Consider the following 72,089-nt stretch of genomic DNA (forward strand, 5'->3'; position numbering starts at 1 on the left):
TCATTTCCCCTGGATAAGCTACCCTCAGGTGCAGCTAATCAGCCAGGTCTGAATGGACAAGGAAGTGTTTTAAGGCAGACACAGGGAGCTGTCATGCTGAGTGAGAGAGACCGCTGTTCCCAGAAAAGAGGGACAGAGGAGAGAAGTTTGGGATGGGACTCATTTAAGTTCACTTTGCATATCTCCCTGCCAGGTACTTTAGGTGTGCTCTTTTTTCAGCACAGGCACATCTCCCTAATTCTTCTGGAGGGATGTTTTATGGGATACATACATACAAAGGGTGACATCAGCAGACGGATTTTGTCGAAATGATCCGTGGAATTCCAGGAAACGGATTTTGACAGTTCCACTCATCCCTAGTTATGGCAGAAAAATGCTTGGTAAATATGGACCATTATCCCAAGCAAAAGATTACCTGTGCTGTTTTTGTTAACCCTTGAGGTTCCCAGATGAGCAGCGCCCATGGTGGCAATCGCATAAGGGATGGTAGAGAAAATTCGGGAGAACTGTTTAAAAAAAATGTTTCCTGTAGAAATGAACAAAAATAGTGAACTGGCACATGTGACATGCAGTGGACATCATATATTTATGAGTAGTATGGTCTCCTTTATCTTTTGTGATCTTAGCAAAATGTGTTTTGGAACAAATAATATTTATTCAAATAGTTACTCGAAGTTAGATCCTAAATAAAAAGAAACATTCTGTGAACAATTAACTATTATAGTTGTCTTCCTTAAATAAATGTAGTTACTTGTTGACACGAAGATGTTGCCTTTTTTTTCTTTGATAGAGGGACCCTGCATTACTGACGAGTGGTTTGCCCTGACTTGGAGATAGCATCACAGGGACTGTGTGTGCAGTGGTCATGGAATGAAACAGGAGAAGGAGAATCCCTATTGAATAAAAAATGACATCACACAAAAAGGCAAAGCTAAAAGAGGGGACAGTCTCCTGAATGTCAGATTAATCAACACTTATAGAATACATGTGAATATTTATGTTAAAATGTGAATAGTTGTCTGTTATTTCCTTGTCTTTTGAAGACACTTTCAAATCCCCATTTTTATTTAACCTATTTGTATATGTAAAGCATGTGACAATGTATTATAACCCCTTTTTCCCAGACCCTGAAAGAGGGTCACATCTACGTGCGGTGGCGTAGGTTGGTGCAGGTGTTGGTGCTTAGAGTCCCATACTTTTTCTGAGGGTGCTGGCATCCGGGGTGGCTGGTGTTGTAAGCCAATGGTAAAAAGGGCGCCAGGGACTTTATTAAACGTAATAGTTACTTTGAGACAGACTGGTTTCATATATACTTTTTTCCGGGGTGCTCAGATTTTCCCAGGGAGGCACACATGACTTGTTACCTTCCATTACCCTGGGTTAAGGGGAACATGCAATATCTGACTCCAGTGAACTTGAGGCATTTCCAGGTACCTTTCAGGACTCTGTGTAGAGGTGTACTTCTATCGAGGTTCCCATCTACCTGTCATCCTTCCAATTCCCTACCAATCCAAACTATGGCATCCTGGTGTGCATAGGCGTAGAGTTGGTGTTAGAACAACTCTAGGTGTGACACTTCCCTGGAACCCTGATATAGAGATCCCTTACTTGAAGTGTCACGCACATCCTCTTGCAAGGAAAGATAGCATTCTCTGGCATCTTGATTATTCCTCTGGGCCTTCCTAGATAAGGGACACTTCCCTAACTTTAAAATAATAAAAGGTGACCATACTTCTTCACACATAAATTTGCACATATAAGACATACCGTTAACACAGTGAGACTCCCCTTCTCTGGTGTCCTCCAGGAGGCTCAGGGCCTAGAATATTCTGCAGATCTTTATACCCCTGTGTGATGTCATCATCCTACCCATGCAACTGGGCAAGATACAGACACCCTTAGCCTGTTAGGATTAATACAGTTAGGTGACTATTCTAGCAGGTTCTGGAACTGAGGAGTGGTCAGACACCTGCCAAGAGATACTTTAGCTACATGGAATAAGCTACGTAGAATTTGCTACATGGAATTAGTTACATTTAGTTAGGGCCTTTCTTAGGCCTCGGCCATAGTGGAAGCGTGCGTGTGCGTACGCGTTGGTGCAGCGTCACACTCGCCTCAAGCAGGGCAGATTTCTGTCCTGCAGGCAGAGGCGACAGGAAGGCGTGTCTGGGGCGCGGCCATGACATCAGGGAGCTGTTTCGCCCTCATTGGGCGAAACAGTTCACGTAACCTGGTCGTCGTGCTGGAAATTAAAACTTGGTTGCAGCGCAAAGCACTGTCTCCCTGTTGCGCTTGTGCATGCACACTATACACAAACACATTGGCATCCTAGTGTTTGTTTTCGGGGCGAGCGATATCGCTCTCACCATCTCTTGAACTATGGACGCAGCCTTAAACATTAACCTGCTAACCCTATTAACCCCTTCAATAGACAATAGTAATCCCACTAGGCGGATACAGTATAATTCTACATTCTTACCTAAACAGGCAATCAATCTGTCAAAATACTGATTGTGTACCTAACATAATGGCTGCCTTCTAACTTTGTGCTGCCGTCTGTGAAATGCTGCAGCTGATATGTAACAGCATATTACTAAGTGTAACACATTATTGTTACAGCTTTCAGAGTAAGAGACAGTCTGCCTTTGGAACACAGTAACAGATCTGTTTATGATACTTTGTTGCCAAAGGGTAGAGCTCAAAATGGTGCGTGCCAGAGCTTGTTTCAAAAGAGGAAGTTGGATATGACTTTCTAAATGGTTTCTGTAGCAACCAAAGAATGATTAGTACTTTAAAAAAAATCATTAAAAATTGCATTGGGAGTTAAAAATGTTTTGACAATTTTAGCTAATACTAAAGAACTGATTTATTTAAAAATAAAAAAAAATAAAGGATTTTTCACGTTTTGCTGCTTTAATCCCTTTACAGTAAAGGAGTTAAACAGAACTCTAAGTAAGTCTAAAATCATTTTTAAAGGTCTCACTAACAATAAAAATGGGACCTGGAGTTTGCACTTATTATTTCTCCCTTTTTATTGACCACTTTCTTTATTAGCCCTCAGATAAGAAGCGGGTCCATAAATCTAACTACATTATTATTAGGGGGGAGCAAAAACAAGAATAACAATTCTCCCCAATCTTGCTCTCTCCAGAGCCATCACTGCAAAAACAAATGACACTTTCCAGAAAATTTGAAGGATTTCAAAAAAAGAATCTATTTTTGTTGTTATGGTTTAACTTATTAAACACATCAATTCCCCTAGCTAACTCTGGTCCTAAATGGGACTGTACTTTAAATCAGAGCTTTCTCAAAAGCGGATACCATTTTTATTTAACCTCTCATAATGGCGTTTCTGTAACCTGTAACTTCTCCCAAACTCAGTTATTGTATTAGCCAGAAGGAAATGGAGAAAAAACAGTGCACGACTCTCCTAGTGGAGAAAAGTGTGTAATATATATGTTGGTCAATAAAGGGTAGGTAGTGTATGCACAATACTTACCCTTTATTCACCAACATATATATTACAAACTTTACTTCTCTATGAGAGTTGTGCGCTGTTTTTTCTCCATTTTCTTCTAGCACCTGAGAGATGATGAGCCATCTCTTGTGAACACCTGCAGACCTTCTGCATCGACACACTTAGGCTGCGTCCACGCTGCCGCTGAGCGCACTTGGCGCTCTCACTGCAATTAAAATCAATTGGTGCGGCCACGCTCACGCGGCATGAGCGTGCACGTACGCTCTCCCAAGCTTGGTGCTTGCTGTTAATAATAGGAGAGCGGTAGACCTTGCTATATTTTGCTTGGGGAGACAAACAAAATTGATTTTAAAGTGCGCTCAGCAGCAGTCAATGCACACAGAACGCAGCCACACACACACACAATCACACAAACACACAGAAATAGCCCCGATCCATGCCCCCCCCCCGCGCTTGTGCTTGCAATATTATGCAGGGCACCCTGCGCTCATGCTTGGAGACTTGGTGACGTCACCGCTGTCCAGCATGAGCGCTCCCAGCGGCAGCCGGGACGCAGCCTAAGGTCCTGTTAACTTTACAGTTCATCTATCACGTGATTGATCCACATCGAGTATTTCATCTGGGTGTTTGGTATCTCTATACTGAGTTTTTTACTGCACAAATTACCCTTCACCGACTTTTTTTTATACACCAATTGTGTTAGCCACCCTGAGAAGTAATTAGAATTTCCCGCTAAAGGATAATAAGAACATAGACAGTAGCCGATTTCACCTTTTTCCACCCACAGACTCACGCTGGCAGCGGGGGTAATCCTGCGCCTGCAGCATAGCGGCGTCATGATGTCACAGTGGCATGTGACACTGCCTTTTCATGGCAACGTGTCTAGTGACGTTGGGTCACCATGACAACACGATACTGGAGGAGGAGGGCCGCTCCGGAGAAGGTAAGAGACATCTCTCTCATCATACATACACAAATTGGCGCTCTATGCCAGGGGCGTGCAAACATTTTTTGCTGCACCCCCTCTGCCTGTGCTGGTCCGGCGGTGCCCCCCCCCCCCCCCTTACCTAGTGCGGCGTCAAATGACGCTGCAGGGTCGTGTCACGTGACCGTGGCAACCGTGACGTCACGTCTCTGCGGCGTCAAATGACGCTGCGTTGCCATGGTCACGCGTCCTGTGGCCGGCTGAACCTCGGTAAGTAGAGGTTTCAGAGGCCCCCGCATTTAATTTAGGGGAAGAGCGTGGGACCTCTGCAACCGCCCGCGCCCCCTCCCCCCCCAGACAAATCTCCCGCTCCCCAGTTTGCGCACCGCTGCTCTAGGCTACAGCCTAGTCAGCCTTGCAGGAAATCCACCTCTGTACATAGGCAATTACAGCATCGCATGTTGAAAATGAAAGCCCATCCATTGTCTTCACTACACATAAAACTATTTCAACTTTCATTTTGGGCAAAACTTTTTAAGGTTAGTTTAAAAAATGTTTGACCTTAACTTAAACTGCCTTTTAACTCCCCCCACCCTCCTCTTGGGCTGTATGGGGGGGGGTGGAACTAGGGGTGCGGGGGGCTGCAGCCCCCCCTGGATTATACATTTGTACCTGATGGTAATGCAGGCATGTTACTGATCTTGTATGTACAGCACCCTCATCCAAATATGTGTTTCCCGCAAGCCTGTTGGGCTGTGATGACAGATTGGAGTGACACCTGCATGTCAAAGCTGCAGCACAACGCAAAGCTCCCAGGCAGCTCTCAGCTGATCCCTGCACCCTCTCCCCGGCCACGCCCCTTTCCATCCCCGTCCTGAGCCAATGCAGGGGGGCGGGCCTAGGCCGCAGAGCTCCTCCCCCTCCCCGTGCTGGATGATGGACACCCCGCATGCACTGCGGCTAGTGCGAGAAGCTGGGAGAGCCGGACCAAAGTGCAGCGCGAGGAGAGCAGCGCGAGGGGAGCAGCGCGAGGGACGGGGAATGGGCAGCGAGGCGAAGCGTGCGGCTGGGTGTCCGTGAGCTGCGCCGCTCGTACAGCTCCAGGTAATAAGTGCTCTGTGTGTGCGCACAGGCGCTAAGTGTGCGGGACGTGCATGCAACAAAGTTGTGGTGTGTCAGTGTGTGGGAGACAGGTGCAGGGAGCAGCGCTGCTCACGCTGCCCGTGGCTAATCCCGGAGGCGCAGATCTGGGCGCAGCGGTTACTATTATTAAGGATAGTTGTATTTTTTGTTTGGTGTTATTATTTTGTTAGCTGCTGCTCATTCTTCAGAACTGGCACATGCAGGGGCCGGGGGTGCCGAAAAGTGTTCGTTTTGGCTCGTGTTTTCTGGATCACATCGTTTTTAACAATGGGACAGTTCTCAAGTTACCCTATTTTAGAATTGTGTGTTTATTTTTTTTTTACTGTTTGTATTTATTACAAGAGATCAAGGGGTGTGTGTGTGTGTGTGTGTGTGTGTGTGTGTGTGTGTGTATGTGTATATATATATATATATATATATATATATATATATATATATATATATATATATATATATATATATATATATATATATATATATTCCAAAAACTGAAATGGAAAGTTTAATTTTGTGAAATGAAAGCAGCGGTTCTTTATGCAGATTACCACTTGGTGCATCATATCTGAGTGGTTTTTGGGTGTAGGATGGCGATCTGATATCAGATTATAAGGGACAGAGTTAGTGAATCCTGTTTTTTTATGTCTGGTATCCTATAAAGACCTATGCACATCGCCACCAGGAAATAACTTGGTGTGGGAGCTGGGATATCAGGATTTGGATGGTTGGCTCTTAACTTTGACATCAGCTAATTGCTAAAACAGACAGAGGTGGCTTTAATTGGAGCTATATAAGAATTTTACATTGATACTGTTGATTTACATATATTAAGGACTAGATAAGTCCATGTAAACGTTTACAAGTAAATAACTTGATGCACAGTATCTGAGTAGACATGTCCCCTTTACAAATACATCTGGCATGTTATGATAGAATGTAATCTAAACATAACAATTACAGGGTTAAAATGTGTAATTCTCCCCAAAAGTATTAGAGCAACAAAAAGGAAAGTACCTTTTTGTGCATTTTAAAGATAATTAAAATAATAATAATAATAATAATAAAAGGATTGGCTACAACAAAAGGAAATGATTATTGTAGAAAGCATGAAACATTATATTATTTAATCTCTTGATTGCCAGAAGGGTGAGCAATGCATTGAAATGTATGGCTGTATCCTATGGCACCCTGTGGGTTAAAAAATACACTGTGTATTTAAACAAAGTAACAACTTTTTTTTTTTTTGTCTCCATCTTCTAGCAACGTGGCGATTTCCATCCTCCCCTGAATAATAGAGCCCCTGCAGCTCCCATGGACAACGAGAATGAGACAGGGAATGGGCCAGGGGTGAATGAGACCGCAAAGGACAGAATACCCAGGTAACATCACTGATCACACAGTACCACCATCCTGCTCATCCAGAACTTTCTGCACACAGATACAAAATGATCTAACTCAAGGGTCTGCAGTGCAATAATATGGAGACCGCTACATTTTTTCATTTACAAGTCTGAATCTTTCTATTTAAAGAAAAATAGACTTATTAAAAAAAAAAAAAGTTGCCTGTCTTTAAGAGCACAAAATATTGTATAACCTTTCTCAAATGAAAGCCACAGACACTTGCCCCACAGTCGAATAGGTTTTGAATTTGTTGACATCATGCATGATACTTTAACTTTTTAAAGGGGTTTCAACCAAATACAGCAAGGGATATAAAAAAAAACCCAGTGCTGGATTACCCACTAGCCACGTGCCCCCACGGTTAGCGGGCCCCTGTAGATTGCGGTGGGCTAGCGCTGCAGCTCCCCATGTAGCAGTTCGGCGGTCACTGTCTGCCATACTCTTTCCTCCAGTCGGTGCCAGGACTCGCCTTCCGCCCAACCGGAGTAGGGAACTCTGGAGTCACCGGACCTCACTGTAGATGTATGTGTATAGGAGAGAGGGGTGTCTCTTACCTTCGCCGGAGTGGTCCTCCTCCTGCAGCGTCAAGTTGTCATTGCGACCCGACATCACATGACTTCGCTGCTGGAGGAGGGCCACCACGAGGAAAGGCCCCCAAAGTCTTGGTGTGTAAGGGCCCCAGGGGTTTTTATCCACCACTGATAAAAAAAAAAAAAAAAGTGTTCATTGGGCAAATTACATTTGCAAAATCAATTGCACAATGTTTCAGTGTAATAAAGGAGAATCCTTTAAAACATAAGGTCAACTTTCTGTATATTTAATTATTGCAATGCTTATTGCATAAAAATGCAGGAGTATGGATTTTAGAAGATCATTTTGTACAAAAGTGAAAATACTAGTTTATTTGTAATGATAAAAAACGCAATGAAAAATACGACGTTTAATCGGAATACTGAAAACGTAGTCCTATTGATAATGGTTCCACTGCATTTCAAACCAGATGGCAATGGGAAACGTTTGATATCAGTGACAGAAATGAGGGTCACAACCTCAAAGCTAGTTGGAGTTGAGATCACAGTGAGCAAAATGATGTCTCTCTTCTCCGTGAAAGGTATGTCAAGTTGGAGACAGGTTCATTGTATAATGCTGTTTCCTGGTTGTCTCAGCTGTTTGAGGGGCCGGGCCGCCCAACCCCTGCCTGTCCTCGTCAGAGCAGCACCTATCTTGTGCTAGCATTGCGTCTAGGGAAGGGCTGTAACATCACACTGTGACTCTGCTTCCCCAGGGACATACCTGTCTTACTCAGCCCAAGTCATTACCTCACACGTCACTGACTAACCCATTCACTGCCAGACAGCCCTGCTTATCCCATTCACCCCCAGACAAATCTGAAAACCATTGCTAAACCTCCCCATCTCAGACTGCTTAACCCCGTCACTGCCGCACAGATCTGCCGGGCTCTGCTTAACCCTTTTACTGACAGACCTGCATCTACATCTTTTTTTTTTTTTTGTAACTTTCCACTCAACGTGGTGTGAAGCCGCATGGAGAAGATTTTAATCCCGATTAGACTGTTTCACGGCACATTGAATAAGAGTCTTCTGAATGAGAAATCGCTACTTCACAATCTGTCTGAGGGTGTGGAGAGTTTTGCTGACCCCTTTTCTGCCTGAGGGAAGAAAGATAATTTGCCTAACTCTTTTTTTCTTGCAGCAATGTGTTGATATTGTCAATGACTCATTTAGTTATTAGAATTGGCGACCAGCAAAACTTTTGCCCAATGTTGCAAACAAAACAAAACATGCCCTTGTATAAATATGCCATGAAACGTTTTGCAAACTTCCCAGTTAGCCAAGCATTAAGTCAGGTGCATTGCAGTTTCCCTTTATATACTACTTTTGAAGAATTTGACAATTGCGAGATTCATTAAATGCTGAGACTATAAATAGGGCACACACACACACACGCCATGTTTCTGTTACTGGAAGTATTTAGCTGAAAACTTACTAATTCTGCAACATTATTAGCCTTTTGAGGTTGGCGAAATGTTTTGCGAGGAATCAAATTTAGGAAAGAAAACGCTGAAAGTTTTCTGCCTGCATTTCAGACAGTTTCATACCTAGTTAGAATGCGTTATTCTTGCTTTTTATTCCGGAGCTGGTTACATATTCTGAGGTTTGTGCTGACATGAGCATTGCATTATTTTTCCACTGGCGCATGATCACCTTCTGCAGGTGCTTTGTCCTCATCTTTGGAGCGTCTTATGCTGTTGATGTGTAACGAAATCAATCAGCAGGAAAACTTTCAGTCTGTGACGTTGGTGTTACAGTTCAGCAATAAAGTATTGACGTGTGGGTCTTACTTTGAAATAAGATTGTATTAAAACTGGGGAATGCTTCAGCAACCGAGCAAATCATTTTGTTGTGGTTGGGTGGTCTTTGGAACTATTTGCTTTATCAACCATCTTCTTGTAACTGGTTCACCACTTTGCAATGCACAATTGGGCAAAAACTGTGTTAAAAAAACAAACAAACATACAAAAAAAAAATTGTCCCTAAATGGGTTGCTGGTTCTACTCTCCCAGTCTCAGATTTACAATCTGGGTAATGCATCAAGACCACCCCTGTAATGAAAAGTGAATGTATGCACATTTTTTAACAGTATTGATCGACTTAACCAGTGGTGGAAATGTGATGGCAACTTTCCTTTATTTAAAAGTGTAGATTTTACTTGGCTATATTTATTACACACCTCCGCAATCGCAGATTAAGACAAATGTTGCTCATTGGTTAATGTGTTTTTCATTTGTGTTGTTTTTGTAGAATTGATACCTATGGATTTGAAAGGCCTGAAGGATTTGATTATGTGTTTTATGAAGAGTTCCTTTCTAGATACCTCGTGGTTCTTACCAGGAGAGCAATTAAATGGTCCAAGCTCTTGCAGGAGACCACATATGTGGAGAAAAGTATAAAAGGTACATTGTACTAAAAGAAAATATTTTGTCTGAAAGTTCAATAAATCTGTGTGTTTAAAAATACAGGAAAAAAACCCATATACAAATGTATGTATTTATATAAGAGCTGGTATTAAGCTTGTGCAGTTATGAAAAGAAAAAAAAAAAACAATTAACACAAGATTTACATCTCACTTTATAAATTCAGTTAGGACTCTTGACCTCATGAAACACATCCGTGATAGTTTATGCTGACCTCCCAGCCCTTACACATTAATAATAGCAAACCAAACGTGCTTTGTTAGCAGTAACAGAAACACTTAAAACTTTGTGTGAATTCTCCTTTTTTTTAATGGAGGCATTCCATTTTGTAAAAAAAATAATGTTAAATAGTTGTGGCTTATTATATAGCACCAACACATTCCATAATCTGCTCTGTGTGTGAAGGCCAGAATTAGCTCATGTGAAATTGGGGATGTCTGCATGCCCCTTGTATGTTAGAAGATGCAGGATTTATATTGGGGGAGATTTCATGTGGATTGCGAGTGACGAAACAACGACAACAGTAGTGAATTCTCATGAGGCACGGTTACAAAACAAATAAAATGCATACATCATTGGATAAGTTACTTCAAAGAAGCCATTTTTGTAAAAAAAGATGCACATACTTTGTTATTGACATTTTAGATGGCTGCTTTTTGTGATGTTTAACACGCACATGTCAGCATCGCTATTGCCAGTTGTTGTGTGTTTGTGTAAATGCTAGTGATCAGGAGGCACGAACGGAAATCTAAATGTCACGACAGCTTGGAAAATGCTTTAACCATTTGGCCCCCACCCGGGCTGGCAACCCATTGCTATACAATGTGCTGCAGGCCGCTCTAGGAGCAGAAGAGTTAATTAGTGCTGTTTTTACCATGTGAAATAATGTCAATTACAGACACATGAAAATAGGAACATTACGTGATTAGTATGAAAAATGCTTACGTGATACTGAGCGGGCAGACATGCACATTTTTAAAGCATCTATTTTTTTTAATGCCGTTCTGCTTCTAACATTTTAAATTCTGGTTATCATAGAAAATGAGTGTTTAGTACCCACACAATGCGTATATGTAGAGGGAGGTGGCAGAAATGTAACTGTTAACACAATGACACTGGATTACTTTATCACTTGTGCCCCTGATTTGGACTTCAATAGGCAGAGTCCTAATGTCTCTGCTTTGTTGTTTCAGTAAAGAGGTACATTAGGAAAGGCATTCCCAATGAACACCGTTCTCTTGTATGGATGATAATGAGTGGAGCGCAGGCCCAAATGGAGCTGAATCCAGGATATTATCGCAGCATCTTGGCAGAGGGAGAAAAGAATGAGAAGCTGGTGGAGACCATTGTGACAGGTAAGGTCCCATGAGTGTGTCCTCTGATACACGATCATGTCATGTAAATGGGAAGGTCACAGAAAAGGCCCCTTTGTAAATGGTGGTCGAGGACAACTGGATCTCTATGTACTCCATGTCGTTGTCATTTTAACATATTTAATTGACTGAGCTAAACCAGATAGAACACAAACATTGTGATGTCTGACAATTGTCTTTATTAATAATAACTTTATTTCATATAGTGCTTTTCTCCTAATGGGACTCAAAGCGCTTCAAAATTACAGTATAGTGTGCGGTACGCAGCATTGTACATAGGGTTTTTATAAGTCCAGCCCCTGCCCAGATGATCTTACAATCTGTTTTTAGGCACAGGGAGATAACGTGAATCGCCCAAGGTCACAAGGAGCTGACACCGGGATTTGAGTCAGGTTCACAAGGGAGGGGGTCCCTGCTCGGCTGATTGAACGTTACGTACTGGAGGGGTGCAATCAGGGAATGGAATTGACTGTAAGCACGAGAGGGAAAGAATTCCCCATAGGATGCACTCGGCCCCCACTGAAGTAATTCAAACATATCTTTATTGAACCATGTATAGAGAGAAATCAAAAAAAGTTTAAAACCAGCCAACTTTGGTAACGAGCGTGGGGATAAATAAGCAGATACGTAAGTAAAATGCTGCTATACTCATGTGAGCACTATGCGCTAAGCTATAATTGATAAGCGTTGAGTGAAACACACTAAACTCCAGTAAGTATTACTAAATACAAGTGCTGTGGTGAACCACTAATGCAGTGGAATAAAAGTTTGACTCTGGTATGATGCGGCGTTGTTGGTGTTGATCATATTAAGTGCAGTGAAGATAAAGTCATTATATTGTAGTGGAGCATTGTTCAGAAGTATAGCCACCTGTACTGTCTGCGTCTAGTGGCTACCTCCTGCGGTCCACATCATAGTTCTCTATCTCAAGGCTAAAGTTCCCCGTTAGTAAGTTTCCCCACGTTGTTACAGCTGATCACAGTACTAAGACCTGCGTCTCAGTCGCGCTCATGACGTTTCGACTATGATGTCATCATTACCATTAGGGTAGTGACTGGGACGCAGGTGATAGGAGATGAGCAATAAATGAAGATAAATAATAAAAAAATAAAATGTTTAAAGTTACATTAAAATGCAGGAAAGTGGAACATAAGTACAACCATGGATCCCTATGTTTATTCCTGATATCTGCTCTGGGCTCAGTTATGACAAATATCCATCATTCTTGTTTGACCTGCAGGTTTGTAATTCATGACCATTTCACAAAATCCATTAAGTTGTTGGTTTCCCTTCAGTAGGAACATGTTAAAACCCTCCTGAGCTGCAGAGATTGATCTAGATGCCTTCGATAAGTGTTGCTGCTTTCTCAATAACGACTCAAGTGTATACTTTTTATATTATAGATTTACTCTACTTTAAACTTGCTTTTTTTCTATATAATATGGGAAGAGATTCCTCCTTGTTTTTCCAGAATCACTCCAAAGATATATTTTAGAGATGTATTTGAAAGTCTTCTGAAACATTAGTTGCTGTCCTCACCTGCTGGTCAGATTTAGGACTAGATTACTAAGCCATGATACTCCATAAGATGCCCTACATTGCAGCTTTATAGACCTTTACATCAGTCCAAGGTATCTTCTGGAATAAAATTGCACACCATATTCCTCATACACTTGAATGGGCCTTAAGGTTTCTTGCAGTCTGAAAGGCTTCTTATAAAGTAGCACTTCTGGCTAAATATGGGCCATAATGTCTGCACAAGTAGTTACTCCACTTAAAGGATTAAAGGAAAAGTATATTTATTTGTGAATGCAACATTAATGTGAATTGTGCCCACCAGAAACCTCTTCTTTATGTGGTCCATTGTATTATTTATCCAAAGGCCAAATACTTCCAATTGAACATTTTACAAGTAGATAATGGTTAGGGAAACAGAAGGGGTACAAAAATGTTTGTACTCCAAAAGAAAATTCACTTGTGTGCACAGAAAATGTAACTTTTAATACAAGATCCTTAAAACATATATTACCGTAACAATTAATGTAATTAACCATAAAAATAGATTAAATAATATGCACATATGCAACAGAGTTAGCCCCACATATAGATAGATTCCAGTATAAAAATACAACTGGAACCTGGGAGGCTAAACAAAGTGCAACCAGACAAGGTGAGTCAAAATGCCCAACACTTGCAATCACTAGCACAGTAAATAGTTGGCCAGATACAGCAGCAGGGATACGGCTACAATGTGTCCATAGATTGTTGCAATAGTATCAGTAGAACCATCCCTGCCAGCTACACTATTTTTAGATATATGGCTATGCTAGTGAGAGTACTGGTATTAGCACACTGTGTTAAAACAACCCCATAACAGGGGCTGATGACATGATGACGCGTCCAACGCGCGTTTCCCTCCTACTATGGAGCTTCGTCAGGGACAATTTTTAGGTAATGGTTACATGGAACTTTTATCGATAACACGAGTGCAGGGCTGTTAGAAACAGTTTGAGGTACAGTAACTGTCATAATAATGGGAGGAATGGAAGTGTTGAGTCCTAATGATTAAAACCCATGGCCTGTTTGTTGCTGGTCACTGTCGTGTAAATGGTGTCACAAAATGTACTATAATCAATGGAGAAATTAGTTAGAGCTAGACATTGAGTATTGTAACATTTTAGCGGACTTACTGTATTTGGCCAACTAAATAGGAAATATATATATATACTGTATATATTGTTTCTAATGTTTGTTTCATATACTGCTTCCTTTTTTGTGTGCAACAAAAACTAGGAATGCCCAGAAACTGAGGCGGCTGCCAACATTAAAATAAATTGTTAGAAGAATTAAGAACCAACTTTTTATTTATTTTTTACAAAATGGGAAAGTTTATTGATACTATGTCGCAACAAGATAGGGATTCAATCGAACAGACGTGAGCATACCTCTTGGGGTCTCAGACTGATTGATTGCGATGGGTCACAGATAATTTCGCCCCTGAGGAAATATGATGGTACAGTATATTGTTGATGGGGGAGATAGAATCTGGCATACAATTCCCCATTTATTGTTAGGAGGCTGTGTGGTGATAGCTTTGTTGTTAATCTTTGAAAATGCTATTTTTTTAGTATTTGTGTTAATTTGTTGAATTTTGAAATTATAAGTATGATTGGCAAAACTAAACAATTTTGTGTAAAAATAAAAAAATGTTAGAAAATCCAACCAAATGACATGTAATGAACCCAAATATATATCTGTGTTGTAGAGCATGTGGTCTGAGAGGTTCTTTGTCTCATATCTGGCTAGTTTTCCCCAAAATTCAACCCATGTGGTACAGTCCATGACTTTTTGTTCTTGACAGAATTGTCATTATTGTTCCAAGAGACCCGTGGTCCTTACTTTTGAACACACCAATTGAGGGCATAGTTAAAAATTAAGCAAGGCTGGCCACGCACATTGCATTAACAATCAGATGCCTAGTGGCTACCTTCTGGAGACCGACCAACCCTCCTCCCTTTAAGAAAGTCAGAGAACAAATATATCACGTAATGCTTATGGAAAGTTTAACAAGTTACCTAGAGGACACTTTGAAGAGGTTTCCAAGTGTTTCGGAATGTCATGAATAATGGCAATACTATTTCTGGAGGTGATCGGCTATAAGATTAATACCTGGAGGCACTTGCCTGATCGACCACAAGCCTGATAAAACACTGAGAGATTATAAATATACGGTTGGAATACGGAAATAAATACTTGTGTTGAACCTCTCCATTCGCCCTTCCCTCTTGTATCACCCACCTTACCTTGTTTTTTCTTCATCTGCACGGTGTTCTTTTTTTTTTTTGTCAGTTTTTTCTTCTTGTACCTGTATAAAACAGAAGATGTAAAAGTACTAAATAGAGATATTTCCAAAAAAATTAAACAAAATTGTTAGCAATAAAATAGTGTAAAAAAATAGCCTGTATTACAAATGCAATACATTATTACCGCAAATAATTTCATGGGCAATGCCCTGACCCAAGCCTTCCCTCATCCAGAGTAGAAGGCTGTTACCAATGAAAATTGGAACATACAGTATATGGCTAGAAAATTATTATTACCTAACTTAAGTTTAACCAGTTCCCTTGCGTCTCTGATTTGGTAGACTTGGTTACTATGATTCATGTAGAAAATGAGTATCCTATTGTGCAAAAAACAGAACCTGGTGAGTTGACCTTTAACCCATAGTGCTGTCTGGTTCCCTTCTGTTCACACAGTGCAACAGCAATCACTGCTGGACTTCATTAGGTTTTCTTTCCACAGATCTAAATAGAACTTTTCCTGACAACGTGAAGTTTCGGAAAAGCGCTAACCCGTGTTTACAACAAGCCTTGTACAACATCTTGGTGGCTTATGGACACCATAATAGGAATGTGGGCTATTGCCAGGTAAGTCAAACACATTTTCTTCAAATTCAGAATCCTTCTATTGCAGCCTATGTCATTAATAATACAGTGTAAAGGGGACCATTTTTTGGCAATTGTGATTTCTCCTCGTTCTACTTGTAATATAATATAATCTAATTTTTTCACTACAACCAGAGGTCCTAGGTCTGTAAGAATTTTTAAAACCTGCTCATGAATGGAGAGTCTGGGACACAACAAAGAGGGGCCCTGGATAAAGGACTTCAAGTAAATGGAGAAAGACCCCTGAAGTTGATTAAAAGTATCAAAGGAGTGACTGGACTCACAACAGAATGAGGCAGGCTGGGTCTCTAGATGAAAACTATCTCTGACCTTGGAGAAAGGGAGAGTAGTCACATAGTAGAGAGATTTAAGGAGGAATTGGTTAAATGTGCTCTGCCAATGCTTCTCCTGTGATTCAATATGGTGTCTTAGAACAATTATCCAATCTTATTACAAGGTTATGCCATGAAAAGTGTGTGTGTGTGTGTGTGTGTGTGTGTGTGTGTGCGCGTGTGCGTGCGTGCGCCTTGGCCCTGCATGAGGGACAGGAAGGTGTCTGAGGTTGGACTGGAAGAGTTTCCAATTCCTGGAAGATAGGAGAACAGTTAAGTTGCTGAGTGTGTCCTGTCTATAAATAAAGTGTTATCTTCATTGTGGGGCCTCATTTTCCTTTTGTGATGTTTTTCCAGTAGCATAAACAGTACATTTGCGCGTGTAGTATTTACAGTAATGTTGGATTAACCCTTGATCATTATCATATATACTGTTTGCTCATGATGTAAATAGGAGCATCTTAACAACTTGTGTATAAGACGTGACAATCCATAAATGTAATATTAGTCTTAATTAAAAGGGGCGGGGCGGGGGGTGAAAGAACAGGCAACATACTTTTGGGAACCACACTGCTTTTCTGTCTAAAGTCGGCTTTACGCAGTGGTCTCTGTCCTTCTCTCTCTGTCCTTCTCTCTCTGTCCTTCCCTCTCTGTCCTTCCCTCTCTGTCCTTCCCTCTCTGTCCTTCCCTCTCTGTCCGTCTCTCTCTGTCCGTCTCTCTCTGTCCGTCTCTCTCTGTCCGTCTCTCTCTGTCCGTCTCTCTCTGTCCGTCTCTCTCTGTCCGTCTCTCTCTGTCCGTCTCTCTCTGTCCGTCTCTCTCTGTCTCTCTCTGTGTAATATAATAATAATTTTTTTTTATATCACATGTTCACACCTCACAGGAATTCACACATATGTGGGAACTATGCTGAGGATATTTTACATACAGTAGTGTATTCTGCCCCTGTCTCCCTTTAGATATATCTGTACAGCCACTGGTATATTGTTCTTAAAATATCTTATTTACTTTCCTGACTGCAGATGACAGTCCTGTGTTATTTTTTTGGCTAGGTAGATTGATCAGCCTTCCAGATGTGATGATGCGTTATTAGATCCAGTCCGGTATGAGCATTGTGATGTGCTGACCTGGTGATAGAATGATGCTGAATGGCAAACTTCATGAATATTCTACTTTGTGGAGCTTCTTTTGTGCCCAGTGTTCCAATCGTTCAGTAACATTCTGTCGCTATGACTGCAGTTGTAAAGCTGGCAGGCAGAGTGAGGACTATAACAGAAACCAGGCCAGGCAAAGAGTGTGAATGAACGCTCATGGATAAAGCAGAATGTAGCATTGACATTTGAGAACTATTGTAAATCTGATTTCCATTTCCATCCACATACCGCCAGTACTCCAGCAGCAGCTTATAATTATGAAAACTCCAATTGTGATGTACTGTATTGTATCAGCTTACCATGTATTGAGTTTACATTTTGGAGTGGTAATTATACGGATATTTTGGACTGTATTTGTTTAGTATTGCAATATAGTCAGTAATTACCAAAATGATACAGAGCCGTTGCAAACCAACCATCTTGCAAGTCTATGCCCCACCCATCAGCCCTCCTTCCTATATGTGTTTTATGGTCATGCTTCTCAACACTCATACACCTTAGCTAGGCCATCATTTATGGAAAGCCAACCATAGGTTACCTGCAAGTGTGTGCTTGGTAATTCATTAAATATTCCTTAAGATCAGGTGTGGTTGGAGTTCCTGTAGGAGAGCGGGTTGAGGAACACTGGTTTATGGGAACCTTGGTACTGTATTAGCAGTTGTTCAGTTGCATGCTCTCATTACTTAATCCAAACAGCTCAGACAATGTTTCAAAGAATCAGGTACTCTACTTGACCAAGATTAAATCTGAAATGATTAATTATACTGAAATATCAACTCTCAGAGAACAGAAAGAAGTTACGTTTCATGCCTCCTGTTCTCAACGGTGGTCATCCCCGTTCCTTTAATTGTTGGCAACATATAAATGATTAATAGTTATAGTTTACTTTCCCTATCTACTCTTCTTTCATAGTTTAACATGTGCTTGTTGATGGCTTAGTGCGTAACGAAACGGACTCTGGAACAGAGGAGCATGATTCAAATTCCAGTGTTTGCTTGGACCAAGTTACTTTAGCTCCCTATGCCTCGGGCGCCAAGATTAGATGGAAATCTCTACGGGCCAGGGACTCCTTGTACCTGCAAAATTCCAGGTATCGCGTACATGCGTCGGTGATTAAATAAGAAAAAAAATCTGATTATTAGTTTATTAAGGCCTGAAGTTTAGGCTTGCAAAACACAATAAATGATCACAATATACAATACAAAGTGGCATAGTTACAAAGCAACGCTAAGCAGTAAGTCCCTTTCTAACCCGCTCACATGAATGGGCTATAAAGATGCCTTATGGCATTGCACTGCTCCGTAAATATGGTCTCTACTGCTTTCATTAATGACTGGTTAGGCTATTGCCTAACTGAGGAATGAAGACTGTCGTGATTGTAACATTGCAGTGACCATAACTGAGACAAACCAGTTATTTTGACATTTACAGTAGCATTCTATTGAAATTAAATAACCTTTTTTAAATTAAATATCCATATTTGTCAAATAGAAACCAATTGGATGGTTTCCAAATAAAATATGGGTGAGACTAGAAAAGTAAAAAAACAAAAAAAAAGTGTATATTGTTGTGCTCTGATTGGGAGAGAGGGAGAAATGTAGGGGTTAAAAGTGAAGGTATATCCCTCCCCTACAAATTATGTAACGGAACACTACTGGAAGATTTATCAAGAACATGTAAGGCAATGAAGGTGAATTATAGGCAATTTGTACCGAAAAAAAATAATTTGGACCAAGTGTAACTGCACCTTTAAATATATGTAGAACTCTACTTGCTATAGGTCAGTGGTGTGCAAACGGGTTGCGTGCCTCCCCCCCCCCCCCCCCCCCGTACATGGGATTTTGTAAGGGGGGCATACGGTTGCCGAGCCCCTGTGCTTTTCCCCAGGCATGTAAATGAAATGCCGGGGGAGGCGCGAGGCCTCTGCAACTTCACTTACCTGCTCTCTCGACATGACAACGCGGTGTCAAATAGCAACGCGTCACATGATGTTGTGACGTCATATGACGCATAGGTAAGGAGGAGCGGAGACGGGGGGGGGCGCAAACTTAAAAGTTAGCGCACCCCTGCTTTAGGTGATCTAGCTCAACCAACTCTGTACAGTACTAATTACATAAATGGGGAGTGCAACAGGGGAGTATATATATTAATTGACACAACAAAGACAAAGTCCCTCTTTATGCACTCAATAGACAACCTCCTTAAACTGTAACCTTTAATGAAATTAAAATAGTCAGTATATAGAAAACAGAATTTAAAAAAAAATGTCTTTGAGGACAAAACATAAGCTAGATCTCTAGGGAGTACCCAAAATTGTATGATTATTATACCTCTTCTAAATATGACGAATGAACAAAAGCCCAACCTAATTAAAACCTAATGCGTGTGTTTCTCGAACTGAGCTTCTTTCTGCTGGGGCACCCCAGAGTGAAACGCACATCGGGTTTTAGAGACGTCACGAGCGGGATCTTTAGGCCACATCACAGAGCCGCTGGCGTATGCTTGTTCCGACATTGCTGCAGCAACATGAATGATTACTGACATTTAGCAGTGAACCTTTCATATTTCCCACTGGCACAATTGGATGTTTATTTAGTACTCTGTCTTCAAGGACTCTTTTATTTTAGGTCCCTTAATGGTACAATAGCAGGCAATCCTTTTCAGGTATAGTCCCTTTTACCAACTAACTTAGTTTTGGGCTGTAGTTTGTTGAGGTAATATTTTAGTTTTCACTTTTCTTTCATTTATAGGTATGGCTTCTGTTTTCCCCCTCAATATTAGTCATTTTATTTTGATTATTAAAGGTTATATTTTAGGAGGTTGTATGAGTGCATAAAGAGGGATACGTTGTGTTTGTGTCAGTCTTTAAAACACACCACGCACTGCAATGATTGGCCAAACTAGTGTTTAGTGAATGGGCCATAAGCTCTCTTCTAGCACTGGAAAGGGTGTTGTGGAAAACCACTGCATCATGCATACGCTCCTATAGCCTGCACAATTTAGTGTGTATATGAGAACAGAAAGTTTTAGGCTGTAAACGGACTTTAGTTTGGCACTGTCTTGACAGAGAGGAGCCCACCAATAGGGGATGGGTTAGTATTATTCTCCGATTACCACAGTTACGTGAGGAACATCATTATCCCTCATCATTGAGATGTGAGGTGCCCTGTACAAATAGCTGCCCTAATACAGACCTAACTAGGGGCATAGATGGAGATAAAGGTATATATGCATATCATTTATTTGTATAGCGCTATCCATGTACGTAACGTTGCACAGCACTAATAGACCAACGGAATAATTTGAGAAATAATGGAAATAAGCGCTTCTAAGATGAAATCGACACTTTTCAAACAGCGACTTTTTTGTTCAGAAGTTCTAGTCCAACTATTGAATTAATTTTCAAATCCAAGTGAAAATGGTCAAAACACAACAAAAATCACGCTGATTAACTTTTTTCATTTTTTTTATAAACGCTTACATTTTTTTTTTGGCACACTTTTGCTGAAACGTAGATGTCTGGCCAAATTTCGTAAAAGAAAACTTCTTTTTATTTTAAGCTTTTTTTTTTTTTACAAATTTTTTTTTTTTACAAAGGTAAGAAGTGCACAATCTAAAAAAAACAAAATCCCAGTGAAAGTGACCATTTATTTTCTAGTTTGATTCCAAGTTCTTGGGACCTATTCTATAAGCCTTCATAAAAAATATCGCTGGGCCGGTTGCGCCGCCAGTTTTGGCAGTGTTGCTATCACGGTATTCAGAAAGCGCTGAATGCCTGAGATAGCATAATGACTAAATCTGATGAGTAGCCGGCGATGTGATGTTAAACTCTCTCAAAAGGGCTCACCCAGCGACCATCAGCGATCTGGCCGGCGCATATCTCGCCAGCGATCGCAAGATTTTAATAAAATGTTTAATACTAGTGTACGTGAGCAAGGGGTGTCCGGAGCAGAACCTTGTTGATTTCAGATCCGGGGACCCCCTGCTTCCCGAGATACAGGCACCGTAACGGGGGGTGGGCGGTATCTCCTATGCATTTAAATGTCTCGCGTCACATGACCGTGGGATTTAAATGCATAGGAGATACCGGCATCCCATAATGGGGCCTGTATCTTGGGAAGCAGGGGGTCCTCGGACCTCAAATCAACATGGTTCTGCTCCAGAGACCCCCTGCTCACGTACACTTGTATTACAATTGCTATTAAAACCGCTTCATTACCTGAGCAGCTAGCTAATAAGACAATGAAGGCGTTAACTGCAATAGCCTGTTCATTGGGGGCAGAGGGGGTGGATTAAGGGGGTAATAGCCTCAGGCTGGGTGGTTAGACCTGCCTGAAAGGTTGCAGGAGGAGTTAACCCCCTTCACTACCATAGCGGTGGAAATTGCTATGTTAATGAAGGGGTTAACTCCTCCCGCAACCTTCCAGGCAGGTCTAAACACCCACCCTTGGGGCAACTACCCCTTTCACCCAATCCCTCTACCCCAATAAACAAAAATAAACACAACAACCCTACTACCCACCTCCTCTACCAACAACAACCCCCCCCCACCCCAACACACACAATACAGTAATGGAAAAAATAACTATCTACATATGGATAATAGCTCATTTGCCCATTCTAAAATCAAACATTAACCAGCCAGCATAAATAAAGTAAATCATCCTCTTACTCCTGCCATGATGAAGGGCATCCTCATCACCATACTCCAGGTGCATGTCCTCTGTTTGCAGCAAGAGTACAAGAAAAAATACAATCTAGTGGCTCCTAACCCCTTAACCACCTTAGCGGTTAATAACTGCTATAGTAATTAAGGGGTTAACCCACAATCCTCCGCTACCCACCCGGGAGGCCTAACCACCCACCCCGGACCCAATACCCTCTACCCAAAAAAATAATTAAAAACCAGCATTGGCCAAAAAATGCATTGCCTGTCACTGTATTTATCTGCAGGGCACAGATTAATACATTGGCAGGCAATGGGCAATCAAAAACATAAAAATAAATACAATAAAAAAAACCTGAATAAAGACCATTACATACATTCAATATTTCTTACCTTTAGAAGTCTTCACCCTCTGAATCCCGGTGTATTAGGAAGCTCTCGACACGCAACGTCATCACCTGCAATCCGTCTCCATCCACCTTGAAGATCAGCATCCGGTATCAAAATCTTTCTTTAATCTTCTTTCACCGTCTTTTATCTTCTTCTGTAATTATTTTCTTATCTTGTATCTTCTTTATTTCAATTCAAAAGCCCATGTTAAATCCAAAACGGATGTTGCCACATCGAGTTATTCCGCTAAAATGAGACATACAGGTCTTATATACTGTATGGCCTGTGACGTCACATTTTAGGGTCAGGTGGTACAGCTCCAATCCGATTGGATGCTGTATCATGTGACAGGATTTTTTCTTTAAGGATGTGACATCTCCAAGTGAGGTACGTCACATCCTTAAAACCACATGGCTATATCACATGGTATCACAGCCAAAGGGATTGTCTTCAATCCCATTGGTTCCTGTACCATGTGATATGTTCCATTAGTTCAAAAGGATGTGACATCACTTTAAGGGATGATGTCACATCATTTTTTTTTTTTTATTATTATTTTTAGAATGTAACATATCACATGGTACAGGAACCAATGTGATAGAAGACAATCCCATTGGCTGTAATATCATGATATAGCCATGTGGTTTTCAGGATGTGACGTACCTCCCTTGAAGATGACATCACATCTTTAAAAAAAAAAATTTCAATCCTGTCAAATCAGATTGGAGCTGTAATATCTGACCCTAAAATGTGTCACAGGCCCTATATAAGGCCTGTATGTCTCATTTTTGCGGAAGATCTCGACGTGGCAACATCAGTTTTGGATTTAACATGGGGTTTTGGATTGAAAGATAGAAGATGAAAGAAGATTTTGGTACCTGATGCTGATCTTCAGCTGACGGATTGCGGGTGATAATGTCGCGGGTCGATAGCTTCCTGATACGCCGGGATTCGGAGGGTGAAGACCTCTAAAGGTAAGTAATATTGAATGTATGTAATTGTCTTTTTTCAGGTTTTTATTTATTGTATTTTTATGTTTTTGATTGACCATTGACTGCAAATGTAATCTGTGATGGTACGGATAAATACAGTGACAGGCAATGCATTTTTTGGCAAATACTTGATTTGAATTGATTGTTTTATTGTTTCTGCTTATTGATTTGATTTAAATTGTTTGTGATTTGGGGGGGAGGTGTTGGGGTAGAGGAGCTGGGTATTAGTGTTTGTGTATTTGAATGTTTATTGTGGGTAGCGGGTGGGTAGCGGGAGGGGTTAACCCCTACATTACCTTGGCTGTTTTAACCACAAAGGTTATGAAGGGGTTAATTCCACCCGCAACCCCCCCTGCAAGGCTTAAACACCCATCAAGGGCCAAATACCACCTTCACCCACCCCCGCTACCCACAATAAACATGGCACTGGTAGTTAACCCCTTCATTGCCTTCGCAGTTAGCCGCTTACGTAATGAAGTTGCCTGTAAATGCATTTTTATTGCATGGGATTCATGCCGGGGGTCTCCGGTGCTGGTATTAATGTGTATCAGCTCCAGATGCTCCCAGCATCACTCAGAAGAAAAAAAAATGCATTTTTCCTGCCTCGAAGTATCTCTTGCCGCTTCCCCCCAGCCTCAAGCCAACTTTTCCTGGCGTGAGGATTTTGGGAAAAACTCGCCATTCTAGAGTCGCGATTAGCCTCGATAAGATAATCGAGGCTACTAGAATTGCACGAGCTTCAGAACCTGCCGATAAATGGCTTATCGATGCTCACCCGGCGATGCGTTTTGGACGGCACCAAAAAATGGCAATTCATGCCTTTATCGCCCACTTATGGAGGCGTTTATGAATAGCAGCAGGCATTTTGGCCGAAAAGGCCTTGATAAGCGGGTTATCGAGGCTACTAGAAGAGGCCCCCTTAGCTTTGCCACCATTTTCTGGAAGCGGCAGTGGAAATCAAAACGGGAGGAAAGGGAAATGATGACACACTTTTATGTGAATCGCCTTTTTATTTCTCATTTTGTGTGTGTTTTATTTACACCTCCCAATATATGGATTGCTAATTTTGCTCATATATATGGTAAGTATCTTTCTAACTCCTGTTTATGTTTTTGTTACTTGCAAGTGATTGTAGATACAGTATCACCATAATATAAACAGTCACTCTGACTTGATTCCACTCTAAAGGGAAAATGAAAGAGCATATTCCAGTTTCATTAAAGTGACTAATTTCTCTCACATTTTTCACCTGTATTTTCCAATTGATGACTAATTAAAAATATATATATATTTATGAATGTTTGTATTTTTTTGTAATAAAGCCAGACGAGTAAAACGCAGTGCGATGCGTTGCAGTGATGGGGTCAGTACATTTTGAACTCCCACATTTATATTATTTTAAATTAGCTGCTCCATTTGGTCTGTTTTCTTCTCAACATAGAAATCTACAATTATAATCAATTGCGTAATTAAATATTGTCATATATCACTTTCTAAGGATGTTGAATATTTTAAGAAATAGATTATAATTTACATTGCATAATATGCAATTTAGCTGTAACATTTTAATCAATCATCTCTCTGCATAATTCTCTTCATTAAATACAAGTGGTCATTATGGAAGTGTATTTATATAGAATTATCCACAGCATTTTAGAACATAATCGGTGCCTCCAATAATTTTACATGGGGGGGAAGGTTAGAATTTGGCCAAAGTGGTGGGAAAATAGCCATGTATAAATGCTATAAAGATAACACGTTTGAATCTGAATACCATGATGCTGCTTTTAGTAAATCTGACCTTGAACAGCAGAATGATGAACCTTGGTTTGCTATGGATTAGGGTGTCCTGGATGACCCTCTTTGTTGCTACCAGTTTCTTGTAGAGCTGTTCTCTCACTGGTTTATTTTCAAGAACTTGTTTCCCCTTCAATACATGAGACGCTGTGGTGACACATGGCAGACTCTTAACGTTTGTGCAGGGCCATTGTGGTATCATTGACACTCCTAGATCATTAGCTTTTATGATGTAATATTAAGCACCAAATGTATTTTGTTTAAAAAAATAAAACGCAATAACTCAAAAGTCAGGCCTTTCACAGTTTGTTCTATGATGATTATGTATATACAGTACCACTAATGTAGCGTTATTGAGTTACATGTTTGCCGACGCAGAAGAATACATGTAGATCTAAGCACATGCGTTCTCTCCATTACAGGGCATGAATTTTATCACTGGATACCTCATTCTTGTTACAAAAGATGAAGAGAAATCCTTTTGGTTGCTAGATGCTCTGATTGGACACATTTTGCCTGGTATGTTAACTGCATTTCACAAGAATGTTTACTATGAAGAAGTTAATGTAGATGCACTATTGTGTGTGTGTGTGTGTGTGTGTGTGTGTGTGTGTGGTGTGTGTGTGGTGTGTGTGGTGTGTGTGGTGTGTGTGGTGTGTGTGGTGTGTGTGGTGTGTGTGTGTGTGTGTGTGTTTTATAATATTTTAACTTTTGAACTTTACATAGTGATTTTGAAATATCCCAACATGCAAGAGAATCCTTGGTATGTAGGCCAAATACGGTTTAAAGAACGCTGCATGTTGTGCCATATTATTCTTTTTGGCATAAAAAAGTCAGGGTGCCACTGCCTAACTTATTTTACTTGGTCATTGAGACTTGGGGTCACATGTCTACTATGTAACAACAGTATTTATAACCTTTGAAAAGTAAGGGTGGAACACACCAACTTTTTCATTGATCTCCTCCTATTTGCAAGGGAAAGGCTGCATTAAATGAGTAAATGGTAAGACTGGGGCAGTGTTGTAGGTCCTGTAAAATACCAAAGGGGGTATCTGAATAGAATTACCATATAACAAACTACACTCTCCACACTTTTTTTTTTTCTCTCTTTTTTTTTAAACTAATCACATACTACTGGAAATAACAAGGAGAAAAAACGGAGCACTACCCAATGCAAGAGGGCACAGAGATGCGTATCCCAATAGTCATAACAAAATAGCACATTTATTGGATCATGGAATAAAGGCTATAAGCCCAAAACCAACATGTAAAGAGCCCATAATGGCTCTTTACCTTGATAATATAATATATCCACACTGATATTATTCAGGACATGACCCTTATTATATTCCTGCCATTCTTCTGGACACAAGTCTTTGTTTGCATTTTCACTGAAGCATGTGGGATCCTTCCAGTTAGGCTTGTGGGTTAGGATACTTACCTGTTATATATTCTACGTGCACTGATATCTTCAAAATTCAACTAATCTGTCCAACAGTCTCTGAGCACCACACAGTTTTTTGGAACTTTAATCACATACAACATTGGAAAATCTTGCCAATATGTTTTGAACAAATGTTGATAATTAGAAATAATTTTCAGCGCCTCCAAAAAATTGGTCAGGATTTTTTTTAACCTTTATTATATCTTTAGAATCTGAAGCACTTGAATGTTTGCAACTTTTGCCCTTTGAAACCTGTTTTCCACGGCATGTTCAGATATTCAGAGGTAGGGCCTAAATCGGAGTATGTACTAAACATTTAATAAATTATGAAGCAAAAGAGCAGAGGGCTCCATCATTGTCACTCAATGGTAATGTATGATTCTGTTGGCTTGCTGGCTTTCCGACCTTAAATAAGCACTCAACAAAGGGGACTGTGGGCCTTATTCATGAAGTTTGGAAGTTGCTGGAAACCGCCATTAACATGAATGGCACTTTGTCCCGCACTTTAGCTGCAGTCTGCACTGTCACGGCTTACGGAAAAGGCCCATAGTGTCTAGGCCAACAAAAGCCTGCTTGGCGCAAATTTATATATTTTTATTTTTGACACATCTGTAGCCAGGGAGATTTTTGCGTCCTCCCACCTCGCTGAATCGTATAACACTGAAACAAGGTGAGGAGAAAAGGGCAGAGTGTTTAATAACAGATGTAGCCAATGTTATTGCAACCCATGGGGCACTTCAGTGGGTGAAATAGCATGATAGCCCCGGTATGGGACATTTGGTTGCAGCTGTTTCGTGACCGTCTGCCAACGTTCGGCCGCAGACGGACCCTCCGCCACTGGAATTCCCGCCGCCAACTGCTTCTAAGATGCTTTATTACGGTTTCGGATACGGGGTTAATTTAAGTGGTTTTAGTACTTAGGGTTGGGGGTTAATTTAAGGGTTTTAGCTGCTAGGGTAGAGGGTTTTAGGGTAAGGGCTTGGGGTAGGATTTTTTTAGGATAAGGGCTTAGGGTAGGGGGTTTAGACAGCGGTGGCAGGTTCCGGTGGCGACCGATGTGAGTCATGGCGAAGCACCAGGGGTCGTTTGGTTGCGATGAAACTATTGTGGCCAAATGTCCTAGACCAGTGGTTCCCAAATTGTGCGCTGCGGCACCCTGGTGCGCCGTGGCTTGCCTAGAGGGGCGCCGTGATTATCCCTCGCCACCATCCCTCCGAATATCCCTCCCCACTATCCCTCCTTAATGCCGGCCAGGGCTGCAGGGGATTGGCTGCAGGTGTGAGGAAGCCGGGGGCGGGGCTTCCGCTTTGTGCAGAGCACACGGTGAGTGTGTGTGTCTGCCTTCCTGCTCCTGGCTCTTCTGTCTGCTGGTGGCTGCGCGGTGTCCCGTCCCCTTCTGCCCCGGGTGATAGGAGAAGGTAGCGGGGGTGCTGGGGGGGAGTTGTACATTTGCCTGTCCTGGAGGTGTGTGCAGGGGGAGGCGGGGAGCTGCCTGCACGGATCCGCATGCCTTTCCTCCCTCCCCCTCCTCTTCCCCCCCTCCCCCCCCCCCAGTCACTCACATCCGTCGCTGCCTCTGCTCTCCACTGTGTATCTGTGTGTGTCTGTCTGTCTGTCTATCTGTGAGTGTCTGTTTGTCTGTCTGTGAGAGTGTCTGTCTGTCTGTGAGTGTCTGTCTGTCTGTGAGAGTGTCTGTCTGTCTGTGAGAGTGAGTGTCTGTGAGTGAGTGTCTGTGAGTGTCTGTCTGTGAGTGAGTGTCTGTCTGTGAGTGAGTGTCTGTCTGTGACTGTCTGTGAGTGAGTGTCTGTCTGTCTGAGTGTCTGTCTGTCTGTGCGAGTGTCTGTCTGTCTGTCTGTGAGAGTGTCTGTCTGTCTGTCTGTCTGTGAGAGTGTCTGTCTGTCTGTGAGAGTGTCTGTCTGTCTGTGAGAGTGTCTGTCTGTCTGTGAGAGTGTCTGTCTGTCTGTGAGAGTGTCTGTCTGTCTGTGAGAGTGTCTGTCTGTCTGTGAGAGTGTCTGTCTGTCTGTGAGAGTGTTTGTCTGTCTGTCTGTCTGTGAGAGTGTCTGTCTGTCTGTGAGAGTGTCTGTCTGTCTGTCTGTGAGAGTGTCTGTCTGTGAGAGTGTCTGTCTGTCTGTCTGTCTGTGAGAGTGTCTTTCTGTCTGTCTGTGAGAGTGTCTGTCTGTCTGTCTGTGAGAGTGTCTGTCTGTCTGTCTGAGAGTGTCTGTCTGTCTGTGAGAGTGTCTGTCTGTCTGTCTGTCTGTGAGAGTGTCTGTCTGTCTGTCTGTGAGAGTGTCTGTCTGTCTGTCTGTGAGAGTGTCTGTCTGTCTGTGAGAGTGTCTGTCTGTCTGTGAGAGTGTCTGTCTGTGAGAGTGTCTGTCTGTCTGTGAGAGTGTCTGTCTGTCTGTGAGAGTGTCTGTCTGTCTGTCTGTGAGAGTGTCTGTCTGTCTGTGAGAGTGTCTGTCTGTGAGAGTGTCTGTCTGTCTGTGAGAGTGTCTTTCTGTCTGTCTGTCTGTCTGTGAGAGTGTATCTGTGTGTGTCTGTCTGTCTGTCTGTCTATCTGTGAGTGTCTGTTTGTCTGTCTGTGAGAGTGTCTGTCTGTCTGTGAGTGTCTGTCTGTCTGTGAGAGTGTCTGTCTGTCTGTGAGAGTGAGTGTCTGTGAGTGAGTGTCTGTGAGTGTCTGTCTGTGAGTGAGTGTCTGTCTGTGAGTGAGTGTCTGTCTGTGACTGTCTGTGAGTGAGTGTCTGTCTGTCTGAGTGTCTGTCTGTCTGTGCGAGTGTCTGTCTGTCTGTCTGTGAGAGTGTCTGTCTGTCTGTCTGTGAGAGTGTCTGTCTGTCTGTGAGAGTGTCTGTCTGTCTGTGAGAGTGTCTGTCTGTCTGTGAGAGTGTCTGTCTGTCTGTGAGAGTGTCTGTCTGTCTGTGAGAGTGTCTGTCTGTCTGTGAGAGTGTCTGTCTGTCTGTCTGTGAGAGTGTCTGTCTGTGAGAGTGTCTTTCTGTCTGTCTGTCTGTCTGTGAGAGTGTCTGTCTGTCTGTCTGAGAGTGTCTGTCTGTCTGTGAGAGTGTCTGTCTGTCTGTCTGTCTGTGAGAGTGTCTGTCTGTCTGTCTGTGAGAGTGTCTGTCTGTCTGTCTGTCTGTGAGAGTGTCTGTCTGTCTGTGAGAGTGTCTGTCTGTCTGTGAGAGTGTCTGTCTGTCTGTGAGAGTGTCTGTCTGTCTGTCTGTGAGAGTGTCTGTCTGTCTGTGAGAGTGTCTGTCTGTCTGTGAGAGTGTCTGTCTGTCTGTGAGAGTGTCTTTCTGTCTGTCTGTCTGTCTGTCTGTGAGAGTGTCTGTCTGTCTGTGAGAGTGTCTGTCTGTCTGTGAGAGTGTCTGTCTGTCTGTGAGAGTGTCTGTCTGTCTGTCTGTGAGAGTGTCTGTCTGTCTGTCTGTGAGAGTGTGTCTGTCTGTCTGTCTGTGAGAGTGTGTCTGTCTGTCTGTCTGTCTGTGAGAGTGTCTGTCTGTCTGTGAGAGTGTCTGTCTGTCTGTCTGAGAGTGTCTGTCTGTCTGTGAGAGTGTCTGTCTGTCTGTCTGTCTGTGAGTGTCTGTCTGTCTGTCTGAGAGTGTCTGTCTGTCTGTGAGAGTGTCTGTCTGTCTGTCTGTCTGTGAGAGTGTCTGTCTGTCTGTCTGTCTGTGAGAGTGTCTGTCTGTCTGTCTGTCTGTGAGAGTGTCTGTCTGTCTGTCTGTCTGTGAGAGTGTCTGTCTGTCTGTCTGTGAGAGTGTCTGTCTGTCTGTGAGAGTGTGTCTGTCTGTGAGAGTGTCTGTCTGTCTGTCTGTCTGTGAGAGTGTCTGTCTGTCTGTGAGAGTCTGTCTGTCTGTCTGTCTGTGAGAGTGTCTGTCTGTTTGTGAGAATGTCTGTCTGTCTGTCTGTCTGTCTGTCTGTGAGAGTGTCTGTCTGTCTGTGAGAGTGTCTGTCTGTCTGTCTGTCTGTGAGAGTGTCTGTCTGTCTGTCTGTGAGAGTGTCTGTCTGTTTGTGAGAGTGTCTGTCTGTCTGTCTGTCTGTCTGTGAGAGTGTCTGTCTGTCTGTCTGTGAGAGTGTCTGTCTGTCTGTCTGTGAGAGTGTCTGTCTGTCTGTCTGTGAGAGTGTCTGTCTGTCTGTCTGTGAGAGTGTCTGTCTGTCTGTGAGAGTGTCTGTCTGTCTGTCTGTGAGAGTGTGTCTGTCTGTCTGTCTGTGAGAGTGTCTGTCTGTCTGTCTGTCTGTGAGAGTGTCTGTCTGTCTGTCTGTGAGAGTGTCTGTCTGTCTGTCTGTGAGAGTGTCTGTCTGTCTGTCTGTGAGAGTGTCTGTCTGTCTGTGAGAGTGTCTGTGAGAGTGTCTGTCTGTCTGTGAGTGTCTGTCTGTCTGTCTGTGAGAGTGTCTGTCTGTCTGTCTGTCTGTGAGAGTGTCTGTCTGTGAGAGTGTCTGTCTGTCTGTGAGAGTGTCTGTCTGTCTGTCTGTGAGAGTGTCTGTCTGTCTGTGAGAGTGTCTGTCTGTCTGTGAGAGTGTCTGTCTGTCTGTGAGAGTGTCTGTCTGTCTGTCTGTGAGAGTGTCTGTCTGTCTGTCGCCTGGGACATAGTAGTGTGAGCAAGGCTGAGCCGTGCTGAGCCGCGCTCACACTCGGCACTGAGCCCCTGCAGCCGCAATGAGAGCGGCTTTAGCAGGGGCTCGCGCACGCATCAGCACACTTGGGGAAGCGTGTGTCTCACCAAGATTTCAAATTTGGCGTTCGCCGGAGCGCAGGGCCGGTCACGTGAGCGGTTCGCCCAATGAGGGTGAACCAGCTCTGTGACGTCACTGGCCCGCCCCCGACACGCCCACGCACTGATTAAATAACTATGTCCCAGGCCTGAGAGAGTGTGTCTGTCTGAGAGAGTGTGTCTGTCTGAGAGAGTGTGTCTGTCTGAGAGAGTGTGTCTGTCTGAGAGAGTGTGTCTGTCTGAGAGAGTGTGTCTGTCTGAGAGAGACACCAACTGTGCACTGCAACTGTTAGGTATGTATATACAACTTTGTTTTTACTTTGGGCGCCGCGGAAAAATCCTGATCACCTTGGGGAGCCTTGAACCGAAAAAGTTTGGGAACCACTGTCCTAGACTGTGATAGCCCCGCCCCTTCTCACACCCAGCGGATTCAAAACAATGGCCACTTCTCCCACTGGTGGTTTGTGTATGTCCCGCTGCAGGCTGCCACGGGCTGCTATTACATTAGGTACATATGTCTAGAAGGATCAAACTTGTGTCACAAATTTTATTACACTCCCCATATGCAAGCTGAGTGAAAAATGCAGTGCAAAAGTACATTGAATGATTGTCATTTAGGGACTATATTCATTCTGAATCTAAACATTGTTGCCTGCTTACATAGACTCAATTAATTCTCTTAAACTGCGTTCCATATAATTGCCAGTAATTTTAATATAATTGTTATCCTCCTGGCGCTAGCACATAAGTGCTACATAGTGGGTAATGTTGCTGAACAAAATTGTGTATATCTGTGTTGTGGTTATGCAGTAAGAGTACGGCCTTACACCGCTATAGCATTTTGATGAGCGTAATTGGATGTCTCATTACTGCCTCCATTTGAAAGGCGCTTGCGCTGTTACCCCACATATGCGTGTTCCGAGGACAGAGGAGCACTCTTTTCCACGCTTTGTACAAGTACCAGGCCAATGATCATAAATTAAATCTACAGTTTGTAGGCATAGGTGAATCAATATTCAATATAGTAAATAAATATATCCATAAAGCAAATTAAATTGACAGGTAATCCCTGAAAACCGGGGCAAAGTGAAGTGAACACCACCCCTCCGTTTCATTGGGAATGTCCGCTTAACATGGAAAATGTAGTACTCACAATCACCACCTCTGTCTGGATAGACGTGCTGCTGATGATGATGAAAGATCCAAATAAAAGTGAGAAGTAGAGCACAGCCAAAAAGGAGCAAGGAGAGGATCCATTAAATGCAAAAAAAATGTTTAATGGAGTAACCGAAGCATAGAGGATAGGCTCCGACGCATTTCAAACTGGAAGTTTTTTTTTTATCAAGGAGTAAAAAATGTTCAGAGGACAACCTGCACTGTCACAAGAAACATTGAGAGAAATGATTTTGGGAACATTGCAGCAGATTCATCACACGCTGGTACAGGTTGGCACTCAGATCCGGCATTAACTCCAATTCAAGTCATGGGCGGTAAACGCTGGATGTGGTGTTCTAACCCGTACTGGTGTTTGATTAATCTACCCCATTGAGAACCTAACTCCAAGAATAATTTTGGTATGTTATTTTTAAAATTCTAATAAACATGTATTTTTAATTTTAGAGAAGTGTCATAGTACAATTATTTGATTTTTCTCTTGATCTCGTTAATTCTACTTCTATAATATGGTTAGGGGAACCTTATTTTGAATGATGATATGTTTAGCATATAGTGACAGTAAGCATGACTGTTTTCAGAACATGGAAGATGCATAGTGCACAATAATAAAATAATATTTTTCAATAGATGCCCAAAATAATAATTTAAAATATTCTTGAAGCAGCCACTTGCTTATCTCGCTGGTGCTTTGAATCACCACTTGGATATACTGTATTTATAGAAGGTTTACTGCAGTGCTCATCAACTACTTCAGAGATGGCACAGCCCTGATATTTGTGGACACTGAACAGGCCCTGCAAAATATATATGTATAGTACCTTGCTTAAATTGTCTAGACATGATGATTTGGGAGGAACTCCTTTATTGCCCGAACATGCACAATCCATGCTTGAACATGGATAATATTAATAAATAACCGCTTTAACTAGTGTTTACTGCACGTTTTTCATTAATGAAATAGAACTAGCTGTGTGAGTACTTCAAATAAAAAGGTATTGCCTAATACCTTTTAGTATATAATATAATTTCAATTGATATAATAGGACAAGCTTTCCAGAGAGCCCGAGGAGAACTCTCAAACTTGTCCTATTAGAGAATTGTTAGTCCACATAAAAAAGGTGTCACCTAATACTGAATTACTCCTTTACTCTGCACGTTTCAGATTTCCTCCATCCTCAGTAGTGCAGTTGTCTCATTTTGGTATGTTAGATTATTTTATTATTATTGTAGTTGTTAGAAAAACAATGACAAACTGTTAGCCTGCACCAATTTCTGTTGCAAAATTATTTTGTAGTAAAATTAGCTGTATGTTCATCATTTTTGCCATCGTGGTATTTTTTTTGCAACTCCTGCCACAGAAGCATGTCAGATTGTATTTTTCTCGCGTACCCACTTGTTGAGTTTCACCACTATTTAAGTTTAACCTTGAGTTTGCTTTCACTGTATATTGTTCTTTGTTAATAGACGTGTACAAAGTGTGCAAGTAAATTCAGCTACACAGGAACATTCCTTGTGAAGGAGAATTCGTCACAGAAGAAAGGGAACAGTGTTCTGTTTTACGCTGCTGAAAGTTATTTGCCAATATCGTGCATCTGTTTTTTTGTGTGCAACTTTGTATCTGGCTATATCACTAAATTCAGCACAGGCAGCGTAGCAACAACCTTGTAGGAAATAGCCTACTGTACTTAGTTCATCATGCTCTGTCCTTTTTCAAGGTTTGTTTTTCAGCCATTTAAGGGGGTAATGCTGTACTTATCTGACTTGTGACTCAAGAATAAATCTCCTAACAAAAATATGAAAGGCGGCTATAGTGAGCACATCCGCAGGAATGATTTGTAAACTTGTAATCTATAAAAGCGTATTAGAAGATCTTGTCATCGGCAAACCAATATGTCGTGCTACATGTGACACATACCTTGTGGGTTGATACAGAGTGATTTTGTGATTTGTGAATAGCAGGTCTTGCATGTTACTTCATGCTTTGGCTGAAAGCCTATTGATTCTTATTAGAGTATCAATCCAAAGCCAGAGATAATAATTATAATGTTTATATTTACACATTTGTACATAGAATTTCCAGGCACACGCTGGTGCCCCAATGAACTTATAATTACATTTTTGAGCTTGTGGGGCACAGGGAGGTAAAGTAACTGTCTAAACTCGCAGACAGTGTAACTCTGGAGTACAAGCTGGTTTTATCTCCATAAAAGGCAGCAACATTTCCAGTAAGACAGGGGTTTGCCAACTTCTTCTTACAGACTCTGGACAGCAGTGATTATTAGAAACAAACAATGCAGCTGCCCATGGCAATGCCCTCAGTTTCAATTTGAATAAGAGGAATGCGATATCAAATAGTGATCCAAACCGTGATCTAAATTTGGGACCTGAGAAAGCTGCTGCAGTAGAACCCTCCTCCTCCTCGGTCGGCTGGCTCTGGCGGTTCAGGCACCAGAAAGATCCTACTCCATGCTTGCCTCCTTGCTTGCAACCCTATGACTTTTTATTTTAGTTAAGAAAACCTTATTTCACTCGCAGAAGTGATGCATAAACAGCCACCCTGAATATATTGTGTGTGACTCATTCAGTGCACACATTTAATATGCGGGTGGATGTTTATATTTTGAGTGTTTGATGGCTAAAGCATGGGGAGGTAAGGAATATTGCCTAAAGGTCAGACAGGAAGTGGAAGTTGCTGGGGCTTGGATGTAACAGATACGTTTGAGTATTTGTGATGTGATAAGCAGCTGAACTACTACATAATAACTTGACTTGGGGAGAAGAAAAAAAAAGCCAATGGCTTATTTACAAATTCATACTGTTCCATAAGACCCCTTTTGGCGCCGCTTGAATGGGCTGTAACGGTGTCTTCCAGTACTGGAAAGTGTTTGACAGAATTGGAGCCATTATCTTATAAAAGATGTTTGCCATGTTACAGAATATACAGTATGTATACCTGGAACCTTAAACCCAATGCAGTATTTCTTTTCCACAGCAGTATTTATTGTAGCTTCTAACCTTTGAGATACTTTAATATCACTTCCCATTATACATCTTCCCACACAATGGGAATGTAACCTGCATCAGATAATGTTTTGTGTGACAATGTGTGCTGATTGACTCTTTTCTTATACAGTCACAGTGCAACCCTAACTAGAGGTGTGAGGTGACAAGCTAAATGATTTATTCTTGACCCCAAGGTGCATGCTATGAACGAGAAAAGCGCAAACACAGGCAGGAGAGAATTTGGAGATTACTATTTTATTTCTGGCTGCCACTGATCTGGAGATTGTAATAAGTAGATTATGTGTATTAGAGGTTAGAAAGGAGCAGTCTTATTTTTGGCAATGTGTTCTTAACACTACTAGTAACTGAGAACAAGGTCGCATGCTGTTGACCTCTTTACCATATACAGTATTTCATAAGCTCAGAGCCTGAGCAGCCAATTTCATTGCACAGTTTCTGTGTGTTGGAGACAGTACTTCTCTTGTACGATCTAATGCTAGTGGGACGTGGGATAGTTTAAAAAAAATGACAAAATAAGGCATCTGTTTTATTACATTTCGTACCTTGCATGTTTTAATATTCCAATTGTTTAATCCCTCCATGGATGGATTTATCTGGTGTTGCTCGTCATATCAGGACTGTATTTCTCAAATTGCCGTTGCTGTTTACCCTGGCCACAAAATTAATTGGAAAATCATCTAGTAATGTTCTATTTCAGAGAAATAATTACCAATATTCTTCAGAGACTCTTACAAATGGGAATCCCTGCGATTTCATAATAATGCATAAGAAAACACATTATGTTGTTAACCCTGGTGAATCACAGTGGGCAGGGATATTTCCCAGTATCTATTGCTGTGCTGTTTGGAGTTTGTGTACAACCAGGACTGACGGTAGCATCTGCTGTGACAGAGGATCCCAGAAGGATAAACAGAATGACATGGTGTACTGTACTGCATGAAAGCAGGAGGGGGCCTCAAATGTTACAACACATTGCAGGCCCATACGCATCGCTGGTTATAAAAGGAAAACCAAATAAGCATCAGCCATTTATTTGTATTTAAAAAGATCAGTAATGATATGAGTTTAGTTTAGGGTATGGAGGACTGCACCTTTAAGGATGTTCAAGTCTAAATCCAATTTCAACTACTATATGTAGCACAGGAGATTAAATGTGTTTATCCTGTATTTAGCACTGTCAGTGTCCATAAGACAATAGAGGCAGGATGAACCCTTTATCCCCCCTTCCCCCCCCCCCTCCCGAACATCATCTTCTAATCTGATTTGGTGTCTAAATTAATGGGAGATAAAAATGACTTTTCTTAGGTCAATCGGATACTCTCCCCCACGGCTGACATTCAGGCGTCGCCAGCATTAAAATGGTGTTAAACATAGGCACCCTATAAAATGCCTGGGAGTTTCTGGTATACGTAACCACAGAACTTCTGAAATGTTTGCTGGAAGATATTAGTATAGATGCATAATTGTGTAAGTGTAGAAATCTGGTTAGAAATGTAAGAGCTAAAAGGCAGGGTGTGTGTGTGTGAAGATGATGCTGATTGCTCCTTGGCACAATGTAAAACTATTTATTAGCGCCACTGTGAAAGGTGTGAAATGTCTTTCTTTTATTTATTTGAGTTATTTGCTGATCTCCTCAAGAACTGACTCAATTAAGTTTTGAAGGTTTTTCTTTTGACTTTGCTCATTTTAAAAAGGTAATTCAAGCACCTTAAAAACCATTTTTTTTAATTATTTTAATATATGCAGCCTTTGATTACCTTTTATTGAAAACAATTACCTAAACTGCCAATCGATTCACTCTCCAGTAATCGATCAGCAAATATCCTGCATCCCATGGTTCACTAAATGGCCGCCTTTCATTTTCAAATCAATCCTTCAGTCAGTGTAACTCAGCAGCTACAATGTATCCTTATATTACTAAGGTAACATTATCTATTGTTACAGTTTGCAGCTCAAACTGCTGGGAACATTGGCAACAAATTATCGCAAACAGGAAAGTGTTACAAAGATCTCGCACTGCTGGGGAGGTGGGCTAGAACCTGCTATAGAAATCACACGATGCTCTGTATATTAAAACTCATTAAAAATGTCATTAAGAGTTGAATTTTAAAAATAAAAACCGGTAGTATGTATTATCTAGTACTACAGAACTGATTTATTTATTTTTAAACACCGAGGATGTTGCTTGGCTTGCTCCTTTTTTTAAATGGTGTTGATTTCTGCTGATAGTAACTCTGCAGGTGGGGTAGGAGAGTCTAGAGCAGGCTGTGCATTTTGCCTGAACCAATGGAAACAATATGTTTGTCTTTAATCACGCTACTTGTGCGGTAATGGGATACATTATTGGAAATGAAGTATGCAGAAAGCGACTTCTCTGCCAGAGGGGACTGGTAGCCCTTCTTGCAGGAAGGGGGAAGACCTGTCTGGAGAGCTCAGATAACCATAGAAACTATGGCAGTGGCAATTGACTTTCTAGTGTCAAAGGGCCAGTGCAGCATGTATCATACCGGAGATCATTTTATTTTGTTGTTTAAAGATTACTACAGTCCTGCAATGATGGGTCTGAAAACTGACCAGGAAGTGCTGGGGGAGCTGGTGAAAATGAAGGTACCGGCAGTGGCAGAACTAATGGAGAGACATGGTGTGATGTGGACATTGGTGGTTTCCCGCTGGTTTATTTGCTTGTTCATCGACGTCCTTCCAGTGGAGGTAAGGGCTCTCATAATTCAATGTGGAGAACAACAATGAACTGATTTATTTATTTATTTTTTTAAATTAAATCTCATTACTTGCTGAATAGCAAAACATAATTGTTCCCAGGAAACAAATACAAAATTCCAACTGAGACTGGGTCTTTTAAATGTTTTTTTTTTTATTGCCTATTGTATGGGACGACTTGCACTTCAAAGGCCGCACTGGTCACTAACCTTACCTGTCCTAGGAAATGATGTAGGTTTCTGCTAGAGGGGCGTTCGTCAAGGACGCTACAAGATTAGTCCTGTAGCCCCTATATCTATGGTAAACTATTGTGGCTCTATGGTTGTGTGACTTTTTAGCAGCAAACTGCATTGTCCGCTAAGATAAGAATTGCAATTGTTATTGAAGTTGACTATCAAAATAACCTCATGAAAGCGTCTTAATCAATGGAGAAACATTGCTTTAAGTGTTCCCAATACACTGCTGATCAGGTCCTCATTCCCAATACACTGCTGACCAGGTCCTCATTCCCAATACACTGCTGACCAGGTCCTCATTCCCAATACACTGCTGACCAGGTCCTCATTCCCAATACACTGCTGACCAGGTCCTCATTCCCAATACACTGCTGACCAGGTCCTCATTCCCAATACACTGCTGACCAGGTCCTCATTCCCAATACACTGCTGATCAGGTCCTCATTCCCAATACACTGCTGATCAGGTCCTCATTCCCAATACAATGCTGATCAGGTCCTCATTCCCAATACACTGCTGATCAGGTCCTCATTCCCAATACACTGCTGATCTAGTCCTTGTGTTACATCGCCATCTAGTGCACATAATTAGATTTTTTGTGCAGTGCATACACACCAGTGACTGTTCCAAGAATGTGCACAACAGCACGTGAGAAATCCCCCTGGTTCCCTTTGATTGCCACCGAATCATTGCTTAGCGTTACTGTTATCAATAGGCATTGAGTGAAAATTTAGCAAATTTTTTGCAAATAATTATGCAAATATGAAACTTTTACCAAAAAATGCTAATCATAAGTAACTTACTTGGAATCCTCAATTGCTCCAACTTTTACAAAAATTCAATGAAAAGACCTCTTCAAATATTAATTTTTTCCACCCTGCAAATCTACAAATACCCCTTTTCTTAAATTCAGTGCATGGTACCTCTTCTACTAAAGCAGTTTTAAATTGGCCCTTAAATTCAAAGCACTACAAAGTTACAAATCCTTAGGCTGAGTCCATGATAACTGCAGCCGTGCGGATGCGCGCTGAGGCTGAGGGAAAACGGGTGCTTTCCCTGGCCTTAGTTCGCGCGCCATCGGGGGGCGGGATAGTGACGTCACGGAGCTGGTTCGCTCTCATTGAGTGAACCGCTCACGTGACCGGCCCTGCGCTATCTGTGAGCACCAAAACAATTTTTTTTTTAAGTGGTACGCCTCCACACGCCTGCGGACACGTGCGCGAGCCCCTGCTAAAGCCGCTCTCATTGCAGCTGCAGGGGCTCACTGGCAAGCGTCAGCGCGCTTAAGCGCTGACTCTGGACTCAGCCTTAAGGTGGAAAAGTGAGGGACCGGGGTCAGTTGTTAGCAGCATCAGTTACTGGCTGGGCTCTTCCTTGGAACATTTTCTTTCTTTGCTGGTTAACATATAAAGTGGCAGATTGGGAAAGCACAAAAATCTCACCATGGCTTGGATACACACGAAGAAGAGACCAGAGAGGTTTTGAAAGCTCTCTCTATTCTAGATTAATCAATGAAGAACTCTCAACATGGTTCATTAAAGTATCACAACCCCCAACAAATCTACACTGCTTCAGGGCTAGTCATTCTACTAGAACGTTTAGCATATAATGCATATACTGACGGCTGAGCACAAGGCTGAAATGTATGTTATTTTGTGTGTGGTACAAGGCAGAAGGACTGAGTCCTAGGAAACAATAATCCTTAATAGAAATCTCTCTCTGGGGCATGTCACTATGTTCTAAAGTGACATTTTAATCCCTTTTGCAGTTATTGCAGCACAATTTGGCTGCAATATCTGATCGGTAAGGGAGTATAAAGATTTGTGCATAACGCTTATTGTTGAATGTGGACCAGGCAGATTTGACATTTAATTACTGGTGATTAATTTGTGAAGTTACAGAATTGCCTGTGTGATGTTTATTCAGTTTTAATAATGAAACTATTTTGCCAGAAAGTGGCCAAATATCTTCTGAAGGTATGTCCATGGTAACAAAGGCACATCTTTAAAATAGCAATAGCATGGCTTTATTTGAAGGCCCTCGTTGGGTTGTCGAGCACAAACTAGAGGACGGGTCTGGTACTTTCTCACGGCTCATGCCAACTTCTTGAAGGACTTATTTTGGATGCCCTAATGTTTTGAGGAGGTTGCACTGCCAAGTATTGCCATCTGGCTCCAGATTAAAAGACCACTTGGGTCAATGCTTCACTTGGAGATGTGAACGCCCAAACTGGCTGAAAATGTTCTTGGAGGGATGCCCAAGCCACTTAAGTTTCTTTTAATCTGCCAACCTATTTTGAATGCAGCTGTCCTTTTAATTTTGCACTAGCAGCAATAGCTAACTTGTCAGAAAATACCCTTTAAATATATACCTCTCTCTAAAAGATGTAATGGTGTTTAGTTCAGTTGTACAACATATAATATCATGCTACTTCAACCCCTTTGCAGCAACTCCATCCAGTGCAGGCCATTATTCTCCAGAACCTCCAGGAGCAGAGATATTAACAGTTTGTGACGATTACTATTCATTTTCAGCATGTTTTCATTCCCCACAGACAGTATTGCGTATATGGGACAGTTTATTCTACGAGGGATCGAAAATTCTCTTCCGTGTGGCCTTAACACTACTTAAGCAGCACCAAGCTTTCATATTGGAAGCACAAAATTTCCCAGATGTTTGTGATAAGTTCAAAGAGATCACCAAAGGGAAATTTGTTACAGAATGCCACTTCTTCATGCAGGTAAGGTGTATATACCGTTTACATGTACACGTATGCATTTAAACACTTTTGTGCAACATGGTGCAGTGAATTTTTAGTGTGCCCTTATGGCATACCTGGTACAGCACAGGCCCTGGCACGGCAGAGCCCCTTTTGATGTTCCATGGCAATAATATATAGTCGGGCTGACTGCTCGGAGCAGTCAGTGAGTTCGAAACGGAGGGAGACAAAACAATGAGTACTACAGGTGTACAATGTGCTGTAGATATGTGTGTATGGTAGATCTACAGCCAATGGTAGGATGGATCCGCTATTTTACAGGGACTTTATTCCTTTATTATTAATGCCATATAATTATCATATTCTTCGTGGCAGAAGTGGGATCCCGGCCACTCTCCAACTGCCAGCACCTTACGAAGAGAAACTAGACGGACTATAATTATCTACACGGAGTGCGGTGAGATCTGAGAGCTTTATCCTATCATTTCAGGGATCAACTCCTCATAGACGAGGAGAGGAAATTGCTTATCTGACTCAAAGGAGTGATGCACAGCAAAAGATAAAGCAAAAATGGGGTTAACCAAAAAAAGATGCAGGGCATCAATTATCCCCAAAAATAATACACGTTTAAAAAAAAAAAAAGCGTGTTTGATGCATCAGTTTGTTATATTCTTTACTTACATGGGGTATCTCTCGTGCTTATTTAGTGAGATTAGCACAGTACTTTGTAATTGATTGCTACAAGCTGCACTTGTAAATCATACTTGTGGTGTTCTGTTGCTTAAGGCTCCTGACAATTCTGTGCAGGAATTGCAAACTGTTTGCAAGTTTCCCCTCTTTCTTATTGCCTCCCTGTCGTTATTGGATGGCAAGTACTCATAACTACTGGTCAAGGAGTAATTACAATGTTGCATATTTATGGCCTGTACTTGCAGTCCCACAAATATACAAATATTACAATGTTTTTTTTTTTTTTCAATCTATTTAAAAATATTGTATATTTGATGTGGAGACTTTATTTGCAGACGGAGAAAGGAAAGGGATCAGTAATTTGTGTTAAAGCGGTAACCTGCATATTGTTTAAAGGTTTACATTGGAAATGGGTGAGCTGAGCCACGCTATCTTTAGCTTCCTTACTGGTTTAGTGGTCTGTTTATTTCAAGATTTTCAAAGATGGTGCCCGTGGTGACCCAATACGTAGCCACAACGTTATCCCTCTGATGACATTGTGGCTCCCTGTTGGCCTGCAAGACCAGTGGCATTCGGCCGCCATTTTTATTGACTTAGTGGGAATACAAATACCAGTTGGTAACTGGGTAGAGGATCCCCAAAGCTAAACATCAATACTGTATGGAAAAAAAGTTGGCAGGATTCCTGCTTTCAGACAGTCTGACAAATATATATGTTTAATTTATGGTAAATACATCCTTTACTGAAGCCTTATTTTGAGTTCGACTGAGTAATATCAGTGATATAAAAGGAACTCTACTCATTCTGTGCTACACCCGACTGTGTCCCTTTGGGAGAAGACAGGACCACAATCTCCAAGACTTTCTCCACACTGCACCCCAATTTTTGAATCCTTCTCCACACAGTCACTCTCCCCTACCATACATATATTTAAACGTTCCTTAAAGACACTTTTTCAACACTCTTCTGACTCCTTTTATTTTACTCTCATCCTAGAACTGATGTTGATACAGTAGCAAGGGTTTAGCTAAGAGAGAGACACACACTTCCTTGTGTTTACACTAGCCTCCTAAATTGTAAGCTCCTTGGGGCAGGGAACTCCTTCCTATAGCATGTTTGTCTTAACACTCGTATTCATTGTCATACAATGTTATTGTCCTCCCTCCACATTGTAGTTTGCGGCGGAACATGTTGGCGCCATACAAATAAGATAATTGCTATATAAGCGTTTAAAAGTATGTGCATACTGTTGCTTTTTATATAATAAACTCCAGTATTCAGAAATGGATTTTAACAAATGGGTAACAATTTTAGCAGTTGTATGATAGTGTAATTCTACAGTAAAGTAGCCACCAAAAGAAAGATGCATAGCTTTGTAAAGCGGAGTATTGCAATGTATTTACAAGGGCACTTCTGTGGAAGCACTTGGCTTTATTAGATTCTCCATTTTAGAAACAAAACTTAAAGTTCCAGACCCTATTAAAATATGGTAATGTTATTTATGGGGGAAGATATGAAAGTAGTACTGGTAGATAATAGTAATAGCGGATAAAATGAAAAATAAGGCTGTTAATTAAATACATAGAATTAGTTTAAACCAGGAATGAAGATGCAGATTTTTTTTTAAATGTATGCCTTCTGCAACCTGACCCTGTGATGTTACAGTAGATAATACACATACAGCACAATAGAGAATATACATTGTCACCTAGAAATCAAATTAAGAATAACAAGTAAATTGGCGTGCATACAGGGAATTTTAGGATTTCAACCAAATTGTAATGTGGGCTATTCATAGAATGGAGTCCTGTAACCAGTGTATTTACTATGCCTATATTTTTACATGTACAGTATATGTGGTAGCAGTTTCTATGAAGTTTGTAACACCTAGGACAAGACTAATACAATTTCTGATTGATAATGTGCAACCGAGGCCAAGACTCCTAGTTTCCAGGGCTTATTCGCTACAGGTCTCATTATTGCTCCTTATGAAAATATATTGGGACGAGGCTTATAAAACAAACTTTTTGGTACGATTACAAGGATATGAAGGGTGTGTACAATAGGCTTCTTAATGTTTCAATATTTTGTGAACAGTCAAATTCATTTTGTCACCACCAAACATTTTCTCAGCATAAATACAGTTATAGAGCTTTCAAAGCTGTACTGGCTAACCAAAGTATTTTGTGGAGAAGGGATTGGCGCAGTTAATGTTGCAAAATCGTTACCAGTCCTGTAGAGCACACCAGTTTAGGTCAGTTCTGTCTACTGATGCAGCGGCCGTTATTTGAACACATCTCGGTGCCGATTTTGAGTTCTCTGCTGTTCCCCACACCGCATGAACGCGGCCAATCGCTCCAGGCACCCGCGCTTATCGCGGATGTTTTGTTTGCATTTCATGGATTCTGTTACTTCGTTTGCAATAAAATGGATGAATTGTAATGTGTACAGTACTGTGCTACTGTGTCAATTTCATGTTTTTAAAAGCCAGAACACTAAAATTCGTTTTTCTGCACTCGCCACGCTCGCATCTTAGTGCGGGGAGGCTGGAATTCATCCCGCGGTTTCAAATCGGGATTACCATGTACATGACGTGTGAAGTGTTCGAATAACAGCCGCTGCATCAGTAGTTTCCCCTGTATACAGTTATTTCTCGGGTTGGAATTGTTCCCTTGTGTTCAAAATCTCAAAGTTAACTCATTTAGGCTTATGCATTTTAATAACCGCTGTGATGTCACAATCCGTAGCTGCGGAAGATGAATCAGGAAGCAATATACTGATTTCTAAATAAAGTATGGTAACAACTGTTTTGTTAGAGCAAGGTACAGCTTGTGCAAATGCTGGCAAAATACATATCCTCAGGAGTAAGTACACCAAGGTGCCAGGTATGCGCTTTTGTAAACCAAGTTATACTTCTGCCTTTGCAGAACAGAAGTAAATGGAGGGGTGGGCACAAATAAAGCAACACTGATTTTCTTTTTCTTTACTTTTTGTATTCTAGAAAATCTTTGCTGAACCTGGAAGTTTATCCAGAACTACGATTAAGAAACTGCGTGAGAGATGCAGGTTGAAGTTAATCACTCAGGAATCATGAAAAACTGCTGATCTGCAAGTTTCTTATTGACATTCCATTAATAATTGCACGGATTAAACCTCAGTCAGATGCAGCTACAATATGTTGCAGTCCTGGCAGCAAGTGCTCAAAAGAATTTTTAAAAAAAGACCAACCTACCTGCCTTTAAATGCTTCAAATACTTTTTGTACTTTCAAAAATCTGTACACTTGACCTTTAGAATATTGTATGCGAGTTTTGTGACCTGTTGCAATTTTAATATTTCTTTAAGCAGAACATGCTATATATTATGTACATCAACCCGTGAAGACCCGTAAAAAATACAATAAAATATTTATTAGCAAAGTTTTCTGTTGAAACAAAATGGCTTTCTTACGCGTATTTCCTGATTAAGGGTTGGGCAATACGCCAGTACATAGTAATACCACAATATAATCTCACAGTGTTGCAATTGCTTTATTATCGCGGTATTACTTGGTGCTGGCTTCTGTGGTCCGAGGTGCGGCTTTGAAGCTGCCGCGCTGTGACCTCTCTCCTCGAGTCCTCCCTCCCTGCTTCTGAATGCAGAATTTGAAAACTTGATCCATTTAAACTCTATTGGTTTCTAATCTATCCATTTCCTATTTTTACGTCCCCAATGATTCTTTGCATCTAAAACCATGGTGAATTAACAGGACATAGGAAGGTTCTGCATGCAAATTCTTTGAAAACTACTTCTACCGGAGACAATGCAGAGATTGAGAATACACAGGGAAGGTTTTTTTGGTCCTGTTGTATTTTCTGCACCTGTCTTCTGTGACTGACTGTCCTGTTGTAGGGGTGCCTCGGCCACTGAGCACTGATTAGGGGTGCCAGAGAGATGAAAAAAAGGTAGAAAACCACCAAGTTAGACAGTAGCTGGACTAGAGATGAGCTGGAGCCTGGATACTTCTGCAACTTTCATCTACACAAGGATAACACTAGGCAGCCTCCGGTGGGCTCACTTCTCACTTAGTCCACACCTGTTACCTGCACCATTAACTCCCCCCGCCTGCCACTTGTCTATCACACAATCACACCTTCCTCTCCCATCCCCCCCCCCCAAAATCCCTCTGCAAACCCTTCACACCCTAGCACTGCCAAATACAGCACACTTTCAGCAGTAGGCAAGATTCACTTATCTGTTCATTACATGCCTACTGGACCCAGAATCAGACAAATAGTCACGACCGTCTCGCTGCGACCAAGTCTTAGCCGGCATTTGGCTGACGATGGACCCTTCGCCACTCAGCCGCTGGCAGTTTCATCAATAAGGTGGGTTAGGGTGAGGGGTAACATCAGGATTAAGGGTTCTTAGGGTAAGGTTAGGGTCTTACCCTGGTGCCAAAGCGGCAGGCAGTGATTTGGTCACGACCAAATGTCCTAGACCAAACTGGATACACCACCGCTTCATGCGAAGTTACCTACCTAACGAGAGAAGTGACGCTCAGTCGATCTAGACAGTGTAATTGATACGGGGTCAGTGTACTAGTGAAGAATGTCGATCCAGGGAGTAATCCGATTGCCAATATTGGCAGTCAGGAAGGAATTTATTTTTCTCCTTATGAGATATATCATCTAATGATGTCACTGGGGTTTTTTGTTTGCCTTCCTCTGGATCAATATACTGTAAGTACGGATATAGGATAAAATATCGCATCTAAATTTAGCATAAGTTGAACTTTATGGACGTATGTCTTTTTTTTTTCCAAACCATCTATGTATTATAGCAAGGACAAAGGGGCTTGATCTCCTAGGTGAGGCGATATATGTATTTATATAGCGCCATTAATGTACATAGTGCTTCACAGTAGTAATACACGTGACACTAATGTAGCCAGGTCCCCTCTGGCTCCCCAGACATTCGGTTCTCTCTCTCTTACCTGCGACAGCGTGAGGGCAGTTGCAGGGGTGATCGCCTCACCGGGGGCTCCCGGCGACATCAGCTACAGGGTGCCGCCATCTTGTGTGCATTCGCACATGCGCGGAAGCTCAGTATAGCCCCAGATGCAATACGGCAGCCATTATAGGGAGTGAGAAGAGACGCTCCATAGTCAGGGACATCCCCCAGTTCGCACATGCGCAGTTAGCAGCGACGGCGGCCATTACACAGCGCACACGCGGCCCCAATGTTAGAGAGCCACCAATAACTACAATTCCCAGCAGCCTCTGGGGACTGCACTTTCACCCTGGTCACAGACAGCCAATAATACTGACAGATTCTCATGCTGCAAAGTTGCAACAATGTTGTGTGAAGACAGGGATTGTCCGTTAGGAGCTGGGACACAGAGAGGGGAGGGTGTGTTTGTGCAGGGAGGAACGTAGCCTCATGCACTAGGCCAGAAGTCTCCCCTTAGTCCCCAGCTAGGCCCTACTTCCCTCAGCTTGTGGTTACTGCAGGGACTCCCCTTAGACCAGGGACAGGGTCCTGTAGAACCTAGACAAGTGAGGGTCCAGCCAGGAAAAGTAACTATCCTGGCAATTGCTGTGAAGGTAAATTGCTGTGAAGGTGAATTGCGTGAAGGTATAACATCCTCTGCGTCAGCAAGGATAAGAGACATTATAAAGGTGGATCACTCCATGCGGGAGCCACCCACCGTTGAGGCGGAGGCATCTTGGATCATCTCTTGGAGCAAGGGATTCCAAGTAAAGGTCATCTGCGCACCCGGTAGCAGGAGCACCGGGCAGGTATTATCCAAGTCACCAAGTGCACCACCTATACACTTCATCTTAGTGGGCAGGGTTGTGGGACTCTTGGGACTTTGGGTACAAGGACTTTGGGAATACTGTGTGGGGTTAAGGCCCTGCGAGGTATGTGGATAGTTGTGCTTAGTAGTGTTACAGGGTGACACTGAAGTTATGTGCTGTTGATGTCATATGGTTGATGCATGTGTATTGTGTTTTATCTGCCCATATAGTAAACCTGTTTTATATATACCTTGGTGTATGTGGTTCATATATGTGGGTCCTGTGTACGGAACATTCTACACTCCTAGAATCCTGCACAGGTGGAGGCGCTGTAATTAGAAGATCGGTCCAGAGGATTCACCCCAGGCTCTCACTAGCGGAGGCTCAAACCTCCTGTGAGCCTGACGGGTATGCTGCACCACACCTGGTAACATATAGGTTCCCCTTACATACGCCATATATGCGACGGTGGGGGAATACCCGTTACACTAATATAAATAACAAATACAAATAACAGATCATGGGAATAAGTGCTTCAGACATAAGTACAATTTCGGCAGAGGAGTCCCTGCTCCGTAGAGCATACAGAGACAGTAGGAGGGAATTCTGGTAAATGCGTCTGCAGGACGCCAAGCTTTATGTATCGGGTATATTGGCCACTGCTACTCATGCTTCTTTAAGCAAGTGGGTCTTAAAGGTGGATATAGAGGGTGCAAGTCGGATATTGAGGGGAAGGGCATTCCAGAGGTGTGGGGCAGTTATTGAGAAAAGTTTAAGGTGGGAGAGGTCTTTAGATACAAAAGGGGTAGAGAGAAGGCATCCTTGTGCAGAACGCAAGAGTCTGGATGGTGCGTAGCGAGAGATGACCGGAAAGACCCAAATTGTGTGCACTCAAAATGCTTGTAACAATGGTAAAATAAATAGTAGGTGGCAGAGTGTAGGACACCTAGGTAAATGTGTATGTAGAATAGAGGGTGATACATATGGAATATAATAGCTGATTGCCCTAGTTATCAGTACAGAGTAAGTAGTTAAAATTACTATTTAATATTGCATATTAAAGATAACATTTTTGATATACTGTTGAATACAGTGACAGGTAGAAATGAGAAATGAGAGAACCCAAATAAGCCTCTCGCGAAACGCACGTGTCGGCGGCTCTGTCTCCACACGTCCACGCGCAGGGCTATGATCACCACCGCACTCATGATCTCACACCGCGAGTTGGTGCGGTACTCTGCTCGTGCGATCGATACAGGCTTCTAATGTGCCCCGACGGACACTATGAGCCTCATTTATAGGATTAGTTACAGGGAGAGTGCTCTCTGTAGAGCTTAAGTATTTTGTTAAGTTTCCCTGGTAATTGCAACACATCATTTGGTTGCGCTGGTTAGCACTGCTGGCATTAGGGATCTCCCTGACAGCAGTCTACGGGTTACTTCTCTGTACCACACAGAGGATCAGCAGCAGCTACCTCCTCCCCTGAGAAGGGTTATTATAAGTATCAGTGATAACCTTATATTAGCTAGTGATACAGAGCACACTATCTCTGACACTTATCACAAAGGTTACCGGAGGACATCAGTACCTCAACACTACAGACCTCACGAGGTTACTTTAGGTCAACTTGACAGTGCTGTGTACACCACAATCATTATAGAGAGGATTAAGCTGAGATCCTATTTGAATTCTGGTTTTATTTTGGTAGATCATTGTACATGCTCCCAGATACCTTTATGCACCAGCCACTACAAATCCAACCATATACGTTATCAATTTGGTTTATGCAGTTATCTGCCCTCAGTGATTTGCAGTACTCAATACTTACCTTAGAGCACACCCTGCACGATTCGTTCTCTATACAGATCCTTACAAGGACTGTTGCATAGTGTGTTACCTGGATTTACCTAGTACACACTATTACTTATGATCCTGAGCCTATATGGCTTTCAGCATTGGGATCTGAATACCTTCAGGTCGTCGTTTGTTTGAACACCCTTTATTTTATTTATTTGTTGTGGACTAATAAAGATTATGTTTTAATTATCACATTCATCACCAGAGGGTGAACTCGAGTGCTATATTTGGGTTCTCTCTATCTCATTTCTACCAGTGCCCATACCCAAAAGCACCGTTCACCAAATACCATATCTGTGGCAGTAGCAGGGGCTCCTAAATTGAATAGTGACAGAACATATTTATGTAGACAACCAATTGATCAAAGCTGAGTAGCTGGACAACTGCAGAAGCAAAGGAGTCACCACAGTGGTATTGCGATGGTCTATTCACAAGTGGTCTAAAAGGCATATATTGTGTTTGACCCCCTTTTCTCCTGCATTTGACCAGCTACCCACTTTGTACTGAATGGGGATAGCGGATTGTTCTCTAGTCCGCAAGGGCTATCGGCAAACGATTCTACTCCATATGTATTGCCCTCTATTCTAAATACACAAATCTACCTTGGAGGTTTTCTCCTCCACCTACTATCTATTCTATCATTGTTACTTATTAGGAGTTTGAGTGCACGCAATTGAGGTCTTGCCTGTCATCTTACCTAGGAGATAGCCGTTTGACAGGGCCTATTCATCATTGCTAAGTTCCCTGCCTTTCTAATAATGAACCTGCTACCTTAATTCTGTTCTTTATTGGTGCCTCACGTCAATGTTACTCTATCCACTAAAAACTCCTCCCTCAAGACCTAAAGTTCTACTCATGAGAACATTTAGAAACTTTAACCCACAATTTCTGGCTGACCTTACAAACTACCCTTGGTACAGAATGAACTGGATACCTGATCCTGCACTTTATTATTTCAAGAGTTTCTCAAAACTCTATTTCTGTGTAGTGGGGCAAGGATATCAGAGTACAGGGGTGGGGGTCCACCTTCCGTGGGTTACAACCAACCTTATTGAACTTTACCATTTTAGGGATGCCTTGAGGAAAATAAATGAACTGGCACTACCAAGGATCTTAACTACAAATGTCTTTGGAATACATGCACAAGGCAAATAAAAACTAGCAAAAGCCCAATATTACTCTGCTGGATTTGATCTATTTTGATAAAGATTGTCAAACTTCTGGAAGGTCATTAACAATATATTCCAGCTTTCTAGCCATCAACCACCATCTAATATCAAAAAGGATACTACTCTGACAAAGCAAATGCATTCAATGAATACCTTGTGGGGAATGCTATTTCTCTACTATCAAAGCACAACCCTAACTACAATTATGAAGCTCAATCTGTGAGAATCCCTACAGCCCCACCCCTTTCACCAGGGCTTACAATTTTCAATTTGTCTCAGTATCTGAAGGAGACCTCACAGTTTAGTTTTTTTAATAAACAGCCAATGTGGCCTGACCTACTGCAATCAAAGTTCCTTCAACTCTATGCCTCAGCTATTGCCAAACCGCTTGCCTCCTTAATCAACGCTTTTTTTGTCTACAGGCCTGTCACGTACGGCACACCTGTGAGCAGGTGACCTGCATACGGGACAAGGGTTAATACACCACTCGCAAGCGGTCCCACTTTTCCCCTTTGCAAAGGTCCTTCAATCCATCCCCATATACCATTTGTCACGCATAGCACACAAGTGAGCACATGACAGATATGCAACCAGGATTAATACACGGCTACTGTAGCCAACTCACCTTTCTCCTGCGCAAGGTAGTTTCAATGAGTTAATATTAACCCCTTACTCAATTGCAATCAGATCTATCCACTGCTACCACCCAAGAAATATGCAAAATATGTACTTAATATATCTTCCAGGGTCTCAGGTCCCTGTTTATTAGACTAACCTATACACTTAACACGCACATCTGTTGTAGCAAAGTGTGTCCAAAAATATAGACTCTCCAGTGTGCAACAGTTCATTCAGAACCCCAAAGCATCACTTATTAAATGTTTTAATATATTAAAATACAGTGCTTAGATTAATGGGGGGGAAATTGTGTGTGCCGAGCACGAGCATTTTAAATGAAACTTCTTTGTTTTTTGTCACATTGTTTTTGTGATGGTGATGTTTTTAATTAAAAATCAAAAACACAATTTCAGTGACAAAACACAAAGAAGTGTGCACGGCCCACACCCTATTTTAGCTTTTTGCACTAATATATTTATACTAACTTTGAATTCCTCGTGTGTGTGTGAGACAATGGGTGTGTGTCTGACTCGGTGGGGGTGACTGGGTGTGTGACTTTCAGTTGGGAGACGCGTCTCTCGCACTCTCTTCCTGCTCTGTGTTCCCAGCTCCTCTCCCTCCCCTCCCCCTCTTATATTTGGTGGTGCGCATGCGCAAAGGCCGGCGGGCATGCAGATATTTAGTGGGTGTCTGCACATGCGCTAGCTATGGTCAGAGCTGTAGGGGAGGTGGGATCTCCCGCAGACATGTCACGCAGGCCCCAGAAACACAGTGCAGTCCAGAGAAGCAGCACCCTGTGCTCAGTGAGGGGGCATTTTAAGACTCCAGTGAAGTGACTGTGGTGGTGTCTGCGCATGTGCTGTTGTGAGCTGCCAACACTTCTATGACCTCTTCTGGCAAGAGTGACGTCACTACCGGGACTGCACTTCCGTCTCCATCAAGACTATTTACTTCCAGCAAAATGTTCATATGGTAGGTGCCAGCATAGAAGTTCAAAAGGATTATAAGACCACAATTACAGTAAATGCAGGACAGTATATTTTTTTTTAAGTAACAGAATAAACTATAAAACAGAGATCCCTATACATTATGTTACCATATGTCAGGATTTCTTCTCCTTGGGGACTTCAATTGCCACATTGATGACCCCTCTCTCCCTTGGGCTTCCCGCTTTCTTTCTCTAACCTCTTCTTTTGGCCTTCAACAGTGGACTGCAGCCAGCACCCACAAGGATGGCCACTACTTAGACCTGGTTTTCACTAAAAACTTCTCTCTCTCTGATTTCTCCATTTCCCCTTTTCCTCTCTCTGACCATCACCTCATCTCATTCTCTCTATCTCGCTTCTCAACTTCTCCACCTCCATCTACACCCCGGTTCTGCAGAAACCTGCGCTCTATTCACTTACCTGACTTTGAGTCCACGTTACACTCCTCCCTCTCCTCTCTCAGATCTGCTACAGACCCTGACAAACTAGTCAGGAACTACAACTCTGCCTTGTCCTCCTCTCTTGATCTACATGCCCCGCTTTCTCTCTGCCGCACTCGCCCTTTTAACCCTAGACCCTGGTTAAATTCCCACACGCGCATGCTGCGTTCCTCCACTCGTTCCTCTGAACGCCTCTGGAGGAAATCTCATACTCTCGCAGACTTCCTTCACTACAAATTTATGCTATCCTGTTTCAACTCTACCCTCTCGCAAGCTAAACAAGCCTACTTTTCTTCACTAATCAACATGCACAAGTCTAACCCACGCCGACTGTTCTCTGTCTTTGATACTCTACTCAAACCACCCTCCGCTGCCTCTCCTTCCTCCATCTCCGCTCAGGACTTTGCTGACTATTTTAAGGAAAAGGTGGAATCCATACGTCAGAACATCCCCTCTGTTTCTTCCTCCCATCCTACACCTCTTCCTAACTCTCCTCCTGCCTTCCTTGACTCTTTTTCCACTGTCTCAGAGGAGGATGTGTCGCTGTTGATCGCCTCTTCTCCCTCTACCACTTGCCCTCTTGACCCCATTCCCTCCCATCTCCTAAAACCTCTTGCTCCTACTATAATCCCTACGCTCACGCACATTTTTAACTCCTCCCTCTGCTCTGGAACCTTTCCATCCTCCTTCAAACATGCAACAGTCATACCATTACTCAAAAACAGCAAGCTTGACCCTACCTGTCTTTCTAACTATCGGCCTGTCTCCCTCCTGCCTTTTGCCTCTAAACTCCTTGAACGTCTTGTATTCGCTCGCTTGCTCCATTTTCTCAACACCTATTCTCTCCTAGACCCTCTACAATCTGGCTTCCGTACTGCTCACTCCACGGAAACAGCCCTCACTAAAATAACTGACGACCTCCATGCTGCCAAAGACAGAGGTCATTACACTCTGCTCATATTACTCGACCTCTCTGCAGCATTTGACACCGTGGACCACCCTCTTCTCCTTCACATTCTCCATACTCTTGGCATTCGGAACAAAGCTCTATCCTGGATCTCATCCTACCTCTCCCATTGTACTTTCAGTGTCTCTTCTGCTAATACCTCCTCCTCCTCTATTGATCTCTCTGTGGGGGTACCCCAGGGCTCTGTCCTGGGACCTCTTCTCTTTTCTCTGTATACACTCTCTCTAGGTGACCTAATAACATCTTTTGGGTTTAATTATCACCTCTATGCTGACGACACACAAATATATTTCTCAACACCCGACCTTACACCTACTGTACAAACCAAAGTTTCTGAATGTCTCTCTGCTATATCATCCTGGATGGCCCTCCGCCGCCTTAAACTCAACATGGCTAAAACAGAGCTCCTCATACTTCCTCCCAAACCTGGCCCTACTACCTCCTTCCACATTACTGTTGGAACTACGATCATTCACCCAGTAGCCCAAGCACGCTGCCTTGGGGTCACACTCGACTCCTCTCTCACATTTGCCCCTCACATTCAAAACATTTCTAAAACCTGTCGCTTTTTCCTCCGCAATATAACAAAGATACGCCCTTTCCTCTGTTGCTCGACTGCTAAAACTCTGACTCAGGCCCTCATTCTCTCCCATCTTGATTACTGTAACCTCCTGCTGTCCGGCCTTCCTGCCTCTCACCTGTCTCCCCTACAATCTATCCTTAACGCTGCTGCCAGAATCACTCTACTCTTTCCTAGATCTGTCTCAGCATCTCCCCTCATGAAATCCCTCTCCTGGCTTCCGATCAAATCCCGCATCTCACACTCCATTCTTCTCCTCACTTTTAAAGCTTTACACTCTTCTGCCCCTCCTTACATCTCAGCCCTAATTTCTCGTTATGCACCATCCAGACTCTTGCGTTCTTCTCAAGGATGTCTTCTTTCTACCCCCTTTGTATCTAAAGCCCTCTCCCGCCTTAAACCTTTCTCACTGACTGCCCCACACCTCTGGAATGCCCTTCCCCTCAGTACCCGACTAGCACCCTCTCTATCCACCTTTAAGACCCACCTTAAGACACACTTGCTTAAAGAAGCATATGAATAGGACTGTGGCTATTCTGAACACATGGCACATAAAGCTTGGCCCCCTGCAGATGCACTTACCAGAACTCCCTCCTACTGTCTCTGTACGTTCTCCCTACCTACCAATTAGACTGTAAGCTCCTCGGAGCAGGGACTCCTCTTCCTTAATGTCTAAAGCACTTATTCCCATGATCTGTTATTTATATTATCTGTTATTTATTGGATTACCACATGTATTACTACTGTGAAGCGCTATGTACATTAATGGCGCTATATAAATAAAGACATACAATACAATTTCCCCAGAGGGGTCATTGGCATAGGAATGAGAAATCACGTGTTTGGATCAAAACACACCTCTGTTGAAATCTCTTTTTTATAATCCCATGCCAAGGCGTGTGTATTTTTTCCCCCCCATTGAAACAACATAAGCCCACCCCTGTCAAAAATCAGCTGCTACATTGATGGTTTTACAACACAGTAAGTAGGGGGAAAAAAGACGGTTGTAAGTTTTTGCTTCAATATAAACACACTTAACTTCTGTTCTCTAATACCTAGACACACACAAGTCACATCAATAGATTCAGTTGATTATGACAGATGCCACAAGACTAAGTATGACCGTCTGGCCCCTAAATTTGAGTGACAAATTGATATCTGTCCCTTATTACATGCTAGACTTGAGGAGTCTCGCCTATTTGCATTCGTTGCCTTACAACGATTATAAATATCGAAACTTTTTACGTCAGAATAGCTTAGGTCCATGAATCCATATTTCATATCTTTTGAACGGTATGGGATAGTCACGCCCCCTTGCACGCCGTAGAACCCTTCCAGGAATGATTTGAAAGAACATTTAAACAGGGTCCTGAGGACCATAATTTAGTGTCAGGAGAAACATAATTTACTCCCATCTCTGGCAAAAACATATGTTCTTATCGCTACATTCTCAGTCCCAAAAGTAGGCCTGGCCAAGGGTTTAAACAGGCCATAAAAAAGGGTTTGTATTTTTTAAGTCAAACTGTAGCTACATTAATCCTTGAAGTACCAGATTGTATTTTAAGCAATCTCATGATATCATGACAAGGCCATAGCCCACAGACCTGAAAAACTGCCAGAGTTGTCCCGGTTTTCAAAAGTGGGAACAAAACCAGTCTCCAACTACAGACCAAATCTCGCTTCTCCCAATACTATCCAAAGTCATGGAAAAATGTGTCCACCCCCCCCCCCCAATTAAGCTATTACTATACCAAGACAAATTTCTTTAGTCAACTCCAATCTGGCTTTCGCCAAAACACTCCCATGGTAACTAGCCTGTTAAAAGTTTGCAATGAGATCCAATGTGGAATGGAACTGTGGCAACTTACCAGTGCAATACAAGGAACTTTCAAAAGAACTATTCATACCTTAAGGTTGGAGGATAGGAGAGTTCACCAGCAACAAAGGAAAGGGTTCTTTACAGTAAGGGCAGTTAAAATGTGGAATTCACTACCCATGGAGACAGTGATGGCAGATACAATAGATAGCTTAAAAAATAAAGTTGGACATACTTTCTAGAAAGGAAAATGATACAGGGATATACCACATAAGTAAACATGGGAAGGATATTGATCCAGGGAGAAATCAGATTTTCATTGGATCAATCATTTATTTTTCCCCTTATGAGACATCATTGGATATTACAGTTGGGTTTTTTGTTGGCTTTCCTCTCGATCAAAATACTGTAAATACAAACATAAGTATCTGTAGTCTAAAATTAGCATAGGTTGAACTCTAAGGAAGTCTTTTTTTTCCCCCCAACCTCATCTACTATGCAACTGTATTATAGCCAGATTTTGCAAGGCTTTTGATACTGTTGACACGTTTGATTGTTAAACAAGCTCCAGTGCTCTGGAATAGGGGAACACACATGAAACTGGTTTTACTCCATGTGACAGGGCCAAGTTTGCTACTTATTTAAAAAATGTGTTAAATGGGAGTTTACTAAAAATGCTCCGCAAGTCTGGCAGGGAAGGTATTAAAGTGAGATTCTCTGCAAGTCTGGCAGGGAAAGCGTTAAGGGAGTTTGCTAAAAAGAAAGTTGTGCAGCGTTCGGTAGACTAGCAGCCGGTTTTTGATTATTGAAGTGAAACTTCTTTGCTGGCACCTACAGAGTTTTGATGGGGAAAATTGCCTTTGCAGTCACAAAAACGCGTGATGGAAGTGACGTCATGACGCAGAAACAGTCGCTGGCCTCTGGCGCGCATGCACAGAGGCCTTCGGCGAAGCACCAACACTTGGGAGACAGGAGACACACCACACAGTAAGTATACATATAGAAGTTCAAATAGCTAAAACAGGGATTGGGGGAGGGGGGAGTGCTGAGCACGCACGTTCCAAGTCAAACTTCTTTGCGTTGTTTTTAATTAAAAATCAAAACACAATTTCAACGACATCAAATACAATTTCTGTGACAAAACATTGACAAAAGACAAAGACGTTTCACTTAAAATGCACGTGCTCGGCCCACACCTTCACTTTTTTTCCCCCTTCAAATCCTGTGATCCTAAACACAAGCTCAAAAGAACCATCATATCCAGTAAAAGTGTGATTTACCTGGAGGAAGTTTTGGTGTTTCATTCTTGCAGGATTTCTGTGGCAATTGAGCAGCGGTCGTGCTTAAGGAACTGCTGCCTGTTCCAAGTATGTAATCCTGGTTCTGGAATAGTACATTCCTCTGAGTTCACAGTAGTTGAGGGTGGTTGTTGATAGGGAACTGAAATATAGCATGTATAACCTAAATTCTCATGTGTTATGCAGTGTTTGCTTATACCTATGTATATATGGATGTGTTTGTATTTTGTAATGTTTTGGGGAGTTATTAATTCTGATTCTGGAAAGTTAGACTTCCCCTTGGAAATCTGGATACTTTGATTCATCCAAGTATCCTATGGATGGAGTTACTGGGTATTAAATATCAGTGTGGAGCAGGGAAAAGGGAAGTGCAGTCAGACTGAGCTGGGGCTACAGAAAACCCTCTGACAATTAATTTGTGGTGAAGTAATGATCTCTGTATAAGCTAGCACCTGTGTAATGCCCTTACTAAATCAGGATGGTTTGTGATTTTAGTTTATTTTGTTTTTGTCCTCATAAAATGTGCCAAGTGGCTACTATAAAAACCCAACTGTTAAGTACATACTCCAAACGCCAGGTCCAACCGACCGTTCACACTCCAACCTGTCTGGTAGATCCGAATGGGTCCCTCGTGCTCCAACCCCTTGAAAGTCATTGCAGGGTCCCGCAAAGCTCTGTTCTGGGGCCCTTATGCTTTTCAGAGTTTATCAATATCTATGCAGATGACAATCTTATATGCACACAGCCGTAGCCTCATTGACTTCGCACACATACTTCAATCTAATTTTCAAAACCTGAAAACTGGCTTTCCCAAACAAACGTTTTTTAAACACTGACAAAACCGTAACAGAGATATTTGGGACCAAGTCTACATTTCTAAAGCTTCCAATGAGGGCTAAAGATCAGAACCAACTCTAACAACATAGTAGGCCCTGTCACTAAAATATCTGGGCATATATTGCTTTACTCCCATTTAACATTTCGGTTACATATTGATACGGACATCCAAACCAGGTTGTACTTTATAGGAACAAATTGTCAGTAAGCCCGCTGGTAAGAAAGCGCATCGCACAGCAGACGCCAATTATAAATTATGGTTACATGATGTCTAGTTTGCTACGGTACTGTACCATATACTGTCTACGATGCAATATGCTGCTTTGTCCTACAATGCAACTACGACACACATCACTGCAAAATGCTTCAACAAGATTAGCTATCCCTTGAATCTAGACAAGCTCCTCACCCCTACTACACGCAGCTCTTGCCCGACTCCAAAAGACTGTGCACGGTCCCAAGGTTCAACAAAGAATCTGGTTGCTCCTCCTCCTGTTCCCGTGTACAGTATCTCAAGAATGGAACAACCTACCGGAGACTCAAAACCACCACCAGGCTAAATTCTTTCAAAACTTCAGCTTTCACATTTTATTCTGTAACTGTTACATACGCCCATAGCATATTATCTTTAACTGTTCATGAAATGTCTTTACATTAAATGAACAGAGGTTATACATTATATTTAATCATGTATTGTCATCATAACTGTGTGCAGGACATACTTGAAAACGAGACGTAACTCGATGAATTACTTCCTGGTAAAACATTTGATAAATATTTATGGTCAGTATAGTATGATTGTGTGTGTAATCGTACTATACTATTACTATATCATCCAGAAACCTTTAGCAAATGTTTGTAAGTAATAGTGCAGCTGCCAACAGTATTCGTATGAGTGCTGAATCATGTAAAATTCAATCAAACTCAGTACACATTTTCGCTTTACATACATGCTTCGGTCCCATTGCGTACGTTAATGTGGGGTATGTCTGTAGTTCAAAATTTAAAGTGAGCTCATGCAATGAAAATGTATTGTTCCAAAGGAATTCAAGCAAGATCCTGAATCCAGAAGGTTACCATGAGAAGGTAATCCAGTCTTGTGTCGATATACATAACTACTCGAACATTTTCGTTATAACAGCTATTACAACATGACAGAGTAATGATCAAAGCACAACATAAAGAAAACAAGTCTTTATTAGCATTGTTAAGGCAATGCACACACAAATTCCCTAGTGTACAACCCCAACCAGGCATAAAGCTAGGCGACCTGCATATACATATCTATACTGTACACGTGCAGAAACCATACCAATCAACCCTGGAACTTCAAACTGAAGAGACAAAATGTAATATACAAAAAAAAAAAAAAAAAAAGAAATTACACCTTTAGAAAATAGTAGAGCACCCAGAACAGCAAACAAGATCTGTAATCATTTCAATATTGCATTGTTAATGCCCTGCAAAGCGAGGCAGTTTGCTTTTGTTTGTAGCTGAATGAGAATAATAAGCGTCCAAACCCAAACAAAGAAATTGAAAAACACTAGAACTGTTATTTTTTTTATGTAATTAATTACTTGATAGTTATAAATTGCAGAATGTTTACCTGCAATATTTAGTCACTGTAGTATAGAAGTTAAGTTTCCCTTTAAGACGGTTACTGGAATTAAAACACCTCTTAATTAAAAAAAAAAAAAAAAAAACACACAAATACTGCATCTTTCACTGGGTGTTAGAATGCCAATTTAACGTTTTTCCTTTTTAAAAGCACTTTCAAATGTTCTTTACTTTGGTAAGGAACCATTTAGCAAAAATAATAATTGAGCATCATAATTTCAGAAAAGATCTTCAATGCAGTAAAATGGGATTTCACATTCAGATATTTTGCCATTTTAAAGTAATCTGAAATCTTCACACAACTGAATATCCCTATTCAGAACAAAAGTGTCAGCTCTCGGCCATTTTCTATTCCGCTACAGTGGTAAACTTATTGAAGTGTAAGAAGTTATATTGTTTGATATCCAGCGTGGCTCCTCTTTCTTCCAATAAGATAGGCGATCAGTACAATCAAGACGAGTCCAGCCAGAGCTGCACCAACTACAATAGGCACCAACATCCCATTCTCATCAAGCTGACATTCCACCGCTAAAAGACAGAAGATACAATCATCTTTTCATATTCATACTTTAACCTTTTCTTAAATGTACTCAAAACACTGAAACCAAAAACTCAAAGCAGGAAATGCGAATGCGATTACACCATCTTAAGGCATTTAAAGCAGCAGTACAAGCTGCCGTTTAAACATCCCCCCCCTTTAATATGGGGAGCAATACAATCCACACAATGGTAAGTTATTAGCCAAGTTGCCAATGGATCGGCAAAGATTTGGCTTCGGGGTTCACTAAATGGCTGTTAGTGCAGCAGAAGAGGACTAAGATGCAAAGTTCTGTGGGGTACATCATGTGACCAAGCAGTTACTAGATACAATTGGTGCACTGCTAGAGACAGCAGGGCTCAAAAAGGGGTGTGCTAGAGCCCGTTTCAGAAGAGGAACGGGATGTGACTTTGTAAATGGTTGCTATAAAAACAAAAATGCTTGTTAAATTATAACATTAAAAAGGTAGAGTTTGAAAAAAAAAAAAATGCTACAAGTATTTTTTCATAATACAGAACTGATTGATTAAATAAAACACATGTAGGATATTGCTAGATCTGCAGCTTTAAAGCAGGATTCCACCGAACTTACCTCATTTTTTTTTACATGAGCCGGAGCTAAATAAAGCTATTTTCTGCTCCAGGGAACCTTCCTTGGTTCTTTAGATACTTACTGGCAAATTTATCTTTATTACTTCCTGGTTTTTAATGGGGATTTAAATGGCCATCCAATAAGAAGCCGCAATAGATATTGCAGGTTCGACGGATATTTGGCAGTTATTTTGTTCCCCTTTAACTTCACCAGTGTCTTAGCCACAAGGGGATCCCTGAACCAGAAGTTGCGTTTGACTCAAGGGGACCCCTTGTTTCTACCCCATTTAAAAAATAAATAAAAAATGGGGGTAAAAGAAAAAAGGTGAGGAGGAACTGTTCCTTTAGATAATTTTGAAAGAGCTTGAAAAATGCCAGACAGATACCTATATTCAATTGAAACCATCACCTTCTAACCTTTGGAAGCTGCAGTAGTACATGCAGTGTCTGCAAACTGTACTAAAGTATTGTTCAAGGTAGAGATATGTTAAAATGCAACATCAATTCAAAAAGGGTGCTCTCAAAATACAGAAACTATTTCTTTACAGTTTAGATTACAAATCTGTAAGCACCAAACTGCATACTGCAACGTCCATATTACTGAAAGTAGTGTCACATTGCAAGTACTTAATCCTGGGGTGCTTCTGCAACAAAAGTTTTAGGTCGACTAAAGAGCAATTATTTTCCTTCACTAAAAAGAAATTGAGTCATTACAAAAACATTTAAAACAAAAAACAAAAAAAAAGCTGAACATGTGCCATTTGAATACTGTAGCTCTTTACTGCACAAGCAATTATTTTTTTCTATCTGAAGCGTGGGTGGCATTTGCCTCCACATTCACTAAGAGATTGCACACCTGGGCAGTTTGTAAATGACTATTACTGATGCATGATGCAAAATGCTGAGAAAACACTGCTCACAGAAAACACAGATTCAAACTGCATAACAGATTATCAAAAATTGCATCTGGGTAAAAAGAACTGCAGTTTTTCACCCTTTTGCTGTCACATGGGCCTGCAACACAGAGCGAAGTGTTTCCGACCCCTCTGGCAGCAAAAGGTGTAACCACTTCAATGCTGGGAACACAATGAAATACAAATGATTTAGCAAAAACAATACTTTTAGGAGAATCTAAAATTTCCTTCTTGCATATTAGCAGTTTACTTTTTATTTTTCTAGAACTACACAGTAATGTTCGGTTTAAACGTAGTCAAACATTTTGCGGTCAGATGCAATTCAGACCACGAGAGGGGTTTACTTACCAGATCCAAATTTTTCTCCAACCACATCAAACGCCTGGACTTGAAGTTCGAAAGTGTTTATAGAAAAGTTACTGGTAATCTGGAGCGTCTGCTTAGCGTTGCACCTGTAGGATTTACGAGCTGTAGTCTTCAGGTACATCAGGCTGCCGTTTGCAACCTGAACGTTCGGATCTACACATTTCAAAAGAAGACCTGTTAGTGCACTGAACTATGTTCCCTATATTTAACGGTTCAAAGCATGGATAATAAGTTAGATTAATACGATTAAATATTACCTTTTGCCTCCGAAGGCAAGGTTGTGTTTAAAGTGACACGTGCAAGATAAAACTGGTTGGTACTGGTATTCTGCAAGCAAAAGGAGGGGAAAAACATTAGTAAAAGAAACAAAGCAGAGCCCAGAGCTGGCAACATCCATTAGAAATGCACTTTGCGACATAATTCGCAACACACGCCAACCAGGTACCCTCCAATAAGGATTTAAACACCACACAGTCCAAACAGTCCAAACCAGGGACCTTGGAGGCAAGGAGGGACCAGACAGGACTATTGACAGTTACCACAATGTAATGTAAATAAAATGTGATAAAGTGCCAGACTCTTGTAATATAAGGACCAACAGATTATGAGGTAGAGCGTACGTTTTATAAATAGAGGGTCTTTCATGACAGCTGAAATAGATAAGCCGACGATATTCGGTAGTAGACGGCGTACAAACCCGGTTGACTCACCAGGAGAAGAGAAGTTAAAGACGTGACAAACTGGTTGACAATATGCAGTAAAATAGTTATACAATTAAATTGTTATTGTATTAATAAAACAAAAATGGGAACTTGCAAAATATGAAAATTATAGAAACAAAATGAAATATACAGACAAGATGCATGTATTATGTAAGAATGGAAACATAACATGTACAAGATTGTAAGATTTACAATAAAAAGATTTTTTTTTTAAATAAAATAAATGCACTTTGGCAAACTATTATTATAGGGGGTATATATCTAAATAGATTACAGTAAAATAAAATGGAACACAGACACACCAAGAATGAATAGATGATACCGTTCTGTGGCTAACGAAATGCTTTTATTTGTGCGAGCTTTCGAAACACACTGATCTCTTCTTCCGGCGATGTTACATTGAATAAAGCAGGCAGGGGTTTTACTTAAAAACGGTGTCTCTTGGAATCAATCTGTGACCAGAGCCTATGGGCCGTTACAGAGGCCCCACGCTCTTCAGTGTGAGGCCTCGAAACTTACTTACCAGGCTTCAGTCCATGCGTCTCCATGGCGACAACATCAAATGACGGGGTCATGTCATTTGACGCCGTATTAAAAAGGTAACGGGGGGGGGGGGGGGCGCATAACCCAGGGGGAGAGCAGGAAGTTTGCGCACCCCATGGTTAACGGATTTCTAAACAGTACTTTACTTATTTGTTATTAAACCTCCTTACCAAGGCAAACTGGAACTCAAGGTTGGTTTTATTTGAAGAGAGAGAGAGTGTCGCTGAAGCATTCTGGCAGGTCCCATTGTAATGGGTGTCTTTTGGATCAATATTAAACACATATAGGTCATCCTAAAAAATAAAATAAACACAAATACCTCAGATTAGCTTTTTTTTGGAGATTTTATACTAGTGTCAGTTTTAGCACTGGTACCTCATTGTAAATATGCGCATGGATCTCAACTGAGAATTCAAGTCAAGTCAGAAAGTGAGGTATGTGGGATAGTAAATTATTCCCTATCCCTACATCGCTGCCAAATATCAACAATGTTTATGGATGATTAGTGTACAATATTTGCAAGATCTGAAATGCCTATCTGCCAACAATTGGTGTACGTTTTTCAAAATTACCATGTTTTAAGCATAACAAATAATTAAGATTTAGAAAAAAAATTGGCAGAGAAAGTACATCTAGAGAGAAATCCATAAAAAATTATCCCACTTAATGCTGCACTTAAACAACCAAAGTCATGTGAAGGGTCAATTACAACACCATGTAAAATTCAAAGGTTAACCCTTTGTGTGCCCCATGGCATAGCAATTATTATTTCACACTCTCCCCCCCACACACTTCTCTCCCTATCTCCCCCCCCCCCCCCCACCCAAACACACCGAACTGACAGAGGATAGTCCCCAGAGACCAAAAATATATGTATTGGGTCTTTATTAGAGGCTTTTGCCGTTATACACACTGTAGTACAGAGTTCAGCCTTTCAGAGATGCTGAAAACCTTGCACAGAGGAATGTGCCGGTATACGTGCCGAAGCGGACTGGCAAGACCACAGGGGATACATCAGACCTCAGAGGATGTTGCCTGTGTACACGGCAAAGCAGAGTAACCAGATTAAGCTGCAAGGTGTCCGGTAAGTTCCAATACCTTGTTTTTTTCTCTCTGTCCGAAAGAAACACCTACACAGGCAGGTTGGAAAAACCATGACTGGGGATTGTCGATGAGAAGAGCCCTTTTACACTGCTTTGGCAAAGGCTGTCCTACCACGCAGGAAGAGGGGCATAAACCCCAGTGTGAACCGTCATGGAGGATGGTATGTTTATTTTGTAACAATGCTTCCTGTATGCAGTCAAAAAAAACTTCCCTATTTCTCCAGTGCTGTTTTTACTATACCAACACATTTCGTGCATTGGGATGAATTATAAAAAAATAAATACCTTATATAATTTCTGTGTATTTCTAAAGTGTCTTCTGTGGATGTGCAAAAAAACTAATTTAGTTTTTTATCCCTATTAATTCTAGATTGAAACAGTGAAGTGCGTTCCATATTAAAGTAATAATTCCCCCTACCCTGGCCCCCCTCTATCTATCCCTACTCTTAATCTTTCTATCCTACAAAATAAGGATAAGTTAGAAGGTGAAAAGTATAAAGCTACAGTACATATCTGAATCCATTTCAATGTAATACAGAGTATGAAGTGCACAGTTAACACAAAACATTAAGCTATGTTAAGATAAGGGTTTTCTGAACAAATGTGTATAAATGCCGACTATAATATGATGTACACTGTGAATCTGTGAATGTAAAACAATAAAAAATATTGAAACAAACAAAAATAATAAATACATACCTTGTTATCTTTTTTGCTATAGCTGATGTTAAGCTGCAGGCCCATTTTAGCCAGTATGCACATTCCAGAGGGTCCAGTCACGCTATATTGCCCGACTGAGGGAGGTGGTAATGGTGTAGGCAACACTGTGGGTTTAGGGGTTATTGGTGCAGGTGTTGGTGCAACAGTAGGGGTTACATCCTCACTGCATGCGGTTTCTAGAAAGAAAACAAACAATTGACGCGATCTATACAAGTACATGCAAGTACACTTGACTGCAGCTCTGAGCTGTTGAACACACAAACTTTTGGTGCCATTCAGCCAAACAAGGACTTGCAACACTGAGAATACTAGGTGTGTCATTTTTGGCTGATCTATTTTTAAATGTACTCCCTTAAGAGCTTTTGCCTACTGCATTACTGAGCTTGAACAGCTTAGCCTGGGACAAACAAGTACAAAATCAGTGGACCTTTCGCCCTTTTGAAAGCTGGAAGTTGCCAGCGAACTTAAAGGAGCAGTTCCGTCTAGATTTTTTTTTTTTTTTTTTATAGTAAGGATTGGTGGGAAGGAGGTCGTCTGCGGCGCTGAACCTCCTTAATGTGGGTGTTCCCTTTAATGTATAATTTTACCTATTGTTTTATCAAGATAAGCACCATCCAATTGGGGGCATTATACTCTCGCATATAGACTTGGTGGTTCTTGTATTTGTGAGAATATATTACTCTGTTAAAATATTTTACCAGAAAGATAAACTGAGAAGTGCATTACATGTTCAAGCATGATCGCCAATTGGTGAATTTTTACACCGAACCCGAATTACCAAATCTCCTACGCTCCGATTACTAGGAAGTCTATAGAAAGGGGTTTTTGCTGATGTCAGAGACAGACAAATGCAGTTTTCGAAAAGTTTCCCGTACCTTTTAGACTGTAGGTATTGTTTGTTACAAAGGCTTCAATTTTAATATTATGAAACGTTGCATTGACCTTTCCCATTTTGATAAGGTGGGGATTAGAGCATTTGTACGTGGAGTTGTTGTTAGCAGATATGTCAGTATTCTGTGAGGATACTTCCTTTGTTCCTGAAAAAACAGAGAACATTTTAAACAACCTTTAAGCACTGGATGGAAGTAAGAGAATAGCTAGACTCTTGCAGCCATAGGGTCTCTTACCATTGTCAGATGCATCTGGGAAAAGTACTTTGTCTGACAAGTCGTAAATAAAAACCAGTTCAGCAACTTGGTAGCGCAACCCGTTTCTTGTGAAATTCATTCTCAGTTGTTGATCTCCAAACTGAATGGCTAGAAGTGGAGCCGAAATATTTTCTTTGCCACAAGTGCTGCTGTTTTTGTTCACTAAAGCTTTTTCTGACAAGAGAAATAGAGCTGGGATTACCTGAGGGAGGGGGAAAAAAAAGTGATAAGAATACCAACCTCCATTTTACTTGAATACTATGTAGGATACTTATTTTATTTTTTTCATCTGAGATTCAGGGTAAACCAAGCTTAACCAGCATAAATAATAATAATAATAATTTAAAATAAACAGTTCAATTTACATTAAATAGATTGAGTTTTTATATGCCATGTAACTTTTGCCAACAGTTATTTTGTTTACTGCTATTCAACCGGATATTTGAGCTATAGTCCTTCACCATATTTTGATTAAACAATTGTTTACCTAAACTTTTGGTCTCAAAAGGCATAGCTTTAAATACAATAATATGTATAATGCTGGCACCCATCACTGGATTTGTACAGAATGTCAAACCTTTATATAATGTACATAGGGCATTTTGTTAGCATTGATCCTGTGCAGAATACCACGGGTACCACTAAGCTTATTCAACAAGGATAAAAATGGAGAATGCTTGAGAGAAACAAGAGCGATGGATACTTGATATATACATGCATATTAATGAGGTCAGTGGGACACATTTCAATTACCAAACGAATTCCAATAACATCACCAGGATAAAAACCATTAGGGGTGATTTCTATACAGTCCAAAGCAGCCATTCTTAGCAGAAAATCGATTTGAGGTATATGGGGGCGTAATGCTCTAAACGGTTGGTTGAGTATATATCAAATTTATCCCAAGACAGTTTGGTTAAAATAGACAACTAAATTTGAAGAAATAAGCACAATTAGTTTTTGAAACATTACCTTTTTGCTTACTGTTTCATATTCCACTGAGAAATTGATTGAAAGGTCAGCCATTATGCAGGTCTTGTTATTCTCATCTTTTACCTCAAAATGAATAGAGGAAGCAGCCTGAAAAAAACCTGTAACAGGCACATTCATTATTTATTCTTCAAGTTGACGATTACACAATTTCCTGTCCAAGCCCCCCCGCCCCACCCATTCAACAAAATGGATTAAAAAAATAAAAACGGCTTATTTCTCACTTATTATGGTAATCAACTACGTCAATTAAACAGAAGTAAAATAAAAACACCAGCGTACATTGGATGTAAAGGTTTACTACAACACAAACAAAATGACCAGCAATGGCGGTTACCATAATCTCTTCTACATTAGGAGATTAAAAAAAAAAAAAAAAGTAATGGGATTAGTTTATGCATTCATAGCAACCCACATGGTTAAATATGTCAGGCACTTCCAGTAAATATATTTGCCACAATATTTAAAATATCCTCAAAATTAAGATAAATGCAAATCATTTGACTTTGACACTTTAAAATTGTAAGTAAAGAAGCAAATCTTATAGTCAATTATTATTATTACGTAGCAACATGTCACCAAGTGGTGCCTGTAACAAATTCAAGTTCACAATTAACTATTCCAATTTGACCAAACGTTGACATATTTCAATTCAACCTTTTCCATAGCACAGCATCTTACGGTAATTTTCAAAGTATCCTAGAAGTCGCGGTCTACATCCTCCTAAAGCTGCGTTTATAGTGGTCGCGCGCCACCGGAACAAATCGGTGTGCCTTGATGATGGTGCCCATAGTGCGTGCGAGCAAGTGTGACCGATTTTTCGCAAGACAAATAATTTTGCATTTGTCGTAAAATGGTCAACCTCGTGGCTGATTAATGAGAGGGGTGGAATTATGTGGTTGTCAACGTAGGGGGAGTTAGAATATAAAGCCCTACTTTTTAATTATTAGAATTAAACAGGGTGTGCTTTGGGATCAGACACACAAGTTCTCATCTTTCCTACACCAGTGACCTCTCTGGGAAAAACCTATGACATATGGTAACATTGTATGAGATTGTTTTATCCATTTATTTTAAGTGCGAGTGTGAGTGTAAAACGAGGCATGTTATGGACAAGAAAACCCAAACTAAAATTCCAGTTATAATGTTAAGTAATCTTTGAAAATTCTTATACTGGTGTGATTTTCATTGCGTCAGTTTACCACCTGATTTTAAACCTATGAAACATCACTGCAATTAGTTCACATTTGTTCCAATTTGTTGCCACACCTTTAAAAGGGTATTTTACACATATCCGCCACATGATCTTATTATGGACAGACTAGTTGGGCAAAGTACACTTCTGCTGACAATTTATTTGTTCCAATGAAACACCTTCATGAAACACCTTCACAGGTTTGTGAACTACAGCATAGAAAATCTAAATAGCATACATACTGTAGCACATGTTGCTGCAGAGTTTAAAATGTAAATATCCTCTGCAATGTGTACAGATTAAAGGGACAATCCCTACTAGGACCTAGGACCGAAGTGAACTAATTACAGTGACATGTTTAAGGGGTCTCATCTAGGTGCCTGATACTTTTTATTTTTAACACAGATCTGACAAGTATTTTTAATGTATTTACTGTATTCAAGTTAGACTTGGGAGGGGTTTGATTTCCCATGGCTAATCCCTTGTGTGGTGTGTCTGTGTTCAGCAACTGCTTGTAAAGCCAGAGTCCTCTGATAAGAACAATGTGAGATAAGGGTAAATAAAGATGTGATGGAGAAACTATTCCCCATTCAGAGGCCCTTAAGAAATTCAACTGACTCACTATGTGGAATTGCACCTTTAAACGGATTGCGCATTACACGGCTTTTCAAATATAAAAAGCTTAATAAAATTTAAGGTAGGAGAAAAACAAAACAAGGGGCGGCACAGAAATTAAACTTGTTAAAGAAATTAGAAGTGATCATTTTAATGGCTGATGTTTAAAAGGAGTGGAGGCTTTCAGGACCGCTCAGGAAAGCATGCATTATTTTTTTTAAATAAACTTGTCTTCCAATAACCCTTTAAGTGCCCGGAGACTTGGTCACTACATCATGTGGCCTGGCACTGTAGTTGTCCCATGAGCTTTCCCTCCCATGCCCACCAGCCAGCTTAGCTCGTGCATCCCCATGGGGTGCAGGACAATCTGCAGTGAAGGGAAAAGGAAGAGGACTTATTTTCCAGGTTAAGCTAGGCTGTGGTCATGGTTCCGCGCAATTAAAGAGAGCACTCTGTGGCACTCTGGTGCCGTAGCCATTCGGGCACCCATGGCGGCCATACTTTTTATTTTATTTTTATTACAAGCCTTTGTTTTATATCTACTATACAAGCCAAAACGCCCTCATCCCCCATTTTGATAAAGAAAAGAAAACACGAGCTCAATAGATATGAAATAGCATTGAGTTTATCAAAGAAATTATCCCTTGAAAGCAAGCTTAACATGATGCCATTATGAGAAGATGACCAACCTTTGTAAAATTGTTAGAATAAAAAAAAAAACAAAGGCCTACCCCACCTCACCAGGCTGCTGTTTTTTCCATGCAGAGTTGAAAGAAACAAACAAACAGTCTTATCCTGGGGCTTCTCTAGTATGGCTTTATGAAGTCAGTGAGCTTAGCAAACATGTACATTTCAATTTTGGGTTCATTGTTGGGGGAAAAAAATAAAATAAAAAAACAAACATTTCAGTGAGCAGGGAAAAGGTAAGCGGTACAAACAGACTATTGTACTAAGCATGATGGGGAAACTGTACCTTTAAAGAGGAAATCCAAGCACTGCGTTTTGTTTTGCGTTTGTTTTTTTACATAGCATTGAAGCACGGGGTCTCAAGAACCAAACCCCATTCATTTCAACTATGGCAGTGTTCAAAGCTTACTTGGCCTGCGGGCCAATAGGAAACCATGACATCATCCAGTGTGGCTTCCTCTTGGCTGACGTGACTGGGAGCTTTAAACAGCACAGAGATACCAATACCCCATACTGTAAGTAGCTCTGGAGCAAGGGGTCCTCCAGCTGAAATGAATGGGGGTCAGCTCCGGAGACCCCCTGCTCTAATCTCATGTATTTATATTTAAAAAATAAATACATACATATAAATAAACAGTGCTTGGATTGCCTCTTTAAAGCATAAAGGGTGGATACATACTAAAAGTCAAAACTGGGAAGAAAATAAATAAATAAAAAGAAGCCAAGAATACAGTACTGGTTATGTAAAAGAGAAACAGTAACCGTAACTAAAATCTAATAAAAAAAAAAAAAAAAATTCTATTATATGACGTCACTAAACTGCTGAGATTCCCAACGCAATACAGCTCAGGATAGGTCTTCAGAAATTCCAAACTAAATCTCTCAAATAGAAACTCCTTTACTTGTATATAAACATTAGAGTTTCCAAAAGTAGTATACAAACGACATCAATTGAATGCTGTCGATTAACCTCAAGTGCTTCCAGCTCAAATAAGGAATAAGAATGGGAACATGCCACTTTCTATACCTCCACTAAATTACTAATTGTGTACAGTCTACAAGTCAATAATTTGTCCCTAATTTGATGCCGCTCAAAGTCTGGGATCCACACCAGATCCAAAAAAGAAAAATGTGAATTGGAGGATGAACCAAGCGCAGAGGGGGCTAGTGGAAAAGTCAACATGGGGTAGTAGATGAGGAAGATAGAAAACAAAGCACTACTTCACTAGTGCATGGTAAATAAAAGGTTTATTTACCATGCACTAGTGAAGTAGTGCTTTGTTTTCTATCTTCCTCATCTGCAAGCTGCTGAAGACGAAGGCACACGGATATCCTGAAAGATGGATGCTCATATCTGAAGAACTATACCCCACAAAAACGGGAGTTATTTTACACTCTGGTTTTTATATCTTTTGTATATCCACTCCGATGTTACTTTGACTGGACACCAGAGGTGTGGATTCTCACCGCAATGCAAGTGGAATCCTGGCCAGCTATTCGGAATAATTGTGGAGTCATATATATACTATTCCAGTGGAAAAGTGGGGTATATCATTTTGTTCATGGAGGATATCACACTTATGCATTTTATTCTATAATGCTTAAAGACTGCACACTGATTTGTCTGGAGTTTGGAGCATCCACAGCTAGCTATTTGCAATCTGTAAACATGGTGTAGTAGATCAATACATTCAATAGATCATATAGTGCAGGGGAGCACAAAGTTTTGCAGCTGCGCCCACCGTCTTGCTTGCCCCGGTTCTTGCGCCCTCACCCTAACCACCATGCATCCGCATCAAATGACGCTGCGGGGTCATGTGACCCGCGGCGTCATTTGAAGCCATGTTGCCATGGCGACGCGTCACACAGCCGGCTGAATCACAGAAAGTGGAGTGTTGCAGGGGCCTAACGCGATCCCCCGGCATTTAATTTAAATGCCTGGGGGAAGAGCACGGGGCCTCTGCAACCGCCGCAACCCCACAGAAAAATCTCCCCCCCCCCCCCCGGGGGAGCGCCCCCCCAGTTTGCGCCTCCCTGATATAGAGCAGGCGAAGTATTAAACTCACAAATTTCCCACTTGACTTTTGTGCATGGTAATCCACTATGGGTACAGGTAAGTGCTTCTATGAATAGTCTTTCATATCTATAATTTAAATGGAGAAACAGGAAATAATCTAGCTCTGATGCAAAAGTAGGAAGTAACTC

The 72,089-nt window shown here is 41.4% G+C and overlaps 2 protein-coding genes across 3 annotated transcripts in view; one reads left to right on the top strand and one right to left on the bottom strand.

The window, feature by feature from the left end:
• The first annotated feature begins 5,336 nt into the window (after positions 1 to 5,336).
• GRTP1 (growth hormone regulated TBC protein 1) lies at positions 5,337 to 45,000 on the top strand. 2 transcript variants are annotated; one of them, XM_075590636.1, is made up of 9 exons: positions 5,338 to 5,507; positions 6,804 to 6,922; positions 9,767 to 9,918; positions 11,133 to 11,294; positions 15,615 to 15,739; positions 25,508 to 25,604; positions 37,963 to 38,135; positions 40,935 to 41,120; positions 44,791 to 45,000. In XM_075590636.1, the coding sequence occupies exons 2-9, from the start codon at positions 6,855 to 6,857 to the stop codon at positions 44,881 to 44,883; spliced, it is 1,056 nt and encodes a 351-aa protein (XP_075446751.1). In that variant the 5' UTR covers positions 5,338 to 5,507; positions 6,804 to 6,854; the 3' UTR covers positions 44,884 to 45,000. The 2 variants fall into 2 exon arrangements, with proteins under 2 accessions (XP_075446752.1, XP_075446751.1); XM_075590637.1 differs by lacking the exon at positions 9,767 to 9,918 and having other exon boundaries at positions 5,337 to 5,507.
• A 14,315-nt stretch (positions 45,001 to 59,315) lies between these two features.
• The window catches only part of LAMP1 (lysosomal associated membrane protein 1), a 19,899-nt gene continuing 7,125 nt past the window's right edge, over positions 59,316 to 72,089 (bottom strand). Inside the window, exons 2-9 of the mRNA XM_075590638.1 lie at positions 67,370 to 67,488; positions 66,377 to 66,599; positions 66,125 to 66,286; positions 65,229 to 65,425; positions 63,597 to 63,719; positions 62,419 to 62,488; positions 62,144 to 62,314; positions 59,316 to 60,281 (exon numbers count right to left, since the gene is read on the bottom strand). Of these exons, the coding sequence (XP_075446753.1) occupies positions 60,142 to 60,281; positions 62,144 to 62,314; positions 62,419 to 62,488; positions 63,597 to 63,719; positions 65,229 to 65,425; positions 66,125 to 66,286; positions 66,377 to 66,599; positions 67,370 to 67,488 (1,205 nt within the window). The 3' untranslated portion in view covers positions 59,316 to 60,141. The remainder of the gene's footprint in view (positions 60,282 to 62,143; positions 62,315 to 62,418; positions 62,489 to 63,596; positions 63,720 to 65,228; positions 65,426 to 66,124; positions 66,287 to 66,376; positions 66,600 to 67,369; positions 67,489 to 72,089) is intronic.

The sequence above is a fragment of the Ascaphus truei genome, chromosome 3, assembly GCF_040206685.1.
Source record: "Ascaphus truei isolate aAscTru1 chromosome 3, aAscTru1.hap1, whole genome shotgun sequence".
NCBI lineage: Eukaryota > Metazoa > Chordata > Amphibia > Anura > Ascaphidae > Ascaphus > Ascaphus truei.

Excerpts from the sequence above, each read along its gene's own strand:
- GRTP1 (XM_075590636.1), top strand. The coding sequence starts at position 6,855 with ATGGACAACGAGAATGAGACAGGGAATGGGCCAGGGGTGAATGAGACC. Across the intron at positions 9,919-11,132 it reads TGTGGAGAAAAGTATAAAAG|TAAAGAGGTACATTAGGAAA; the intron begins GTACATTGTACT and ends TTGTTGTTTCAG. Across the intron at positions 41,121-44,790 it reads AATGCCACTTCTTCATGCAG|AAAATCTTTGCTGAACCTGG; the intron begins GTAAGGTGTATA and ends TTTGTATTCTAG.